The sequence below is a fragment of the Musca autumnalis genome, unplaced genomic scaffold (assembly GCF_047663935.1).
Source record: "Musca autumnalis isolate F117 unplaced genomic scaffold, ASM4766393v1 scaffold_3, whole genome shotgun sequence".
Classification (NCBI taxonomy): Eukaryota; Metazoa; Arthropoda; class Insecta; order Diptera; family Muscidae; genus Musca; species Musca autumnalis.
This window is the reverse complement of record NW_027411866.1, coordinates 210,810,563-210,882,651: the sequence shown is the minus strand read 5'-3', so window position 1 is coordinate 210,882,651 and position 72,089 is coordinate 210,810,563. Positions and strand designations below refer to the sequence as shown.

The 72,089-nt window shown below is 34.0% G+C and overlaps 4 protein-coding genes and 1 pseudogene across 4 annotated transcripts in view; 2 read left to right on the top strand and 3 right to left on the bottom strand.

Moving 5' to 3' along the window:
* Tom40 (Translocase of outer membrane 40) overlaps positions 1 to 490 on the bottom strand; it is a 4,617-nt gene extending 4,127 nt beyond the window's left edge. The window contains exon 1 of the mRNA XM_073976480.1: positions 1 to 490. This exon is cut by the window's left edge and continues 93 nt beyond it. Coding sequence (XP_073832581.1) covers positions 1 to 97 — 97 coding nt within the window. The 5' untranslated portion in view covers positions 98 to 490.
* A 5,639-nt stretch (positions 491 to 6,129) lies between these two features.
* Positions 6,130 to 7,125, top strand: LOC141397045 (uncharacterized; annotated as a pseudogene).
* Positions 7,126 to 8,958: 1,833 nt separating this feature from the next.
* Positions 8,959 to 10,007, bottom strand: Spase25 (Signal peptidase complex subunit Spase25). Its single transcript, XM_073972863.1, has 2 exons — positions 9,851 to 10,007; positions 8,959 to 9,681 (listed from the first exon to the last, which is right to left on the bottom strand). Exons 1-2 carry the CDS (start codon positions 9,887 to 9,889, stop codon positions 9,142 to 9,144), a joined length of 579 nt encoding a protein of 192 aa, XP_073828964.1. The 5' UTR covers positions 9,890 to 10,007; the 3' UTR covers positions 8,959 to 9,141.
* A 2,893-nt stretch (positions 10,008 to 12,900) lies between these two features.
* On the top strand, positions 12,901 to 14,372 carry Uba5 (Ubiquitin-like activating enzyme 5). Its single transcript, XM_073976478.1, has one exon. The coding sequence runs from the start codon at positions 13,018 to 13,020 to the stop codon at positions 14,197 to 14,199; it is 1,182 nt and encodes a 393-aa protein (XP_073832579.1). The 5' UTR covers positions 12,901 to 13,017; the 3' UTR covers positions 14,200 to 14,372.
* A 5,418-nt stretch (positions 14,373 to 19,790) lies between these two features.
* Positions 19,791 to 67,171, bottom strand: Cyp4g15 (Cytochrome P450 4g15). Its single transcript, XM_073976479.1, has 5 exons — positions 66,470 to 67,171; positions 52,466 to 52,663; positions 52,093 to 52,275; positions 20,465 to 21,418; positions 19,791 to 20,267 (listed from the first exon to the last, which is right to left on the bottom strand). Exons 1-5 carry the CDS (start codon positions 66,669 to 66,671, stop codon positions 20,023 to 20,025), a joined length of 1,782 nt encoding a protein of 593 aa, XP_073832580.1. The 5' UTR covers positions 66,672 to 67,171; the 3' UTR covers positions 19,791 to 20,022.
* Positions 67,172 to 72,089: the final 4,918 nt, after the last annotated feature.

Genomic DNA, 72,089 nt, shown 5'->3' with positions numbered 1-72,089 from the left:
GGGCTGTTGGTGGTGCAGGTACTCCCGATTTAGCCGCTTTGTCCAGTGATGCCGCAGCGCTGCTCGGCGTTGACGATGCTGCCATAACATTACCCATTTTTACTGTGCTTTGATTTCTTCTTGCTCTACTCTGTGTTGTACTGCTACTGCCTGCACTCTACTCAGTGTTTAGTGTTTTGCGCTGCTCCGTCTTATTTACACACACACAACACCACTTGCTCGTCTCTGCTCACACAACACTATTGAAAGCACGATTTTTTTCTTCTTCAGTCACTAAATACGCACAATTCGGAGTTTATGTTTCAATTAAATTGACTGAAAGTTTAGTTTGTTTTCTTTATTTACAGAAAATTTGTAATTTCTTGTTGTTATTATTCCCGAAACTCGAAAAATGAGTAAATTATTCTGGCATCGAAAAAATTTCAACGAAAAAGAGCCATACCGAGAATGACATTTAAGTGGTGAGAATGTCACATTAATTCTCTACATTGACACGTGCATGGTGAAATTACATTATAGACAGGGATGGAAGCATGATACAATAATTATAAGGTAGGCTAGAGGCCTCGATACATAGGAAGCATGGCATTCTTGCTTAACCCCCTGTTTTGTATATAGAACGTGTCTACGATGAATTAGATCTGTAAGGCATCTAGGAGCTGAGCTATGGATGCCCAATTTATTACGAATAAAGACGAACGAACAATAGTTACAAAAACGACCTAATTCAAATGTAATTCTGAAATCTTTTCATTAGGTCGAACTTGGTCTTTATTCTTTTATCAGATATGACTTAAGCAAGAATGCCATGCTTTTTATGTGTCGATGCCTTTACAGCTGATTACATTTTTTTTTTTTCTTATTTTGGCCTATTCTGTCAAAAGCAGGGTTGAAATTTTTTATTGTTGTTGACATTATGCAATAATAAAGGTAAATGCATCGGAGAATTGTTAAAAAAATCCTATATCTTAAAATTAAAAACAAGTTTAAAAGATTTTTATTCGAGTGACAAAATTAAATTGTTCATTTTTTAATAGTAATATTTACGAAAGAACGGTTCGACAATTATTATGTGTGTTCGTTTACTCAAAATTTGTACAAATTGTTACTGGATGTTGTTCGTTTACTCTACAGTACAATGCAAAAGACCTTAGTCGATTGCAAGAAGTTACTGGACTTGTACAAATTTGTAAAAATTGTTGAGTAAACGAACACACCTATTGATTGCTCTGTTCCAGTTACTATTTACTATTTCTTACTACGATAGCATTTTTTCCTTTATGTTATCGGAAAAAATAGTAAAAATTAGTAGATTCTTGCAGTTTTGGAACAGACCAGGTATTAATTGAAATTTGCTCCATCAGAACGGGAATTTAAAAATTACAGTTTTGTTAAAAATCTAGCTGAAATGTACCATCAAATCGCAATCACGATAAGATCAGCCAAACTTGTTAAGTAGGAAATAGGAGAATGACATTTTTTCACTGTCATAAGTTTGGGTACAACTTCTGCTTTTTTTGGAACACTTTTCTAGCAACAATATTCTGGAGCCTAGCCAAAGTATTTTATTTTACTCTATTTGGCACTTAAACATATACACAGTGAAGTTCTGTATGTTTTTGTAAAACGGGCTAACCATGGTATAATAAAGTAGAGGTAGGACAGGTATGAAAATCGCTGAAAAATACAAACCTGTAGCCATGACTTAAAACGTCAAATGACATGGAACAAAAATAAAGATAGATGTATATGCATAGTTATGTTTGGTTTACATTCGTCGTCGTTTCGTGATTTCGAAGGCGTTTCGTGATTTCGCGCGGAATCAAGCTAAATTTATCATGATTTCGCATACAAAATGAAATCATCTCATTTCGTGATTTCAGCGAAATCACAGTGCACATGATATACAACCCTGGTTTTTCCTAAAAAAGTACCAAAAGTTGCAACACTTTTCACGTATCATAATAAATAAGGTAGATGGTCAATTGCTGCAACAAAAAATGTTAGTATAAAAAATTGTAAACAATGTGACAAAATTATTAAATTACTTTGTTACAATTATGGCAGAACTACCAGGTAGTGGTATCACACCAGCTGATCGAATATGAAAAGTCAAATCCCTTTATAAAAAAACATGGCAGAAAGAAGAGCAGAATCTCATTTGAAAAAACCGCCCTTGAGCTGTCAAATACAACCATGCATCGAAACAACATAAATGTTGTTTTTGTTATTGTATGTTAATAGGTGTGTACGATAACTTTCCCAGCAAAAATTACTCAGTCAATTCCAGCAACCTCTCTCAGTGAATTTTACTCTCTCAAGCAAGAAAAATTGCAGAAAGTTATCGAACAACAATTTGTAAAAACTTGCAAGGAATCAACTGTTTTGAAAAAGAAGAAGAAGAAAAGTTTTTGCATCAATTTGATGTTCTTGTTTTCCATGATTTTTTTTTTATATTTTTCAGCTTTTGATGTTTAATTTTTTGATATTTCAATAAAAAATAAAACAAAACAAATGTTTTCAAATCAGCTGATCAGACTTGCAAATTTTTGCGGGACAAATTTTCCCAGCAAAAATTTGCAAGTTCTCAGTCACAAAACTCTCCAAAAATCTCTCCAAACACGCTATCTTTTGCTGGATAATTTTGTTATCGAACAGCATTCAGCAATAATTTGTACGAATTTGTACAAATTATTGGGTTATCGTACACACCTAATGACAACAATAACAACATACGGTTTGTTTACGTTCTTTTGAAGTATAAATATTTGTGTACATCATTTTATAGAGCAGAACAAAATATTTTCGTAATTTTAGCATAAATCTTCGAGAAAAGAAGTGCGCACAAAACAAATGGAGATCGCGGTCAATGTGGATATACCAAAACTATGTGAAAATTCGGTTGAAGCAGATAAATATTTTGATTTTATGTTTCTCGAAAGTAATTTGTGAAATACAACGTACAAAAGTTCTGACTTTAATGTTTTTCGTGTTACATATTGCAAAATTTAGCCAACGTAAGACGGCTGGTCACTGTATTTCCGGAAAAGAGTGAACAAATCATGGAAAATAGCATTTGCTTGGTAGCAGTGATGTCGTCATTTGATTGTCCCTAGACCAAAAGCGTTTCAGCCAGCATCTAACCTATGCAACAACAACCAATTGATGCGCGTCTACATAACGCTGACAGCAAACACGCCGGTAAGTATTTGGGTTGGAGCGTTTATGAATAGGTTTATATTCATATATTGACAGCCTGTTTCTGTATGTCGAAACGAAAATGTGTGCGAATGAAACACGCCCGAACTTTAGTTTTCGAAATATTTTTACCTTTGCTTTTGCTTCAAAACTAAAAACAAATTTGAAAAACATACTCGAGTTTGGGCGTGTTTCATTCGCACATATTTTCGTTTCGACATACGGAAACAGGCTGTAAATGTGTGCTCCTTGTTATAGGTCACCAAATCTCTGCTGAATGTTGGTCTATTGGTCGCGCTGTTTATTTGGCGTATTCCCTGTGTCTGTGGGGAGGTAGTCATCTCTCTGATCAGGATGATTTTGAAAACATGTGCCGTGGCACCTCGAAGTCAATGCAAACCAACAATTTTAGTATAAAGGAACGCTTTCCATGTTAAAAATAGTAAAACTAGTAACCTCAGGCACGTGAAGGAACACAACTAATACCTATAAATTTAAAAAATGATTTCGATTTATCTTATTTCTTATATCATGGTTTCCTCCAATGAGATGTCGGCTATTGTTTGGTTTACACTCGGCGTCTTTTCGTGATTTCGAAGGCGTTTCGTGATTTCGCGCGGAATCAAGCAAAAATTATCATGATTTTGCATACAAAAATGAAATCATCTCATTTCATGATTTCAGCGAAATCAACATCGAAATCACAGTACACATGACATACAACCCTGCTTTTGGCTGAAAAAGTACCAAAAGTTGCAACACTTTTCACGTATCACAATAAACAAGGTAGATGGTTAACTGCTGCAACAAAAAATTTTAGTATCAAAATTTGTAAACAACGTGAAAAAAATATTAAATTACTTTGTTACAATGCTATTTTTCATTGTGTTCTCGTACTTTTTTAATGGTAATGTGAGAAAAAAGAGCAAATTGCCAAAAATTGCTTCCCCATACAAATTTCTTACTATGCCAAAATTGTATGGCAGAAAACAGGAGAATAGGGTGTTATTCGGCGCTATTTTTGTTTAAAGAGAATTGCAAGTCTTGCTAGACTTCAGAGTACGGGAACGCATTTTTAGTACTAAACGGGAAAACTGCTGCAAGTTCGAAACACAACTTTTATCTATCAAAATTTATTATTATGTCACAACGTTGAAATCATTTTTTATATTTTTTCATTTGTTAGTACTATACACAATTAATACGATATATATATAATTTTACGATAATTTTCGAAATAAAGTTGTAAAGTTTTATATTGCCGTATATTTTTGATGACTAATTCAATTTACAACAACTTGTTTTGAAAATTCATGTTCGATCAGCTGCGCATATGCATCTACCTTGATCATTGTGATATTTTGAAATCAACAAAAAAATAAGTGTAAACATCGGGATGTATTTCAGGATTTCGTGAAATCCAGTGGATTTTAGAGCGCAAGTGTAAACTTGGCATATAACCGATTTTTGTAATACGCACGCCAAAAAATTTTTGTACGTACCATGGCACACACCAGCTGTTCAAATGTGAAATCTCAAATCTCTTTATAAAAAAATATTTTTGTTGTAATTTCCCAACAACATTAAGAAAGTTTTGATATAACATATTATAGCCCGTTTAGACTAGTCATTTTAAATCGACTCGATTTCTAAATCCAACTTTTAAATCCTAGTTGTTTAGACTAGTCTAAAATGATATAAGATGCCAGTCAGCTGATCTTTGTTTACGTATACATACGCGAATTTGCAAAAAGAATTGCTTGAATTTAATGGAATACAGCAAAAAATAATCTGACAAACTGCTATTAAATATGTTGTTTACAATTGATATTAAATGAAAGCTACATCCATTTTATTTTTAATTAATATTTCTTTCTATTTTTCCGCTTCTGTTTGTTTTTGTGTGTTTGTGTTTACAGTTATTTGAAAAATGTAAATAATAGGGTTATGACTTTTTTACAACCTCACATCCCTGTGTCATATTTTGATGAGCTTTTGCATAAGATTAGATAAAATCTTAATTACAAGGTGATTCGATAGAAAAAAGCTCATGCACGAAAAGCTTTTAAAGTTTTTATAGATGAGCTTTTTGGAAAAAAAATTGAAGTCACTTTAAGCACATAAATAACTCAAAACAATCGTTAAAGCCACACGACATATCCAGAATGACATAAGCTTTTGTTTCCCACCAACTTTATCGTCATATTATTACATATATATATATATAATTTTATATCATATATAGCTTTATTCCTTGTATCACATGAATTGAAAGTGCTTTGTGCGGGACCTTTTTCAATATTTAAATGGAATAAAAATTATTTTAGTCATTAATAGGCAAAATGACACTTATTCGTGCAACAGGAAACAAATTTTGGAGCAAATTTTTAATAGGCAAAAGTTCATTCACTTTCGCCACAGGAAATCATTTTTGGGAAAAAGGTCAAAAAGTCATAACCCTAAAAAATATACGACACATGAACATAGTTGCCAATATTGGTACAGACTGCAATAGTTGCATTTTTAGGAGCAAAAAGCAGTGTTGTATATCAAAATATTTCGATTTAACATTTGATTTAAAACAAATCCAAGTTTTGAGTTGATTTAATTTTGTATGGTAAATCAAGGTGGATTTGGGTGGATTAAGCACTTAAATCGAGATAATGCCCTTAATCATCGTATAAGGGTATAGTCTAAACGGGCTATTAGGATACCTTGGTAATCGTGCCGTGGTACGTCTCACCAAATTTTGTTCCACTTAGCTCTGTTCCAGAACCAAACATTTTGCGTTCCCGTACACAAAATTTATAGGAAAATCGTTTACGACTTTTACCACTTTATAAAGACGGGAACAGGTCATTTGTTCGGTATATTTTTTTACATTTGCCGTGCGTCATCTTGCAAGGGTGTTAAAACAAATGTAACACAGCTGTTGAACAAAACAACTGCTGTACTTGAAAAAGGCGCCAAAATTTTAATTTGCGTCGAATTTTTTCATTCAGTTTCTTATCCTTGAATGAAACAGTTTGTGAGGAGCGATGCCACGGAAAAGGAGCGCAACTGGCAAGGTGAATCCGATTTATTTTTATTGAATTCCAAATACTTATAATATTTTATCCTTAGGAATCTTCCTCTGCAGCAAAGAAATCAAAAATTGAACCAGAAGAATTAAAAGAAAATTCACCAGTTCTCTATGTAGAGTGTTGTCGTTCCTGATCGGTATTTAGAAGACGGGCAGAAGCTCTGCACCGTGAGATTGTAAATTTGTTGAGCGAACTTAAACCTAAAATAGAATTACAATTATCTATAAATGCCGATGGTCCACCAAGACGTGGAGCATTTGAGGTGGCCATATGTGAGACACCCTCCGATAATATTGAACAACGCAATCTTATATGGACGGGTATTAAACGTACTCCGAGGGCTCAAAAGTTTCCAGATCCAGGGGAAATGGTTGAACTAATTAAAAAGTATCTTAAATTATCTTCAACGGGAACCACAAAGAAGGAACTTGTTAAAAAGGAAGAACAGAAGGAGGATGGGGAGAAGACAAATACTAAAGACGAAAAGCCAGCGAAAACAAAGGAAAAATCTGTGGCAAAAGGTGAGTCGAGTCCCAACAATTCCCCAGAAGATGATGAAAAATCTAAGGCCACCGAAAATCCAACTTCATCCAAAACGTCAAAGCGTGGAAGATCCAAAAAGAAATAAAATCTAATAGTTTTATTTGCCCTTCAAGTTTTTTCTATAGGATTTTTATCATGTTAGCACTTATGACTTTGCTAGTGGTAAAACCTTATTAGGAGCCCTAACAAACGATTTTTTTTCTTTGCTACTGATAAAATGATCATAGAATGACTTGGAGGGTGGAGAACTATAGGTTTGGATACATGATATATATATTATAAGGCCAACGTTAAATTAAACGAAATGAACATAAAATTTGTTAAATCTGTCAATTTTATTCTTTCTTCGAGTTGGGTGCTAATCTTTGAATGTTTATACACCTATGGCCACAATGACGGCATAAAAGCAAGTTGTTTATAGACTACCTAAAAGTTTGTCAAGATGCAGAGGTCGACATTTTTTAGAGGCGTCTTAAAATTGAGTATTTCGTCACAAAAATGGCAATGGCCGAAGACGAAATCCACACGCAAATAGAAATTCGTTTTTTGATAGAATCTGATACATAAAATTAAAATCATGCTCTGGCAAAATTTCAAGCTTCTACGTTCAGAAACAACAATCCTATTCAAGAAATTGCATTTCGGAAAATGGGATATTGCAGATTTTGTTTTTAAATGAGTATCCCAAAACCAAGCGTTTCCGCAGTTTTGGTTTCATTTATTACTCCCATTCGTATAGGATTGAAATTATCCCGAATACTCGCCCTCATAAGAATTACTCAACTGAAGTTGCGTTGCCAAAAGTGAAAATTACACAAAAAACCAAGTGAAACGACAGAAATTTTTGTCAAATTCATTCAATATTAGTGTTTTGAACCTTCGACTATTAATTAATTGTAAAAAAGTATGAATTTCAATACAGAAATGGACTTTTCTATTATTAAATTTGCTGTCGGCAACGCAACTGGAGTTAGGTTGCCATCCATAATCGACCCCTTATATTCCATAAAACAGTTTTTCATTTTATAACGTTTTTTGCTTCTCCTGTAAAGTTTTGATTTTGTGGTTTACGTCTTCGGGCATTTATGGTGACGATTTATAGAAAATATTCGGGAGAATAGTGAATATTTTTCACACGGTAAATAATTCAAAAACCTTTTGAAACCTTGAAAACTACTAGATTCACTTAATTGTGAAATATTCTCGCCGAATCGAACATACATACATATGGAAATAAAAAATTGTGAATGAGAAAATATTTCGGATGGAATTTTTGTTCATGATTCCCTGATTAAATGAAGCACAACCCTGGGATCGTCCTTAAAATTCTTTGTCTTTGCCTGAACATTCAGGCTAAATCAGTTTCAGACAATTGGAATAGATTTATCCCCGTGCTTCGTTTAACATTCGAATAGACCAACCGATTATGTGCAACTTTTGCACCTCGTAATGTTGTCTCCAAACTTATCGGTATTTCCTACACAAAATTTTTTCGTAAAAGTAATGTTTAAGGACATGTCTCAGATAGCATTGTTTTTTCACCAAAAATTCCAAAAAAAACCTCTGCCGGCCCAACTAAAAATTGAGTATCTGATTTGGCCGAAACCGCAAAATTATCTTCCAAGCATACACCAAGTTCCAAGAAGTTCATTCAACACCTTAGCGTACTTCCCCCAGAAAAGTTAAAATTTTCGCTTGAGTGTAGTTTAAGAGCTGCTTGAGGATCGTTTTAAAATGTTAATCGAAGGTAGTTCTTGTGATTCCGATCACAACGATATGACTTCTTCGAGGACAAGTTCGTTTTAATGACGTAATGGTCTAAAAGTTTAAACAAATTCTACAGCGACCAATAAAAATGGCTGATTGGCACGATAACTATCAACGTTGGCACGATAAACTTAAAAGTTCATTGACTAAAATATTTTTATTTTTTTGCCAAGGGAAGCTGATACTTCCTGAGACATAGGCCTCGTAATATCTTAATATTGTGGGTACTCCTTAATACATGACTAGAAGTTTAGTGCAATATGTATGAAGGAGTATTGCTGTAATAGTTCAGCAAATGTATCTTCCTACTCAACATCCTTTCTATCCAAATAGACCAATACCTTCCAATGTAGTTACAAAAGCACCATTACTGAATAAATAATTGTATAATTTTTACGGCTGCATTTATTTTTCTTTCATTTTCATTTCCGTTCTAAACACACAAATTTTGTGTTGTCGCACTTTCTTTTAACATTATATTATCTTCTTCCTCTTTTTCTAGCTTCATTTCTTCCAAAGTCACCACCAACTGCTGTTCATCTTCATCAAGCTATTTTTCTTTCCTTTCATCGGACAAAGAGTTGAATAAACGATTAACTTCATTGGCCACTTGCTTGTCGACGACAAAACCATTGGAATCAATAAAGAAGGCACATGATTTAACACTGGTTGCTTCTCTCAATGACTTGGAATCTTTAACGGACAGCACTAAAGTATATTTATCATCATATTTTTGCATATCTGAACTGGCTTCCCATGTACGTTGTGAACCATTCGACAGTTTTTCAGTGGCTACGGCAAATGTACCCTTTTCACGGAATGTTGTGTGCAAAGTAAGAATACCCATCAATGCAAAATAGGCAATAACGCAAAGCATTAAAACGGGTTTCGATTCGGGGAATGGATGTGTAAAGTCCCAACAGTGTGCCAAAACAGCAACACCAACAGCCAATGTGCAGAAGACCAAACGGGTGTTAATTAAACCGAATTGTTCTTTCAGCTGGGGACGGGTGGAGAACAGGGCATTTTTAACGGCATCATCCAGAGCATGTTTGACAGCAGTGGCATCCCATTTGTTGATTTTTACGGCCTGAAAAAGGTAAGTTGGCAAAAATTAGTTTACACACTGACACCTGCTACAAACACCACCACCGATCATCCCCCTCATTCATGTGTAAAACCATGACGTGGTTCCTTAAACAACATTATTTTACGTAAATATGTTGTGAACCACCACGTGGAAACATTGTATTTTATACCTCTTCAACAAATTGTTGCTTCTCATTGTTTTTCGCCATTATTTATTTGTTAATAATTTAATATTTTTTCCTAAACTGAGCCGACGAATTTTTGTTTGTGCTGAAAAAGTGACAACGCGACACACAGTTGATTCATGAAAATAAACCGCACATAGTTGCATGAAAGAGTATGTTAAAACGAAAACATTTCTAAAGGGTGCTTTAGACTACAAGGTTGATGGGAAGTTATAGAAATATGTCATGGTAAAATAATAGGTTTGTCCTTGTCCTTTCTCAGTAAATATTACTCTTTCAAAGGAAAAAATTAAAAAGTAAGAAGACAACAGTCAGTAAAAATTTTCAATTTGATTAATATTTACGATTATGATATTTGAATATTTTAAACTTTTGACAACTGCCTACAGCTACAAAATGTTACTGAACAAAATTCCTTCAGTAAAAATTATAAGTTCTCAGTAATAAAAATTTCAGAACAAGTTTCTCAATTCATTCTCTTTTACTGAACATTTGTGTAAAAAAACGCATTCAGTAATAATTTGTAATAATTATCACAAATTATCGAGTACGCAGACACACTTAATAAAAGGTAACAGCAGTACCCAGCTGACTGAACTGGGCTGTAATGTTAGTGCCAAATTCCATACGATATTTAATATACTTACATCCATGTTCGATATATACTTTTTGAAGAAAAAAATGTATTCATCAGAAAAAAACTATTTCCACCTCTTCCAAGTCCGAACGACGTGCCACTAGAGTTGTGCCAAAGGAACTATATGGAACTATCTCATTCACTTGGCAGTTTCAATGGCCCACGTTTTTTCTTTGAACAAACTGCGTATACTTAACGTCACACGTTATATTTCATGACGTTACTCATACGTTTGGGAACTAGTACAAGGAACTAGGAACTAGATTACCCAACTCTACGTGCCACACACTAAAGGCCTGCTTACATAAGCAGCTCCGCCTGATTGCCTTGCTTTCCTGCTTCATTTTTGACATAATAAAAATAAAAGAATCATGGTATAAGTAAAGAGGTAGATTTAAATGAAATGAATTCCTAAAACTTTAAAATAAAAGCAACAAGTGAGTTTGTTTACAATGCATTTTTTGAGCATTTTATAAAAAACGAGAAAAATGAATGAAGAGTTAAGGCCTGCGTACATAAGCTACCTCGCTTGGTTGCCTTGCTTTCCTACTTCATTTCTGACATAATAAAAATAAAAGAATAAAGAAGGCCGAGCAAATTTCGGACAGGGTTGCCCTTTTCTTTTTTATTGTTTTATCAGAAGCAAGCAAGGTAAGCAGGCGAGGCAGCTTATGTACGCAGGCCTTTATGTTTTCTCCACATAATCGAATTGTGAATATGATGAACTGATTGTTTCAATGCAAATCTTACCAATCTCTTCCATACAAATGGTTAAAAAACAATTTTAAAAATCATTGAATTCGATTGTTTTTAAAATTGTTTGGCATATTATTCAAACACCACACACACATACACAGTTTGTTTATATTGTTTTGAAGTTTTAGGCATACTCGAATGAAAAAATTTAAATTGACATGAAGCTTTGGCTAACCTTTATTATTAAACCATGAAAAGAATAAAGAAGGCCGAGGAAATTTCGAACTGGGTTGCCGTTTTCTTTTTTATTCTTTTATCAGAAGTAAGCAAGGTAAAGCATAGTACACACGGTCCAACAAAACTGACAGTCAACGTACTTTTACGGCAATTTTCTGGCAAATAAAAACTTTTTGTTAGCTAAAAATGATTGAAATACAACATTTAAGGCAGCTTATGTACGCAGGCCTTTAAACACCGCTTATAGAGGCGGTACAATATTTGTTAATATGAGTGGTGGTGTTTTGTAAAACTTAAAAAAAAGCCTTAAACGTATGCTATTTTGTTTTCAAAAACAAAAGATTGAAACAGCTTCTCCTTTTTCGATGAATTATCAGCGACTCCAAACCTTTTTGCAAGAATTCTACTTTCTGCGATAAATGATGCATTGATGGTGGAATGATATGGAAACATTCAAATTGAAAATCTAACGAGTTTTCATTCATGTTTTCCAAAATATTCAATCAAATGTGACAAAATATTAGTTTTTTAAATTCCAATAATTTATAGACATTTCCTTATTTTGTTTACATTTCCCGATGACACTAACGTTACAAACGTTACCTGGTTGTAGTACTTACTCTACATGGTTTGTTCTACCATGCACTACGGGATTTTCATAAAATTACTCTAGTATGAAACTCGATATAAAAACACATACTACAGAATTTCATGTCATTTCTTTCATGAAACAACAGCTTTTGTGGGCCGAGACTATGAACAGCTTTAGGAACAAATGGTTGAGGATTATGAAGGCAGGAAGAACACATGTTTAGTTAGTCCCGGTCCACACTGGCTTAAATTTCATTAAAAAATTTCGTGAAATTAGGTGTTCTTAAATCGAATTCCCCACTACAGCAATTTTATGATTTTACTCTACTATGGACGTCGATCTAGAGACGCATAATTTCATATCAAAATTTCAGTGAAATTACTGTAGTGTGGCCCGGGACTTATTTAGTAGTCACACGCGCAAAATTTGCAGTAAAGAAAATTGAGTTGTTGGGAGAGAGCGGAGAGGAAAGAGCCCCTCTCTACTTGTTCCTATATTATATTATACGTCGTTATATTTTTCCTTTCTCCGTCTCTAAATACTCGAAAAATTGTTGCATGTCGGCAAACGTGACATCCCCAAACGTGACATAAGGTCAAATCGCAACGCGTTTCTCACTTTGAAGTGAAGAGAAATTTCGGTGTCACACTTTGATTGTTGTTTTGCTAGGGTGATTAGGAAAAGGTCGACTTTCTTATATTTTTATCTTATTATTTTCATTTATATTGTCCCTTCTCGTCCTACTCATACATCAATTTGTTTACCAAACTCATAGTCTAAGAGACCCCTTTCACCATATGATACCAAATATGACAGAATGGTTTAAGAGTTTGCTAAAACTGACTCGTTGTGTGCTATTATCTCACTGTGAATGATTGAAAAATTTTGTTTTGAAAGTGACACGAAGACAAATAGAGTAGTTGCACTTGTATTACTCTTCCATTCAATAAAAATAATCCTCCGACGAAAAGTGGTAACAGGAAAGGAAAAATGTCTGCTCTTCAAGAACTCCAAGACAAATTAGCTGAGCTAAAAGAAGAACTGGAAAAGCAACGTACGGAAAATCAAAATGTACGCCAACGTATTGAAAAGATGTCAGCAGAAGTTGTTGACTCAAATCCCTATAGTCGCTTGATGGCCCTACAACGTATGGGCATTGTGAAAGATTATGAACGGATACGTGAGAAAGCTGTGGCCGTTGTGGGAGTTGGTGGTGTTGGCAGCGTCACTGCCGATATGTTGACCCGTTGTGGTGTGGGCAAATTGATTTTATTCGATTACGACAAAGTTGAGTTGGCCAATATGAATCGTTTATTCTTTACTCCTGATCAAGCGGGCCTATCCAAAGTGGAGGCAGCCGCCAAGACCTTGACTTTTATTAATCCCGATGTCACCATTGAAACCCATAATTACAATATTACCACAGTGGATTCATTTGATAAATTCCTTGATACCATTGCTCATGGTGGTTTGCAGGCCGGACAACCTGTTGATTTGGTGTTAAGTTGTGTTGACAACTTTGAGGCAAGAATGGCAATTAATACCGCCTGTAATGAACTCGGTTTGAATTGGTTTGAGTCGGGTGTTTCGGAAAATGCTGTCTCGGGTCACATACAATTTATTCGTCCGGGTGAAACTGCCTGCTTCGCTTGTGCCCCACCCTTGGTTGTGGCCGAGAACATTGATGAGAAAACTTTGAAACGAGAAGGTGTTTGTGCGGCATCTTTACCCACCACCATGGGAATAACTGCTGGAATGCTGGTACAAAATACCCTCAAATATTTACTTAATTTTGGTGAGGTGTCCGATTATTTGGGTTATAATGCCATGAATGATTTCTTCCCCAAAATGACATTAAAACCAAATACCCAATGTGATGATAGACATTGTTTGGCGCGGCAAAAGGAATTTGCTGCCAAACCTAAAGTTGTCAAAGAGGAGGTGGTGGAAGAAACAAATGAACAACTTCACGATGACAATGAATGGGGTATTGAATTGGTTGATGATTCTCAACCTGAAGCAGCGACGACGGCTGCTGCTCCTGCACCTGTGACGGAAGGTTTACGTTTGGCTTATGAGGCTCCAGTGCAGGATGAAACAGCAAGTGCAAACACTGTTTCGGCAGCTGATGTTAATTTGGAAGATCTAATGGCCCAAATGAAATCTATGTAAAAGTGCCTTTTACACCTGACAGAGATTGTATTTACTTCCTATTATAATTCCATTTTTAGTTTTTTTTAATTGTATTTTTTTATTTATGTATGTATTTTTGTGCAATGCTGCGTATTTTTTGTATGGTATTTTTGCGAATAAATTCTTTCTAGACATTTCGTACAAACGTGAAACTTTTCTGGTAAATTCCTTGGTGTTGTGAATTTGTGTGTATCTAGCATTGCTTTGAAGAGTCAACGATTCTGCAATTGACTGTAATTTGAGGTTTGATTGTGATCCACTCCACAAGTCTTTTAAGGGATGTTCGCTGGAAATAGGGAAGTATTAACATCCCCCGGAAAACTTTATATCGCTGTGACCGGATATGTGACTATCTATTCTAAAAATTTCAAACCGATCCAAGGGTTGTTCCTAAACGACACTTTTTGAAACCCTCAGCATTTATGCTAACGAGGGTATATACACTTTCATACGGGCAAAATGTGGCTCATCGAAATAATGGTTTTAGACCCCAAGTATGTTTGGACGAAATGTGTTTCAGACAATTTGGAGTCGATTGAGCAATGTCCGTTCGTCCGTCTGTCTGTCTGGCTGGAGCGCACGATAACTCTCGAATGTATCAACCGATTCGGTCCAAGATTTGGCTTCCGTAATATTTTGCCCAAACTTAGTTCAAGTTCGAAGATGGGCTATATCGGCCCACTCCTTCCGGTACCTCCCCCACAAAAGTTCGAAAATGTTCGGAAAATTTGTGCCCACGATAACTCTTGAAGGGAGTGACCGATGTAATCCATACTTTTCACATCGTAATATATCTACCAGATATAGATCAGGTTCGAATATGGACTATATTTGTCTACTCCTTCTGGTACCTCTCACACACAATTTCGGATAAGTTCACTTAAGACCTGCTCTCGAATCACTTTGATTTTTGTTGAAGCGATTTGCATTCGCTACCTTCATTACGATGGTAAAAGTTTTTTCAGGGACAAACCCATATTTTTTAAGAAAACATCCCGAATAGTGTAACAAATCCCTATGTCACCATATGTGGCTGTCGGAGAGCACGATAACTCTCGAACTGTTCAACCGATTTGGTCCAACATTTGGACTTCGGCATATTATATCCAAACTTAGTTTCATGGGGCAATACCGGTCCACAACTTCCGGTACTTCTCCCCAATATTTAAAAAATGGGCTTATCTTTCCTTTACCGACCCAACTCAGAAAATAATAATGATAATGCTTTTTATTCCGATTCCAACCATGTATTTCTATTGTTGCGGAAATGTATACTTTCCGAGATATGGGCCTCCAAAGTTCCACAAAGGCCCTAGTATAAAATGTTGGAAAACCACCGCAGACAATTATGAAAAATTACCACAGATAGTACTTTTTGCACCGAATCCAACGATGTATTGCTTTTGTTGCGGATATGTATACTTCCCGAGATATATAATCTGTGGTAATTTTTTTCATAATTTTCTGCGATGTTTTGCCAAAGTTATAGGTTAGGGCCTTTGTGGATGTTGGGGGCCCATATATCACTTGAATGGGGCAACCAATTTGGTCCAAACTTTGAATCCCCTAATATTTTTGTCAAAATTTAGTTTTACTTCTAAAATGGCCCATATCGGTCCTCCCTAAGTGTACCTCCCCCACAAAGGTTCAACATTTGTGTCTTAGTGCAGTTAATTCCTAATCCACATTTTTGTCGGCAAGCTTAAATGTCTAAAAAGGGCTACAAAATTCTGAAGAGACCTTAAATACATTCGATCTGTCCGTAGGTGAAAGTTTCACTTCACATTGGCTGAGGGCATATATCTGTCGGCAACGATTCACCTTTGCTGGTTGCATTTCTGTCTGACTGTCTGAAGCTGGTGACCAAAAAGTCGTCCTATATACAAACAAAAGGGCGTTTTTACAGGCGACCTATAGGTGAACAATATGGCGTCTTTATAGGCGACCACTAGGTAGTCTTTATAGACGACCGAACGGGCGTCTTTATGGGCGACCAAAAGGGAATCTTTATAGACGACCAAAAGGGAATATTTATAGGCGACCAAACGGGCGTCTTTATAGACTACCAAAAGGACGTCTTTATGGGCGACCAAAAAGTTGTATTTATTATATGTGGATATTTATAGACGACCAAAGAACTTCATAGGCTATCAAATCTTTATTGACGACTAATAGGGCGTCTTCATAGAGGACCTTAAGGGCGTCTTTATAGATGATCAAAAGGGGGTTTTTAAAGACGACCCAACGCGAGTTTTTATAGGCGACCAAAGAATGTCTTTATGGGCGACCAAAAGTGCGTCTTAATGTACCAAGAAAAGGGGATCTTTATAGACGAAGAAAAGTAGGTAATTGTAGGCGACCAAAATGCGTCTCAGCATTTACGCTGAAAGAACTGTATATGTTGCCTTCTTTCCGTGTTATTGGAAAGACTAATAGATTGGCGACCAAAAGTGGGCTTTTATAGGCCATTAAAAGGGGGTCATCCTTGTGCGACCAAAGGACTGAAAGGGAGTCTTAGGATGTCTTTATAGACGACCAAAAGAGCGTCTTATTAGGCGACCAAAAGAGCATTTTTAAAGGTGACCAGAAGTGGTTACAAAATGTTCCCCCGAAATTTGTTAGAATAGGTCCACATGTTCATGTAGCCCCATAGAACGATACCTTCCGAATTTCGGTATTTTGAAGGTTTTAGCCATATATATTACCAATGTGGCTGAAATTTGGTATATAGCTTTCTTTAAGGCCAAAAAAGGCCAGAGTCTGTTTTGGTGTCTGATCAATTTGTATGTCCTGGTATATCTGATCACTCTTTTATATTTTTATCGGTTGATAGGTTAGTGAACTCCGTGCGGGAATATATTGAATATATCGATTATGGTGCAGTAAGCCAAGACACACTGCACGATCATATTTCTTCTGTCAATTTTTCTACACTGTATAATTTTTTTGATGTAGATACGCTTTGGAGTAGTTTTGAATCTTGCATTAGTGAAGTTCACAGTATTTTTCCCGTTAAAAGGATACCTAAATATCGACCGAATAATAATGAGTGGTATAAGTCTAGAGATATTGATTATTTTAAGTCCTTGCGTGACATTGCGTTTCGTGAGTATACGAGAAACAAAAGTAGCGCAAATTGGAAAATTTTTTGCAAGGCCCGTAATAAAGCAAAGTCGATTGTCCGTAAGGCAAAGAGAACGGCCCACTCCACTCTATTTGATAGTGCGAGCAGTGGTAAAGATTTTTGGAAATTGCTGAGGTCTACTGGTGTAGCTGCTGATAAATGTTATGACTGCGATGTAAGCCCTGAAGAACTTAATAGTATCTTTGTAAATAACCAAATTAATATAAATTCGACTTTTCAATATAACCCTAATCCTGATTATGACAACTTTTCATTTCGTTGCATTGACTCTTTAGAATTGGATAAAGCTTTTATGTCTATTAAATCTAATGCAGCTGGCCTTGATGGTTTATCATTGAAGTTTTGGAAACGTATTTATATAGCGATCTCTAGGCACTTGCTTTATTTTGTTAATATCATACTAATGACTTCAACCTTCCCCACAGCTTGGAAAGTATCTAAGATTGTTCCTGTTGTAAAGAAGGGAGCTATCCATGATATTAATAGTTTTCGGACTATTTCCATACTGCCAGTTTGTTCTAAAATTGTGAATACTGCCTCAAATTTCAGATATCTGCATTTTTAGATAGTAATTCTTCCCTTCATGATGCACAATGTGGCTTTCGTAGGAATAGAAGTTCGGCTTCTCTCCTACTTGGTTTAACTGACCGTGTAAGGTCTAATTTTGGTGGTTCTAAAATCTCTGTCCTAGTTGCTCTTGACCTAGAAAAAGCTTTTGATCGTGTCGATCATGCATTATTGCTAACCAAGCTCAGTGTTTTGTATGGATTTTCTAATAATGCTTGTAAGCTCCTTATGTCTTATCTAACGAACAGAAAGCAGGTTGTATGTGCTGGTGGGAGGTATAGTGGCATTCTTCCGGTTAAAAGTGGAGTACCCCAAGGATCGGTGTTGGGTCCACTTTTGTTTATACTGTTCATTAATGACCTATTTCCCAAGCTGCAGAGTTGGTGCATGCCGTTTGCATATGCGGACGATATTAACTTGCTTTTTGTTGGTGAGGTCAGATTTTTACCAGTTCTTCAATCAAAAATTGATCTGGTTATGTCAGTTTTGTACTCTTGGATGTCAGATAACAATTTGAACATCAATCCGTCAAAGACTAAAGCCCTGTGTTTCTCCACTGTTCCGGTTCATGATCTGACATTGAAATATAGCAACACAATTATTGAGTTTGTACACGAAGTGAGCATTCTAGGCATCTTGTTGGATGATAAACTTAGCTTTAACCGTCATGTTGATATGATAGTCTCAAGAATAAATTTTTCTTTAAGATGTCTTTATGCCACAGATCTATATTTGCCCATGAGTGTTAGATATCGTCTGGCTCATAGTCTAGTTCTGCCTACTGTTTTGTACTGCTTGGAGGTTTACACTGGTGCAGGTCAGGGAATTATTGACTTGATTACGCTCGCAATTAAAAGAGTAGTTCGCTATGTTTACGGCGTTAATGGGCGTGATCACATTACGCCATATACCATTAAATTTCTAGGGACCTCTTTTCCAAATTTTATAAAACTTCGATTACTGGTGCTTTTCTATAAGTTGGTTCGTAACCAATGTCCTACTTTTTTATTGTCTTTGTTCAACTTCTCCACTTTTACAAGAAGGAGCCAATTGAATATTTCTAGTGCTATTTTTTTAATGGATAGATCATTCCAAGTAAGAGTAGCGCGGCTATATAATATTTTGCCCAACAATTTAAAAGTATTTAATATATCACCAGCTTCTTTCTCAAGACATCTTCTGCAACACCTACTCTGACGCTCAGATACTTTCTCTTTCTATCGTTTGATGAACGCCAAATTGTTTTTTTTTTTATTATTTTAGTGATCTCACTGTTTTTAACTGTCAGTTCAAATATGAAGGGTTATAACCTTATTATTATCTATAGTTTATTTTTTTAAATTTTTTAATCTTTTCTTACATTTGAGTAGTGGGAATAAAAATATTTGTATTTTGTTTTAGCCTTATGGCTTGGAGTATTTGTAATTATAGGATTATATCATATACCTAGTTTTATATGCACTCTGAGTAGTGATAACATACACATATGTAATATAATGTAATTCATTTAAATTGGCCCGATGGCTTAGAATTATTGTAAAGTTGATAAATAAATAAAAAAAATAAAAATAAAATAAAAACTTACCCGCAGACATTTGTCAGTACAGGTCCACGATATAGGTCTCATAGAACGATGATTTTTTTGTATTTCGTGGGTTCTTTTCCACTGCTTCGGTCCGAAATGTGGATCCAAAAGTTATATTCGGAAAGCTTTTAATACAGGACACTGTTTTGGTAGAGACAACTCGAGGTGGAAGATATAAAAAGTTCGCCCGAACTTAATATTTTTTACTTGTTTTTCTTTATAATTGTGTTCTTTATTTCTCAAAAAATCTCTTGGCTAGTAAAACACATTACATTTCCACTTTCAAAATATTGTTACTCTTTATTATGAAAAAATACCCACAATTTATTGGACCATTTCTTAAATATTAATGAATGCTCAAGGAATCAAAGAATAATAATAATACAAATAAAAACAATTATTAAGTAGTAAAATAAAATAAAAAAATATTATTTCTTTCGTGAAATGAAATATTTTGTAAAAAAATAATAATAAAGAAGGAAGGAAATTTAACTTGATTACATCTCTAAATAGTTGTTGCTATGTTTGTATTTGTTGTCGTTGCTGTCGTGCTGTTTTTAGTCTGGGTTGTTGATTTGTTGTGGGACTGTGGTTTACGCGGCTCCAAACGTACACGGAATCCCTCTTCACGTTTCAAAATAATATCAGCTTGCAATCGGAAATCTTCTTCAGTTAGATCGGAATGGACACGATAGTTTCGTAAAATGGTGGATAGGAGAATTTTCAATTTTAGCATGGCATATTTGCGACCTGCGGAAAAAGTGAAAGGGTTTAACATCAACAAAGGAACATTTTTTTACAATCAAGTAAGATAATATTTTTACAAAGACATTTTAAACTTTAAAGATTTGTTTATCTAAAATTTTCTTTCTTTACATCTTTTAAAATTACTTCGTGGAATATTTTGGAAAATAGAAGAAGGTATATTCTATTTTATTCCAACTTACCCACACAACTTCTGGGTCCCGCAGAGAATGGTACAAAAGCATAGTAGTGACGATTAGCTTGACGTTCGGGTAAAAAGTTATCCGGATCAAAGGTATTTGGATTCTTGTAGACCAAAGGATTACGATGCAATTTAATGGTGGTCACAGTTATGGTAGCTCCTCGCGGTATAACATAACCATTTGAAGCCAATTTTAAATCTTCTTGCAATTCTCTGGCTATCAACGGTACTGGGGGATACATGCGCAAAGTTTCCATGAGACATCTTTCCAAATATTTCATTTCCAATGTATCTTGAAATGTACAATTGCGATCAGAACCTTGGAAAATTTCATCCAGTTCTTCGATGACACGATCTTGTATCTTCTGATGGATACCCATTAGGGAAAGGAAAAATGATGAACCAGCTGCCGTTGTATCATGACCCTCAAACATAATTGTATCGACTTGTTCTTTAATTTCTGTATCTGTTATGGTGGCACCATTCTGTGCACTTTCCAGCAACAAATCCAAAAATGCCAAACGTTTCTTTTCACCCACATTATTGTCATCAACATCCAGATCATCTTTTAGACCTTCCGCTTGACCAAAGGAAAGACCCTCCACAGTGGTTACTTTTTCGTTTTTCTCTTCCGCACCCACCGCATTACCATTTGTGTTTAAACTCTCCGTTATCAATTCACCATTTTCAGTCCATTCATATTTAGCCAATGAGCCACGAGTACCACGCTTAAAAGCTTCCTTCTTATATTTGATGACCTTCTTTGTAAGGCCATGTATAATGTCCAAGAGCCTTCCTTGTTCACGATAATATTTGGTAAGGGAAAATATGAATTCACTGCGCAAGAAAAGGCTGCGATGTCTCAGATGGAGTATATCACACATTTTCATAACAGCCATTGCATATTCATAACCGGATTTATCCTGGGTCTTTCTTGACACACCCATGGCAGTTTCTGTAAAAGAAAAGAATAAAAGTAAGTTTTAACATCGAATAATTAAAGGGTTTTAAAGTACATGTGCCTAATTGGTATGAGGAAGTCAAAAGACAAATCGGTTCGTTCTTAATTTGTATTTTCAGCCGACCACAAGGCAGTTCTTCTGGACGAAAAAGGGAGATTCCATAGATGCGCCTGGATGGAGTCTTTATGGAAGACCAATAAGGAATATTTATAGACGACAAGAAAGTAGGTAACAAACATAAAAGAATTCTTTATGGATTGCCAGAGGGGAGTCCGAGTTAACACAAGCAGAAGAGGATCATTGTAGACGACAAGAAGCTTACTTAAAAAAAAAAAATGGAGAAGGGAGTCATTTTAACCGGTCCCAAACGATATCTCAACTAGTTTTAGGCAAAGAGTAGTGCGATTCCATTGATGTTAGGATTTTTTTGCTTATATTTCGCTCGAATTCGCTCCAATTCCACTTGCGAGTGAAGCTCTTTTCGAATTTGATCAAGTTGAGTGGGGCAATTTGCCCTTTCCCACCGCCAAACTAAAACTTATCCCACCCACAAAATAAACTTGCCCCGCACAAAAAAAAAATACCACCTCCCCCAAATTTTCACTCGCGAGTAAATCCGAGCTCTGAATTAACGTCGGAAAATTACTGCTAACCCTTACCCTTAAAGAAGGGTGCTTTTTTACATAAGACAGAAATGATATTTATAAACGGACAAAAATCTTTATAAGTGACACGAAAAGAGTCCTTACAGAGGAGCAGGTGGAAGAGGAGGGAACCGAGAGAGAATATTCATAGACACCTGTTGGCAATTTTTTTTAAATATTGATTGGACATGCACACACATATTTTTTCATTTTGTGCAATATCTCAAACACGAATACAAATGTTGATATTCCAGACATAAAGAAAATCAATTGCCTTACATCACAACAGACAAAACTTCATTCAGCCATGTCATTACGTTGGACTTTGTCCCGCAACCTGATAGTTGTAATTTACTGTTACAACTGACAGGTGGTTGTAAAAGAAAATTTTCAGGTTTTCTTTGAGTTTCATAACTAGGCAAAAAGATGACTAATGTCTGGCTAGTTTATAAATGAAGATTTTTCACCAGACAGACGTATATTATATATATTGATTAAATATATTGATTTTGCATCACGAATTTGCTTCGAAGTACATGGAATTTGTAGGTATCGTACTGTGGTGCTATACCAAATCATTGACATATACCATATACATATATTTTTAGTAAGCAAACTTCTGATTCATAGAGAACTCGAAGTATTATGTTACGTTAAACGTAGTCTGGAAGAAGTTTTTGAAAAAGTTTGTCTAATTTTAAGTTACGCTCCAGAGGAGTTTAACCCAGAAAAATAAATTGGAAGTACGAGGGCAGTTCGGAAACTTCCTTAGCCTAGCACAAAAAGCGCTGTATAAACAGAAACAAGTTAAGTGTTTTGGAAACTTCCATCTCCGTTATGAACACATGTTAAATTTTGTTTCGATCTGGCAACTCCTTCATATAGAAACAGGTGTTCAAAAAGACGCATCCGCAATTTTTTTTTACAATGGAAAAATTAGAAATGCGTGCTTTCATTAAATATTTACATAAAAAAGGTTTATCGGGACAAGAAATTCATAATGAAATGGTGAATGTGTTAGGTGAAAGTGCTCCTTCATATGCAACAGTAAAAAATTGGGTTGCTGAATTTAAACGTGGTCGTACAAGCATTGAAGATGAACCGCGTAGTGGACGTCCAAAAACAGCAACAACAACAGAAATTGTAGCCAAAGTGCATGATATGGTATTAAATGATCGACGAATAAAAGTGCGTGAAATTGCTAATATCATGGGCATCTCAAATGATCGAGTCCATTTAATTTTGCACGAAGAACTACAGATGAAAAAGCTTTCTGCAAGATGGGTGACGCATTTGTTAACAGTCGATCAAAAACGCATAAGAATGAACATTTCTCAAGCTTGTTTGGATCGTTTTAAGCGAAATAAAATGGATTTTAAGCGTCGTTTCATAACTGTTGATGAGACATGGATCTACCACTATACTCCAGAGACAAAAGAACAATCCAAACAATGGACTGAAGCTGGAGGAAGTGCCCCAAAGAAGGCAAAAACAATTCAATCGGCTGGTAAGGTTATGGCAACGGTTTTTTCGGACTTCAAAGATATTTTATTGATTGACTATCTGAAAAAGGGTAAAACAATAAATTTAGAGTGCTATTGCTACCTTTTGGATCAATTAAATGTACAAATTCGAGAAAAACGTCCTGGCTTACAACACAAAAAAAATAATTGTTCATCAAGACAACGCACCAGCGCACAAGAGTGTTTTAACAATGGCTAAAATCAACGAATTAAAGTACGAGTTGCTTGATCACCCACCTTATTCTCCTGATTTAGCTCCCAGTGACTTTTACTTGTTCCCAAATCTAAAAAAATTCCTTGCTGGCAAGCGTTTTACCTCAAATGAAGATGTAATTACAGTTGTAAACCACTATTTTGAAGACCTTGAGGAAAACTATTTTAATCAAGGGATAGAATTGCTAGAAAAGCGTTGGACTAAGTGTATTGAAGTTTCAGGAGATTATATTGAAAAATAAAAATATTTTTGAAAAACTAACTATTCTCTTTCATTGATAGGCTAAGAAGTTTCTGAACCGCCCTCGTAGATATCATATGGTGTTTACAGTTACCCAGGCCTGTAGTTCTTACTTCGTCAAATTTGTGAAGCAAATTTTAAAATTAGTGTAGTGGGAAAAATTTTGTATAAAAGTGTATATCAATATTATTAGCTGTTTGTGTTGTGGGAAGGTGTCAGCTGCAGAGGATTGCATACGAACATGTTATTTATCTTTTTCAGTGACCATCTCATTAAGGGGTTACCCGCCTTTTTTAACAAAGCGTTTTACGGTGTGGACTAAAGCTCGAAAACGAATGGACCCCCTGCAAGCAAAAACTATCGCGGAAGTGACTTAGGCGTGTCGCCAGGGCGATGAAAACAGTCGCAGGAGTCACCCTGAAGTGACCTCCGTTGTGAAGAAATGAACCACGCCGGGGTGTCGTCTTGGAAGTCACTCCAGCGACACTTCTAGAAGATCATTTCCGCGATAGTTCTAGAAATTAAAAAAAAAAAATATTTTTTTCCCTTTATTTTTATTTAATTTTTATTTATCTTTCTAATTTTTATTTATTTTTTTATTTTTTATTAAACTAATTTTGTCAATTTAAAAATTTGATATTTTGTTGCCTGACTTGGGAAGCGAACCCGGACCTTCAGAGTGCAAAGCGAGTATGCTTACCACTGCACCACCGCCTCATATAATCGTCAGATAGAAAATGTGTTGAATCATTAAAAAAAGTAAACAATCGCCTTGGAAGTCACTCAGAAGTCACTCCGAAGTGTCGGCATACGCGATAAAACGTACTCACAATAAGGCTATAGAAATTGTTTGTGTAATTCACCAACGATCTTCCAGGGTTAACAGTCATTTCACTAAGGGGACGCATACACAAAAAACAAAAGAAGCGAAACTAAATTGTTTTGTTCTCTCCATATGTTGTATACGTGAATAAATGTACGCTCCCAAAGAGAATGCGTGCACCCTTTGCCTGATGCTGATGTACTTAATAGTCTTGTCTTTAAACGAATCGTGAAAAGACAAAACCGAAAGATCGATTTTTAAGAAAAAAACTTTTTTTAAGGAAAATTCTCTTAATTAAAGACAACATTTTGATGTATTCAATAAGCCCATCAAAATATATGAAGACTGAACAACAAATTTCTGACTATTCGGATGGATAATGTGGCTAAAACCTTCAAAATCGAAAATCGGCCGGTACCGTTCTATGGGAGCTTTATCAAAACGTGGACCAATACCAATAAATATCTATATGAATGCTTTGCAGCCCTGGCGAATGTGGTTAATGTGGTTTAACCCTATAAAATACGGAAAATCGGGCGACACCGTTCTATGGGAGCTGTATCAAAACGTGGACATATGTAATTTTTGTCAGTAGTCTTTTGTCCATTGGGAACATTCAATGCAAAAATTTTGACAAATTGGTCGAGAATCTTAGGCAAAATCTTAAAAACTCGGAAAATCGGGAGGTACCGTTATATGGGGTCTATATCAAATCGTGGACCTATGTCTATAATTTTTATTGTGAAAAGTTATTTTTGTCAACCGGGAACCCTGCACCTCAAAATTCAGCCGGTGTGGTAGATAAATTTAGGTAAAATATTAAAAGTATCGACAATTGGGAAGTACCGTCATATGGGGGCTATACCCAAACGTGGACCGACCTTCCCAATTTTTTGCCCTCGATATTGCCAGCCAACAATAAGTACTTGTACCAAAATTCATCCACATACCTCAACTTCTATTTTTGGCCACCGTTTATATGAACTCGCGACATAGTGCGACGTCGCGCAGTGGTTCAGAATCGTTTTTTTTTTCTGGTAAAAAATCTGTAACTTTTGAACGAAAACAAATATTTTTTCGGTAGGAGCACAATCAGCTTTCTATTGAGTCAAAAACAATTAAATTCGGGTCAGTAGTTTGAGTTTTTCAATATTTTAAATTTTTTTTTAATTTTTTTTTGTTTTTATATCCTCCTATTCTCAACCCATTATAACAAAACTATAGAATAAAAAAGATACATTTTAATTATTTTTAATTAAAAAATAATCCTTGATTTTTTATGTAATGTTTGTGTGCAAGAGTTTTTAATTGAATCCTATTTTTTTTCCAAATTTTTGCACTTTAAAATTCAAGTATATGTTATTTTTAACGTGTATTTATAAAAATGCTATATAAATTATATTATTATTTGTATATAAAAAATATCAACATCAGTCCATTTACGAAAAATACATTCCTATAAAATTATTTTTTTCTTAAACTTCATTATGCCAATTATTTATAGCATTTTTTTATTTTTGGTAGAATTAATTTTTTGATAAATATATTCCTTTTTAACAAATATAAGGATCTTCAATAACCTTTTTGGCATTGTCTCTTTGTTTTTTGTCTGGATCGTTCTCCACAAAAACCACTTTTTCTGCGGCAACATTATTAGACGCAGGTGATTCTTCCTCTAATGCGTGTTCCGTGGCAATGACAAATAAATAATCTATGCTAATTGTTTCATCGTATGGCGTTAGGTATGAATGTCCTCTTAGCGGGATTCAAAGTCACATAATAGTATATTATTTTTTTAATACGCAAATCGAAACAAAATCTATTATTTTTTATTAACCTAAATTCAAATAACGCAAATCAAGGTATTAGTGTATGGTAAAACAGTAAAACATATTTATTTATTATCTTTTTTTTCAAAATTTGTCACGACTGGAGAAACCTACTCTGTGAAATGCAATTTAATTACAAAATATAAATTATTCTATTCAAATGCATTGAATTGACAATGCAATTTGATATACAATTTGAAAACATAATACATATGTTAAGGCGAGTGGTTAGATTCAAGCACTCCAATAATTCCAATACATTGTGTGTTACTTCCAATTTGCAAATTTAAATAATAAATCAATTTGTCCTCTATATCAGTTACAAAATGTTGATTCACTTTAAATGTGTGTGAAAGTAATTCTGTGGTTTTCACAGATAACCTAAGTTTTTTTTTTTAATTTTTGTAGTAACTTATTTATACTATAATGGGTATACAAAATGTTCGGAAAAATTGTGCAAACGATAACTCTTAAAGGTAGTAACCGTTCTGGTCCATACTTTACACCAGCATCAGGCAACCCATACCAACGCACATTGCGTTGTTTGCATTAGTATTGGAGACACAACGTGGTTAATAGCACTGTTGGGCAGAAATGCTCGGCCTCATACACTAAAGTGTAAAAAATACATGAGTCTCTCGCAATTTGCCCACCATTGGTTAATAGTCATTTCGTTAAGGGGACGCATACACAAAAAACAAAAGAAGCGACGCACAACCTTCTTCATTGCCTGCTCAGCTGAGACTAAATTGTTTTGTTCTCTCCACATGTTATATACGTGAATAAATGTATGCTCCCAAAGAGCGTGCGTGCACCCTTTGCCTGATGCTGCTTTACAAATCGTGAAATTTCTACCAGACATAGATGTGGTTCCAATATGGACTCTATCGGTTCACTTTTCGGGTACCTCACACACAAAATTTCGGAAAACTTGAGTTTAGGGCCTGTTCTCGGATCGCTTTGATTTTTGTTGTAACAACTTGTATTTGATGCCCCCATTATGGCAGGGGCAAGTCCATACTTCCTGAGAAAACGGCCCGAAAGCTGTAAAAACCCGCTAAGGCACCATGTGTAGTGGATGCAGCGCACGATTATTCTCAAACGAATGAAACAATTCGATCCAAAATTTGGCAGTCGTAATAATATGTGCAGACTTAAATCATGTTCTATAATGGGCTATATCGGTCTGTTCAACGATCCTTTGGAAATTCTTACCGAAGGTTCTCTTAGTAGCCCTGTTTGCAGCGATATGATATTTTTCGTGGTCAAGTCTATGATTCCTGATATAATGGCCCCATCGAGAGGAATGACTCCCAAACTAAGACACACTTCCAAAATGGACTATGTCGGTCAATTCCTTTAGGTACCTCCACCGCAAAACTTTTGAGCTTTAATCCAAATCCATATTTTTGTCGGCAAGTTCATTCGCCTAAATTTCTAAATTCATAGTTTTTTTTTTTGAAAAAGAAGTGTTTCAATTCACACCGGCTGATGGATGGTATATCCCTGTCGCCAAAGGAGACCGTTTTTATACTCTCCACCATAATATGGAGGGTATAATTAAATTTGTCATTCCGTTTGTAACACATCGAAATACTCATCGAAGACCCTATAAAGTATATACCCAGCAAAAATCCTCATTACAAACGTCCTTTCCCACCCATTATTTTAACAAGGGCATGTCGCGCGAAATATCTGGTTATTTTGTAACCACTGAACAAAGTAGATGGTAACCACTGAAATAAGTAGATACTAAGTAGATTCTGACTACTTATTTCAGTGGTTACAAAATAACCAGATACTTCGCGCGACATGCCCTTGTTAAAATAATGGGTGGGAAAGGAGGTTTGTAATGAGAATTTTTGCTGGGTATATTCTTGAGCAGGGTAAAATTCTAAGTCGATATAACCATGTCCGTCTGTCCGTCCGTCCGTCTGTTGAAATCAAGATACAGCTCGCAATTTTTAAGATAGAGCTTTGCAATTTGGTGTGGAATTTTCTATTACTCCTAGGATGTTTGGTATTGCAAATAGGCTATATCGGTCCACGTTTTGGTATAGCCCCCATAGAACGACACCACCCGATTTTCGGTATTTTCAAGGTTTTAGCTTCATCATCCCTCCGAAATGGCCGAAATTTGGTACTTAGTCTTCATTGGTGGTATAAAACTTCCCCCCAGAATTTTGTCTATAGGTCCACGCCTTCATATAGCCCCCATAGAACGGTATCTCCCAATTTTCGGTATTTTGAAAGTTGTGGCCTCAATAATCGTTCGAAATGGTACTTAGTCTTTCCCCCAGAATTTTGTTTGTATAGATACACATCTTCATAAAACGGTACCTCCCGATTTCCGGTATTTTGAAAGTTTTAGCTTCATTATCTCACCGAAATGGTTGAAAATTGGCACTAAGTCTTCGTTGGGGGCATATAACTTTCCCCTAGAATTTAGTCTGTATAGATCCACGCCTTCATATACCCCCATAGAACGGTACCTCCCGATTTTCGGTCTTGTGAAGGTTTTAGCTCTATTATTTCACCGAAATGGCCGAAGTTTGGTACTTAGTCTTCATTGGTGGTATAAAACTTTTCCCCAGCATTTTGTCTGTATAGGTCCACGCCTTCATATAGCCCCATAGAACGGTACCTCCCGATTTCCGGTATATTGAAGATCGTGGCATCAAAATTCGACCGAAATGACTGAAATTTGGTGTTTAGTCTTTATTAGGGGTATACAACTTTCTCGCATAAATTTGTCTGTACAGGTTCACGCCTTCAGTATTTTGAAAGTTTTAGCTTCATTATCTCATCGAAATGGTTGAAATTTGGCACTAAGTCTTCGTTGGGGGCATACAACTTTCCCCTAGAATTTAGTATGTATAAGATTCACGCCTTCATATAGCCTCCATAGAACGGTTCCACCCGATTTTCGGTATTTTGAAAGTTAGATACATTGTTTTACCAAAATTGCTGAAATTTGGCATTTAGTCTTCTTCATAAACGAAAAAAAACTAATCGTTCCATTTTGCTTCAATACAACTCGTGGTGATGGGTATAACAAGTTCGGCCCGGCTGAACTTAACGACGTTCCTACTTGTTACTTGTTTTTATCTATGGGTCCTATTTTGTAATTAACGTAATATTTATTTGTGTTTTATTTTAAATACAGTTTTAACATACTATTTTAAAATCTTGGGAGTTGTTCATAATTACTTTTTGTCCTTACTCCTATACATTTGTTATACACTTTGATACGACCAAAAATGTGCCTCATCGAAATAACGGTTTTAGACCCCAAGTATGGACGAAATTCGTTTCAGATAATTTGGAGTCGATTTAGGCTTGTCCGTCCGTCTGGCTGGTGCGCACGATAACTCTCGAACGGATCAAAAGATTCGAACCAAATTTTAGGTATGGTAACGGATCAACCGATTCAAACCAAATTTTAGGTATGGTAACATTTTGTCCAAACTTAGTTTAAGTTCGAATATGGGCCATATCGTTCAACTTCTTACGGTACCTCGCCCACAAAAGTATAAAATTTTCCTGTAAAATGGTGTGAACGATGACTCTCGAAGGGAGCAATTGATTTGATCTAAACTTCGCACATCATATTATTCCTTCCAGATGTATATCGGCTTCGAATATGGACTATATCGGTCCACTCCTTCGGGTACCTCCCACACAAAATTCGGGTAAAGTGAAGTTTAAGAGCTTCCCTTGGATCGTTCTGAGAATTTTCAGTAGGTTGTAATTGCGGCTCCCTTTACGACGGTACAATTGTTTTCTTGCGCAAGGCCATACTTACTGAGATATTGGCCTAAAAGATCCAAGAACCCTTACGGCACCAACCAAAATGGCAAAACCGCAAGATAATTCTCGCAGGGAGTTTTTGATTGGTGCGGACTTTGCACATCGTATTATTTCATCCAGTCATGTATAAGGTTGGAATAACGACTATATCGGTCCACTCCTTCGGGTACCTCCCTAGGAAAAAGTGAAGTTTAAGATCTCCTCTCGCATCGTTTTGATTCTTTTTTCAGTAGGTTGTTCTAGAGGCCTTATTTACAATGTTAATTTTTGTTTTTCTGTAGTAAGTCAATACTTCCTGAGATAATGGCCCAAAAGCTCCAAAATCCTGCCGGCACATACTAAAATAGCTATTGTGCAAGATAACTATAAAACTAAGGCCAATTTTATATTTTGGCTTTTTGCAGGGTTTACCTTCAAAATGCGGATTTATTTGACGTATACACGCAGAGAAAAAATATTTTTCGCTTTTGTTGGAACAAAAATATCTGTTTTGGTTCCAAAAATGTATTTGTTTTGTTCAGACATTGTAATCCATATCCAAAAATACCATCTTTTGTTCCAAACATAGAAAACAAAAACAAATTTCGAATTTCCGCAATATTGTAAAAATCGTTAACAATACCGATTGTAGGAACTATCATAATCTAATTTTCTTTACAAAAAGTATTGTCAACCCAGAAAACCAGCCCAGAAATTTTTGTTTTGAGTGTATATACTTCTCATATACACTTTTCGCATAACTTGGATATAAATGTCGCGTATAATATTGCAATCATTGATGAACACAATACATGGTTTGCTGCATTGGCTGACAACAAAGACAAACAAAAAGCCACAAGCACCCACCACAACATAAGGAATAATTAAACACCATAACAAACTCCCGTATAACACCAAACCTCAAAGCACAATGAAGATAGAAGAATGAAACAAAATAGAAACAAATAAAAACAAGAGTCTCTTTGTTGGTGGTATACATACACACAAAAACAAAGATAAAGACATCATGTCATACAAACAAAACTCACCATAATTGTTTTTTTTCAACACGGCATCGAATAGCGAGAGAAGAGAAAAAATTGTCGAAGAAAAGAGAGAACTATTGTCCAGTTGACAAAAACAATTTTTGGATTTAACAAAACCCAATTGTTGGAATCACAATACTACATTTGGAATTTAACAATATCTTTACAATACATATTTTGCTCTTCGAATATTGTTGGATCAATCATATTTTTTCTCTGCGTGTAGGCAAAGGAATTGACATTTGAAACCTAGTGGGTTTGTTAAACCCGGTTATATGTAAACGTACTATAATTTAATATTTCGAGTCCGTTATGAAGAAGTTTGGTTACTAAAAATATTTGGTATATGTCAATTCTTTGGTATAGCCCCACATTACGGTACCTACAGATTTTAAAGCAAATACTTGATTCAAAATCGATATATTTCATATACGGCATAATTATTGTGTTTGGTTTTGTTATTGTTTCTTCTGCTCAGTGGCTGAGGGTATATCTCGGTCAGCACAGTTAGTTGACTGATACTTTCTTACATGTTTTTCTATGACCCCGATAACCGTTACCTAAAAAGTTTCCTCGTTACTTTATCGTTTAAATTAATATTTAAAATTCATTATTCAATTTCGATATGACCGTATTTGTCAATCAAATTACACAGTTACTATATTTCTTCGTTATTGCCCCATTATCAATAAAAATATATGTTAATGACATTGTCCGGTTGTTTTTTTGGCAACATTTTGCATTATTTAGTTTACAAATAATGGGCATTTTGCCAATAATTGTTATTATTGAATATTGTCTTAGACAATTATTGTCATCATTTATGAGTTGGTGTTTGCGTAAAAAGAAAATATCAACATCTTTATAAATCAAGTGATTTGAACACAACAATATGCAAAACAAGGGTGCAAGTTGTGTCCCAAATAATATACTGGGTACAATTGGCTTTAGTCCAAACAAGTAAGAAAGTGTCAGTCAGCTGTGCTGACGGAGATATACCCTTAGCCACATACAAAAAAAAAAAAAAAAAACAATAATTATACCGTTTATGAAATATATTGATTTTGCATCACGAGTTTGCGTTAAAATCTGTAGGTACTGTAATGTGGGGCTATACCAAAACATTGACATATACCAAACATTTTTAGTAACCAAACTTCTTCATAACGGACTCGAAATATTAAACTAAGTTTGGAAGACTTTTTTGAAAAAGTTTTTGAATTATCTTGCTCAATAGCCATTTTACTATGTGCCGGTAGGGTTTTGGAGCTTTTGGGCCATTATCTCAGGAACTATTGACTTATTCCGTAAAAATTTGTACAGTTCTAAATGAGGCTGCTAGAACAAGCTACTGAAAAAAGAATCAAAACGATGCGAGAGGACTTTTAAACTTCACTTTTTCCGAATTTTGTGGTGGAGGTACCCGAAGGAGTGGAACGATGAAATAATACGATGTGCAAAGTTTGCACCAATCAGAAACTCCATGCGAGAATTATTTTGCGGATTTGCCATTTTGGTTGGTGCCGTCAGGGTTTCTTGGAGCTTTTTGGCCAATATATGCAAGAAAAAAATTGTGCCGTCGCACAGTGGTCCCACTTGTATGGAAAGGAGTGCCAAAAATAGTTCTAATCGAGCTACCGCCTAGATAAAAAAGCAAATTTTAGTGGATGTAGGTCCACATTTAGGTATAGCCCCCATATAAAGGTACCGCCCGATTCGTGGTATTGTGACGAATTTAGACAGATTTTCCAACCGATTTGGTTGAAATTTTGCATTTTGAGATCTGTAGTGCGATTCTCTAACTAATTTATTTATTTTAGTTACCGACAAAAATCGTTAACATTAAAACGCAAAATTATGAATGAAAAGTTCAAATAAAAGTTGACAACACTCTTGCTATCGGTAGAACTTTACGACTACTTTTTATTCGTCGCTAACTTACCGAAAAATATCGTTAATCACCGAAATTAAAAGCATTTTAATTTTACCGATTTTTGTCGGTAACTCAAAAAATGTGTTAGAGAATCGCACTACTGAGTTCACAAAATACCTCCTCGCAAAAAAATGTTCAATCCCACAGCAGCGGGTTCTCCGTACCGGATTGACCCGGGACCACACAACATCAGCGTTCCGGCCAGCGGCTGCCACCTCAGTGTACATGTGTTTGTATTTGTTTCGTTTTTCTGTGCTGGGAGCGGCATATCCCGAAATGTCTGCTCCTGATTCTTTTGGTCCGTGCCGGGACGGAGGAAAACCCAGGACCAATATATTTGTGCTCGGTTTGTCACATCCGCATCTTCACCCATATCCAATCTTCGGTGAGTTGCAATAGATGGCAGGAGTGGGTGCATTTAAGGGGTTGCTCTGGACTTGCCCACGCGTGGGACTACGATAGGAACTATCTGCATGCTGCGCGAACACAGCCCCCAGTGAGTCGTCGTCGTCAGATTACGAAACTCCCCCGCAGTCCCCCCAACAGCAAACGCACGCGCAGCATTTAACACCAGCCGTTGTTCCAATCCCAGAAAATGCATCCTTTTTGCAATTTAATTGCAATGGGCTCCGAAGTAAGATCGATGAAATAGTGGACTTTATGAATCGGATGAAGATCAAGGTCGCGGCGGTGCAGGAAACCATACTGAACGACCACAGCTCATTACGTTGTGATGGTTACAACGTAATAAGGAAGAATCGTACCAGATGTGGAGGTGGGGGATTAGCTTTCCTTTTGCACCAATCTGTTCAATACATACCTATCTCGCTTAACCCCCTGTTTTTGTAACTTATTTTTGTTCGCTCGTCTATTTTCGTAATAAATTCCTCATTTAAAAATCAGCGCTGTACATTTGTTTATGGGGGTAGCAATCAGGTGTGCAACTGCCTAGATAGTGTTGCTGAACGTATACATCCCGCCGAGAAATAACTGTATCTCAGATTATAAGCCTGACATTAGCCCGCTTTTGGAAAGTCATAATCGTCTGGTCCTGAGGGACTTTAATGCGCATCATGAGATGTGGCATTCGGCCCTCGGAAACGACCAGAGGGGTATAGCGCTGGCTGAGCAGATTGATTTGCTCGGTCAATGAGGATGCCCCCACCAGAATTAGAGGAGCGTATCACAGTTCGCCAGACATAACCATCGTGCGACCTGGTCTGACAAATGACGTCACCTGGCAACCCGTCATTTCCCTTGGATCACAACATCTCCCCATAATTGTCTTCATCAGCACACCACCCGATTTCATGACCTCTGAACGCCGCACATTCGTTATTCATGGGAAAGCTGATTGGCCGAATTTCAGAGAGTTCACCAATCACCGCTTCAGAGAATTGCCCAATCCTTCTGATGTTCGGGTAGCGGAAAGGACGTTCCGAGACATCATCAATGCTGCAGCCGCTCGCCATATATATACCTGCTGGTCGAATACCCCAAGTAAGACCAAATTTCCCAGCATAGGCGACGGGATTAGCAAATGATCGTGATGAGCTTCGTCGAACCAACCCCGACGACCCCAGAGTCAGGGAGCTGACAGTGGAAGTTAACAAGCTGGTCGACGAACATAAGCGGAACAACTGATTAAATCATCTCAAGAGTTGCAACATTGGAGCCGGTATAAGTAAATTGTGGTCAACAGTTAAGTCACTCTCGAACCCCGGAAGGACGGATAACAGGACCTCAGTCACGTTTGACGACGTTACGTTGACTGACCCGAAGAGGTGTGCAAGTTACTTCAATCGAAAGTTTGTCGAGCACCCCGAGAGTGACAGGGCGAAGAGAAGAGTGTTTCGTCGCATTAGATCTCTTCTGCCGAGGATGAACCACCACAGTTTACAATGGACGATGTTGCGAATACCATCAGGAACGCTAAATCTTCAAACGTTTGACGACGTTACGTTGACTGACCCGAAGAGGTGTGCAAGTTACTTCAACCGAAAGTTTGTCGAGCACCCCGAGAGTGACAGGGCGAAGAGAAGAGTGTTTCGTCGCATTAGATCTCTTCCTGCCGAGGATGAACCACCACAGTTTACAATGGACGATGTTGCGAATGCCATCAGGAACGCTAAATCTTCCAAAGCGTTGGGGCCTGACGGAATTTCCATGGTAATGTTGAAACAGCTGGATCAGCCGGGAGTGGAGTATCTCACTAAAGTTCTCAACCTGTCGCTAGCCACCTTTATTTGGACAGGGTGGTCCCGCTACTGAAGCAAGGCAAGGATACCAGCAAAGTTAAATCATACAGGCCGATTTCGCTTTTGTCACCTGTAGCGAAGACCCTTGAGGCCTTAGTCCTTCCCAGCATTAGAAATAGCTATCAAGTTCCCGATCATCAGAATGTCTGAAACGTTGGATAATCAACTATATATGTGGTCGCCAGTCGTATGTGGAATTCAGGAACAGAAATCCAAGCCCCGTAGAGTGAAACAGGGAGTTTCGCAAGGAGGGGTGATATCTCCGAAACTTTTAATCTCTACCTTTCCTGTATTCCGCCCCCTCCAGACGGCATTAAGATCATAAGGTATGCGGATGATTGTACGATCCTGGCGTCAGGTACCTACCCTGATGACATCTGTGAGAGACTGAACTCCTATATAACCGATCTTACCGATCTTACGAGGATTATGCAGATATCCGCCACTAAATCGACGGCCACTCTGTTCACCACATGGACGGCGCAGTATAGAAGAGGCATGAGAAGGCAAAGATTCTTCCAGTAGGACAACATAATGAGATGCTATCGTTGCAGTACTTGCTCGGGCGTTACCGTGAGAACCATCCCAATCACAATCCGCTGGCCACCGATACACCCAGGCATATCAGGAAGGATATTCATGCTCTAGAGACGGCGGTCCAACAATATAGGAGAGAACCTCTAGATCAATAGGCATATCAGGCAGGTTTGAACAGCATTTTCACAGACACAGTTGCTAAGACCATAAGCAACTATTGTGTGAACGCAGTCATCGGATTACATCCCCCATCTATCGCAGCTGAAGAGCGTCAGCTGCCACGACAAACCAGAGTAGTTTTGGCTCAATTACGCTCTGGATATTGCAGTCGCCTAAATTCCTATTGGGCGGGAATCGATAGCAGCGCGCAAGACATCTGCCCAGTATGCGGCATGGGCCCGTATGATACTAAGCACCTATTCAACTGCCCCGCCAAGCTTACTCATCTGACTCCAATGAATCTGTAGTTACATCCCATCGAAGTAGCCACCTTCCTGGAACTGGATTGAACGGGAGAACGAACATACAAACATAATAATAAAACACTGTTACACCAACAACCGATATGGCCCATCTTTGAACTTAAACTAAGTTTGGACAAAATATTGGGATACCCAAAATTTCGTTCTAATTGGTTGATCCGTTCGAGAGTTATAGTGCGCACCAGCCAGCCAGATAGACGGACTTGGCTAGATCGACTTTAAATTTCGTTATTTCGATGAGGCACATTTTTGGTCGTATCAAATTGTATATACCCTCTCTATCCAAAAGGCTGAGGTTATAAAAAGCAGGTAATAATTGAAAAGTGGGAAATGAATGGAGTATATTAGATTTGATCACGAGAAAAGTGATCATACACAGTCACGGGAAACTATTACAATTCGCATGTAAAAATTGTGGAAGGATGACTACAGTCTTTCGATGTGAAGGTAAAACTGGGATATACGAATGATAAAGATTTATAAATATTACTATTGATGTATTTTAAGGATGGGACACATATGCAGCATAACATGGGCTGTGAAATAATAAGGATAAGAATGACCCCATTCAAATGAAAACCGGCAGTTAGCCGAAAAGCCTTTAACCACTAACCTCTCAATGCACGGTGCTCTTGAATCAAATTTAAATGGAAGGTGCTTACACCTGAAAAATCAAAAAACAAAAAAATCGCCGGGGCGCTTTTTAAGTAAATCGCGATTCAAGTGCACATTTTTAGGGGTTGTTTAGGCTTTCACGATATTGGTTAGAAACCGCAAGTCCCATCAAAATGAGACCGAAGACAATGTTGTAGCTATGAAAATTCTCTACAAGATTGACCTTTACGGTATTTTCGTAGGTTTTACAATTTTTGAGATATTGAAGTTCAAATTGGGACAATGCACTGACTGTATCGCCCCCTTATAAAACAGTGTAATGAACGATTTTGCCTTAACTAACTTTTAATGAAAACCGCTTACACAGGGGAAGTTTTTGTAATTCTGAAACTGCAATGTTCATAAATGAGAAAAATCTAAAAACAAGAAAAAAATCGCTGTAGGGATTTCTAAATAAATCGCGGTCAAAATTCACATGTTTAGGTGTTTTCTTAGGTTTTCACGATTTTGCTTGGAAACCGCAAGTCCAATCGAAATGGAGCTAAAGAAAATGTTGTAGCTGTGAAAATTCTCTACAGGATTGACGTTTATGATTTGTTCTCAGGCTGTACCATTTTTGAGATAAAGAAGCTCAGTTTACATTTTTAGGTTTTTTTTGTTAGGGTTTCGCGATTTTGCTTGAATACGGCAAGTCTTATCGGCATGGGACCTGAGAAAATCTTATAGCTCTGAAAATTCTCTACAAGACTGGCTTATGTAATTTTTCCTAGGTTGTACCATTTTTTTAGATATATAAGTTTAAGTTGGGAAGTTGCAATCATGACATTGTTTTATAAGGAGACGATACAGAATTGAATTTAAATTGTCCCAATTTCAATATCTATATCTCAAAAGTTGTAAAACCTACGAAAATATTATTGAGGTGAATCTTGTAGAGAATGTTGATAGCTACAACATTTTCTTTATTCCCATTTTTATAGGACTTGCGGTTTCCAAGCTAAATCGCAAAAACCTAAACAACCCCTAAAAATGTCAACATGAATCGCGATTATTTAAAAAGCGCTCCGGCGATTTTTTTGTTTTTTGATTTTTCTCATCTATGAACATTATAGTTTCAGAATCCGCAAAAACTTCCCAGGTGTAAGCTCCTTCCATTTAAATTTGATTCAAGAGCACCGTGAATGATAATAAAAAAAAACAAGTAAGAACAGACTATAGTCGGACGGGGCCGACCATGTGATACCCTATACCACTATCCCTGTGCACTAGCTTTCCGGGCTAGCTTTTGATAAATGATAACTTTTATTTAAATGTATACACAAAAGTTTTGATCAATTTAACCCGCTAAATATTATCCGATCATACCGTTGACTTGCACGCTACTTCTTCATCTCAAACCAAAACTACGTTTAAAATTTCGCGCCGATCGGACTATTATTGCGACCTACAGAGCGGCTACAAAATCGAGCAAAAATTTTGTTTTTGGTCCATTTCATCCCTTTAACATTTCACGATCATCGCCAAAAACTAATCAGTTCTATTCTGGTCCAAACCCGACCTCCATACTAAATTTCGTGACAATCGGTCCATAATTGCGGCCTCTAGCTTGATTACAATTTTTAATGGACGGACAGACGGACGGACGGACGGACGGACACACATCGCTAAATCGCTTTATCTCGTCGAGATATGAAGTTTGGTATACCACATGAGGGGTCTACGACGAATATTTCGCGGCGTTACATGAATTTTTGGGAAAACAAACTTATTATACCCTTTTCCACATTGTGGTATAGGGTATAAAAACTATTACAGTACAAGGACATCAACTATGACGGCTATTACAATAAGAAGAAAATAAACAATAATAAACAAGTAAGAACAGACTATAGTCGGACGGGGCCGACCATGTGATACCCTATACCACTATCCCTGTGCACTAGCTTTCCGGGCTAGCTGTTATAAGATGTGCATTAGAAATTTTACCAATTTTCACACAAAAGTTTTGATCAATTTAACCCGCTAAATATTATCCGATCATACCGTTGACTTGCACGCTACTTCTTCATCTCAAACCAAAACTACGTTTAAAATTTCGCGCCGATCGGACTATTATTGCGACCTACAGAGCGGCTACAAAATCGAGCAAAAATTTTGTTTTTGGTCCATTTCATCCCTTTAACATTTCACGATCATCGCCAAAAACTAATCAGTTCTATTCTGGTCCAAACGCGACCTTCATACTAAATTTCGTGACAATCGGTCCATAATTGCGGCCTCTAGCTTGATTACAATTTTTAATGGACGGACAGACGGACGGACGGACGGACGGACACACATCGCTAAATCGCTTTATCTCGTCGAGATATGAAGTTTGGTATACCACATGAGGGGTCTACGACGAATATTTCGCGGCGTTACATGAATTTTTGGGAAAACAAACTTATTATACCCTTTTCCACATTGTGGTATAGGGTATAAAAATCAACTTCCAAATATTTTCGAACACATTTTTAAAACCGAAACCAGTTATGTGATATTATAAAAATCATATTAGATAAACAAATAAACGAATGAATCTGTGTTATATAATATCTCTCGTATTGTACATTTATGTGTGTCTACAGTATTTACTTAACCTGGTGTCCCAATTGCGTGGCTCGTTGCATAGCAGCAGCAAATGGCTTTTCATTTCTTTGGCCTAATAGCATTGGCTACACGCAAAATATAATAAAAAATATTTGCATAGAAATTAATCAAAAGAGGATGGATTTTTATATAAAAGTTAAAGGATGCTTACAAATGTGTACCATTAATGCTAACCAAATTACCCATCCTTGAAGAGGAGAAAAAAGGAAATAAAAATTTCTCTAAGTGCAGAAAAATTAATCAAACCACTACCAACATGCGCTCTCCTCGTGGAATCATCCATGAACAAAAAAAAAAAAAAAGCGAAATGCATGAAAACAAGCCAGAAATACCAACCATAAAGCCAAGCCATTTATTCAGTCATTTGGCCATTCACGCCACTACCAAGTTAAAGTAAGTCAAACTGCGGTTACGCTGCAAATTTTCAAATGAAAAGAAAATTTTCATGCACAACATCACCGGCTTACTTACATTTGTTGCAATGCAATGACGTCGTCATTGATCGTCCTCTTTGCAAAAACCCACTTTTTAACGGTTGCTAAGTCGCAATGATTTTAAATGAATGAGCGAGTGGAAGACGCCAAGAAAGATGTTGAGAAACCGGCAAAAGAATTAACGACTGGTGGCTGGCTGACTGTTTGTTGCTGAGTTAGTTGCATTTCGCCCAAGTTATTTCAAGCTTAATATAAATACTCTAACAACCAACTACTACTCTATCCAGACTTTTAAGTTATGCAATGGACATTAACAATTGTTGTTTTTGCTTGGTGGCTGTTGGTTTGCATTGTGAGGTGATGCCTTTCTTTAATCCATTCATTACAAAGCCAAACAACAGCTGTTTAAATTTTGTGAAAATGTCTGAATAGACAACTAGAGGAGGCGTTCATTCCTGTAATTATTGGTCAATAGTGTTATAATGACAATGGAGTTTATGCTGCACGGCATTTGATTCCAAAATGTTGGTCAATAGCTTTTAAAGAAATAGTTATGGCTTTATAGAAATATGTAGGTATTATTAAAAATATATTTGTTGGACCGAATACGGATTTTGCCCTAACAGGCGCTATCTATACCTAAATGACGGAATCAGTTACATCTAGTTTTCTTATTTGTTCAATTTTTCTTCAATAATTACATTTTTTATCATTTATAACGAGGATTATTTTAAGAATATTTTTTCACCCACTTTTAGGCAACCAAACGTGGATTTTTTAAAGAATATTTTTTCACCCACTTTTAGGCCACCAAACGTGGATTTTTTAAAGAATATTTTTTCACCCACTTTTAGGCAACCAAACGTGGATTTTTTAAAGAATATTTTTTCACCCACTTTTAGGCAACCAAACGTGGATTTTTTAAAGAATATTTTTTCACCCACTTTTAGGCAACCAAACGTGGATTTTTTAAAGAATATTTTTTCACCCACTTTTAGGCAACCAAACGTGGATTTTTTAAAGAATATTTTTTCACACACTTTTAGGCAACCAAACGTGGATTTTTTAAAGAATATTTTTTCACACACTTTTAGGCAACCAAACGTGGATTTTTTAAAGAATATTTTTTCACCCACTTTTAGGCAACCAAACGTGGATTTTTTAAAGAATATTTTTTCATCAACTTTAAGGCAACCAAATGTTGATTTTTTAAAGAATATTTTTTCACCCACTTTTAGGCAACCAAACGTGGATTTTTTAAAGAATATTTTTTCACCCACTTTTAGGCAACCAAACGTGGATTTTTTAAAGAATATTTTTTCACCCACTTTTAGGCAACCAAACGTGGATTTTTTAAAGAATATTTTTTCACCCACTTTTAGGCAACAAAACGCCCAACTCTCAGTCATTTTTGAAAATCTTCCATTGAAATTTATTAATTTGAAATTGTTTGGTGGTCATTTTGTTTTTGAAGGCCGTCAGTCCACCCACAAATCCCAGATAGGAGCAACCCCATCGGAACAGTGGGAAGATTCTAATCACAAAAGAATCATAATCTTGGATCATCACACGAACCTTATTAATAGGGTAGAACGTCAGTTCATACCTACTAATGACAAATGATCCGTAGCTAAAGTTAAATATATTAGAGTCAGCAACAGTAGAGTGAATGAGAAGTATTTGTTTAAACTGCAACACACACTTTGATAACAGAACACTTAAATTAAAAATATCAATCCATAATTAGCTTAGTTCGTTAAACACTTCAAATGGAAAACACGATTCTCAACAGTACAATATTGTTGTTGTTTTTATTTTTAAGAGATAAATTTGTTTGGATCGACAAAACTGAAATTTAATACACTTATGTATGTGTCTGTATATGTTTGGTTGTGATCATGCATTGTCCAAGACATTGTGTTACTTAAAAAATTCTACCTGAAATGCTTCGCTTAACACAATGACGATCATTATAAATCTAGTACAATACAATCTTATAGGAAATAATATTCGTTTTTATCTTATCTTATAGGAATTAATATTATTTCCGTTTTATCTTTAACAGAATATTTTGCATGTTTACAAACTCATTAATTAATAAATAAAAATTAATAAAATGCCTATTAAATACAAATTGTGCTAAACAAATCTAATAGTTTATAGGACTCAGAATATTTAAAGAGAATTTGCAAGAAAGTTTAACAAAAATTCAAATGCTTAGAAAGTCTAATTCATATATTATCTATTGAACAAAGATGGATTTTCATCTCTGAAGAGCTCTAGTAAGTTTAAAGATCCCGAGAGCGTGCCAATGGTAGCGCAGCAGCTGACTTGGCCACTCTTGCCAATAAGGCCAATAGAGATGTCAAAGCTAAGATGTCGATAGAGCGCCAAAAAGCTATTTTCATGAATTTTTTACAGGAAATATACCAAACTCTTTTAGAAAATTCTTTTTTTCATATGAAAGGTAACACATTTATCTAATTCTGGAATTTTTTGTTAAACAATATTGCATAGTTTTCTGACAAATGCCTGTTTTTTATACCCTACACCACACGGTGATAAATGGGTATTATGTCTTTGTGCATTTGTAAGTAACATTAGAGCGACCCAAACATATTTTTTTTTTGATTGGATTTTCCATTTGACCCCAAAACCTTATATTTGAAATGGTATGGCGATCGTTTAACGATAACCATTGCCAACGTAGCGATTTTTGTTTCCATAGTAATTTGTATAGGGACAAAGGTGTATCGATGCAAAAACTTTACCAGTTCATTGTTGTGGTTAAGAAACTAATATGCTGTTTATGTTAGAGCTTTTTGCAGGGTTAACCTTCTTTATACGGATTTGTTTGAAATATAAGCAATGGAATTGACAGTTAAAACCCAGTCGGTTTGTTAAATCCGGTTATATATAAACTGGGTATAATTCTACAAAAAAATAATAAAAATCGGGCCGGATTTTGATATTGCTCCAATATGCATATATGGTCAATTATAGGTAATATAGGCGCTATAATATAGCTAATATTAAAATTCGAGCCGGTTTTCAAAATTTTTGCAGGTTTCGTTTTTTAGCCACAAAAATGAACTGGTAAAGTTTTTGCATGGATTGGACCGTAAATGTGGCCTTTAGCGAATTTTCGTGAAAATACACCTTTGGTCCCATACCAATTACTATGGAAACAAAAAACGCTAAGTTGGCACGGGTTATCGTTAACCGATCGCCATATAATTCTGTATATCGACCTTTTTGTAGAAAATTAACTTTTGTTGAAACTGAGGTATGGGGTACTGTAACTCGCGAACAGTTGTACTATACCATAACTTTTGAACGCATTTCGGTAAAATAAACTGTTTTAGCCCGATTCACCTATGGGTTTCTTAAAATAGTAATTTGAGCGGAAGCTGTGGTCGTTTTAATGCAAAAAATAGGAAAAAATCGTTGAAGGAAACGAGTTTTTTTAAGTCAATTTTCAATTAGTGGCTTTACAATACAATGTAGAGTATAATGTTCAAAGAAGAAGTTAAAGAATACACTTCAGAGTTGAAGATTCTAATGTATGATTTTTTAATATAACCAATGCATCAATCTCAAACGGATGCTGACATTTTGAAGACTGAAAAATTGGGTTTTTTGAATTTTTGCTCTAATCGGGACGCGCAATTGTACTCGTTTAAAAACTGATTATGAGATTGTAGTACTCGCGATTACGCATTTTTTGATGTATAACTCGGGCGTGTAGCCTTCAAAGGTTCACAACAATCTCAGCTTAAAGTCGAAATTTTTGTGCGTAAATTTTTCTAAAAAAACAGTTTTTTGGATTCAAGATTTACAAATGCAAAGATGGCGCGAATTTAGTTTTTTTACGTTCTGAATCTAACAAGCCTTTGCGCGTCTAAATCCATCCAGTAGATCAGCGGATAAGATACCCCTCAAATTTCGAAAATCTGCAAAAAATGTTTTTGAAAATATCGCGTATTTAGATGCGTTTTAGATGTGTTATTCCTACTTAGATAAATAGAGCGAAACGCATATTTAAAATGTGCGAAAACAGATATTGAAAAACGTTCGCGAATCCGGAGATATAATAGATTTCTTCTAAAAACTGAGTGCGATGCTACATCCACGGTTCTTGATGGATCGCATTGAAATGACATAGGATGATGTATTTTTTTAATAGTGATCATTGAAATCGGATGCGCATAAAATGCAAATGTACTTCGTGGAAATCATGGGCATTTTACTGTTTTTTGCACCCTAACATGCAACTGATGCTACATCGTGGTCGCCAAATGGTATTTCACAAACTGTACACCAAATAAAAGGGATTGATTTGCTGTGTTGGAAAATCGGATGCGCATCTTGTCATTTTCACTATTACGCGGTTTATATGCGTTTCAAATGTTGTAATATTCAATATAACATTATTTTAATGTTATGCCACAATTGGAATTCTTTGTGATTTAATATAATGTTCTAAAAATATTCGCCAATAGGAAAACTATAAGCGAAAAATTGTTTGCAATGGAATATCTTCACTATTGGGCGAAATTTTGACGAAAAAAGACGAAGAACTCAACAATTTTTTCTTCAACCTTTCCTATAAAGTCATAAAAAAATAAAATTAGAATAACATGATTTTTATTTTTTCGTCATATTTTCTTTGAATTTTTGCAAATAACATGAATACTATAGCTCCAAACTTCACGACTTATGTTTCATTATACCCTCAGCCTTTAGGCTAAAGAGGGTATTTACACTTTGATACGACCAAAAATGTGCCTCATCGAAATAATGGTTTTAGACCCCAAGTATGTTTGTACGATATACGTTTCAGACAATTTTGCGTAGATCTAGCAATGTCCGTCCGTCTGTCTGTCTGTCCGTCTGTCTGTCTGTCTGTCTGGCTGGCTGGTGCGCACGATAACTCTCGAAGGGATCAATCGATTCGGTTCAAATTTTGGGTATCGAAATATTTTGTCCAGATTCGATTTAAGTTCGAAGATGGGCCATATAGGTCCACTCCTTCAGGTACCTCCCCCACAAATGTTCAAAAATTGTCGCAAAACTTGTGCGCACGATATCTCTCGTAGGGAATAACCGATTTGGTTCATACTTTGCACATCGTGTAATTTCTACCAAACTTAGATGAGGTTCCAATATGGACTCAATCGGTCCACTCCTTCGGGTACCTCCCACACAAAATTTCGGAAAAGTTCAGTTTAGGACCTGGTCTCGAATCGCTTTGATTTTTGTTTACGCAAGTTGTATTCGCTGTCCTCTATACGACGCTGTAAGTTTCATTAGGGGCAAGTCCATACCTCCTGAGAAAATGGGGCTGAAAGTTACAAAAAACCCTATGACACCGTGTTAGTGGTTGGAGCGCAAGATAACTCTGGAACGAATCTGCCGATTCGGTCCAAAATTTGGCTTTCGTAATATTTTGTCCAAACTTAGTTCAAGTTCAACGATGGATTATATCGGTCCACTCCTTCCGGTACCTCCCCCGCAAAAGTTCGAAAATTTTCGGAAAATTTGTGCGTACGATAACCCTTGAAGAGAGTAACTGATTTGGTCCATACTTTGCCCATCGTAAAATGTGTACCAGACTTAGATAATGTTTCAATATAGACTCAATCGGTCCACTGCTTCGGGTACCTCCCACACAAAATTTCGGAAAAGTTCAGTTTAGGGCCATCTCTCGAATCGCTCTGATTTTTGTTTTAGCAACTTGTATTCAGTGCCCTCCATACGACGGTACAAGTTTTTTCAGGGCAAGTCTATACTTCCTGAGAAAGTAGCCTGAAAGTTGCAAAAAACCCCTATGACACCATGTGAGGTGGTTGGAGCGCAAGATAAATCTCGAACGGATCTGCCGATTCGGTTCAAAATTTGGCCTTATTAATATTTGGTCCAAACATAGTTTATGTTTGAAGATAAGCCATATCGGTCCACTTCTTAAGGTACCTTCCTTACAAAAGTTCAAAAATGTTCGGAAAATTTGTTCATACGGTAACTCTTGAAGGGAGTGGCCGAATTGGTCCATACTTTACACATCCTAATATATCTATTAGATTTAGATCAGGTTCAAATATGGATTATATTTGTCCACTCTATCCGGTACCTCCCGCACAAAATTTCGGATAAGTTCACTTTAAGACCTGCTATCGAATCACTTTGATTTTTATTAAAGCAACTTGCATTCGCTGCCTCAATTGGGATGGTAAACATTTTTTCAGAGGCAAGTCCACACTTCTTGAGCAAACATCCCGAAAAACCCCCTATGGCACCATATGTAGTGGCTGGAGATCCACTTCCATAATGGTCAATGTAGATCCATTCCTTTTAGTATCTCCTCCGCAAAACGTTTGATCTCTAATCCTAAGGAAAATTTTTGTCGTTTCAAATGCCCAACATTTTTTTGGAAATATTTTTTTCAATATATACAGGCTGAGGGTATATCTCTGTCGGCAAAGCCGACGGATACTTTTTTACTTGTTTTATTCCTCACAATGTCTGGATGCTGCTATAATTTTTGTATACATATATATTTTTTGTAAGTATAAGCGCTTTTGTTTCAAAAATATGTTTGTAAATAAGTGAAATTATTTAACAAATTGTATTTTTCGCGAATCCATTGAAGCTTTTCGATTTTTTTTTGCATCATCGCAAAGGTTGCGAATTCAGTTAACGATAATAGGATATAACTGCTTACTATATTAAGCCGCGATTTTTTTAGAATTTTTTCTAATTAGCATAATTAAAACGGTCATATCTTTTGCGCGCAACGATCAAAGTTGGTAACGAAAACAGATTTGGAATGACGATTTTTTTCTTCATCTATGTACCAAAAATCAATTTTTTTTGATTTTTTTGAAATGGAAAAGACGATTTTAGACATTTTTGCTGATATACGATTTTTGAAAAAAACAAAGGGGTAGGAAATCGAATCAAAACAATGTTTGTTTTTTGGGTCACTCTAAAATAACATGCATAAGCAAACGATATAGAATATTTGCTTTTGGGGATATACACAGAACCACGTTCAGAGTTGATTTGTGTATGTCCGTACGTCCGTTCGCAACGTACAGGTCCCATTTATTGTACGATTCAACTGAAAATTGGGGAATATCAATAGGAAGAACGCTATGGCTTTTACTGTAAATCGGTTCAGATTTGGATATAGCTCCCATATATATATTCGAACGATTTCACGTATTTGCTGCACCAATCACGCTATATATGTATGTCCGATTTCGATGAAATTTGAAATGTGTGACTGAATTCGGTATAGAAATAAATGTGTTAAATTATATCGAAATCGGTGCAGATTTGGATACAGCTGCCATATATACATATTTTCGGCCAATTTCCCGCATTTGCTGCACTAACTACGCTATATATGTCCGATTTCGATGAAATTTGGAATGTGTGAATGAATTCTAGAAATAAATGTGCAAATTCACATCGAAATCGGCTCAGATTTGCATATAGCTCCTATATATATATATTCGGCCGATTTTACGTATTTGCTGCACCAATCACGATATATATTTCCGATTCTGATAAAATTCGGAATGCTTTGCCAATTCGTCTAGAAATAAATGTGCCATTTTATATCGATATCGGTTCTGATTTTCGGGCGATTTCACGTATTTGCTGCACCGATTTCAATGAAATTTGGAACGTGTGACTGAATTCGTTCTATGAATTCGTTCGTTCGAAATCAGTTCAGATTTGGATATAGCTCTCATATATACTTTCGGCAGATTTGAGGTATTTGAAGTACCAAATTCCTTATAGCTGTCTAATATTGATACATTTTGGAATGTGTGAAGGAATTTGCTCTGGATATAGCTCTTATATACATATATTTTACATAGTCACAGTGGTGTAGGGTATCATATAGTCGGCGCCGCCTGACTTTGATCCTTTCCTTACTGTTTATTTTTATAATACTGTTTTTTTCTAAGGCAGTTTGCGGTGCCCACTGTAGCTTGAAAGCGAATAAACCGATCGGCATATATTTTTTGGGATCATTTGAAACATTATAATCTTATCCTTAAGCGGAACGGAATTAAAAAACATAGGGGGTTATCATGAATGAAATTTCCCCGTGAGTTTTGTTTTTCCGCAGTTGCAACTTAAGGGAGAAAGTGAAAAAATTCACGGGGAATTGCCGTTCATGATAACCCCAATACATTTAAAAAAATGGCCAACTGTCAAAGATAACATTTTGATTTTAACAAATAAATGGACAGTTTTTCCGCTATTAATCCGTCAAAAATGACTCTCGAGCTACAGTGGACACCGCTTTCAAAAATGCCATTTCGAGAAAACAGCATATAAAACTTCGGGTCCCCCCGAAATGGTTTGGTCGAACAAAATTTTAAAGCTACTGTAACAAATTATTAATTTTTTTTTCTTTCTCATATTTTTTTTTTTTAATTTGGAGATTTCAAAAGAAAACTTATATTTTTCTGAAGTTTCTGTTTTAGAGGAACTTCCAATGAAATCTGAATTGCTTCTTTAGATGATATCATTCCACTATCAAATACGAATTCCGTATTGAATGTTTGTTATGTCATATTCGAGCTATATAGCGTTCTCGAGGCATTACACTCCTCCTGTATCCAAAAAATACGAGTTCAGTATTTTGGGAATGGAAGTGCATGAAAAACTGTATATTAGACAAAATGTATGAAGTGTTATTCGTGGACTATATCTTGAAAGTCAATTAGAAATTTGTTTCACTGCTACATTATGTTATTCTATTTTTGACAAATTTTGTCTAAACTGCAGGAGGAAATAATGAAGAAAAATGAATTTTTGCGCGTCAAAATTGTTAAAATCTGCTATATGTAGCACACCTACTAGAATAGCTTCTGTAACGAGATTATATGGGGTTTTCTGAGAAAAATCGGACACTTTTTCAAAAATTGTTTTTTGATTTCCTTTATTTTTTGCTGTGGTGATGCTGCTCATCAGCAATACATTTAAGTACATCCTCAGATTTTTTTTTGATAAAATATTATTGTGGATCAAAACTTCACGGCGAATCAAATGAGACTAAAATCGTACAAATTCGTATTATAGTTTCAATGTTACAGCCAAAATATATGTTGGTCAAAAAAATAATTTTTTGTTTGAAAAATATTTTTCACATGCATTATGTAGTAGAAAATATTGGAAAAATCTATAGAAATACTTCCTTCACTTTGCTTAAATCTCCCAATAAAAAAGACGGATTTTGCTTTATAGACATTCATATTAAAGCTTTCCCATTGGGTAAGATAATTGGGTTGCTGACGATATATCTCAAAGCTTCTGAAATGGAGATAGAGGTCAAATAACCCATTTTAATTTATATGCATTTTAAAATACGTGTAAATCGACAAAATTTCAGAAAACACTATAAATCTTGCTTCAAAATGTCAGCATCATTTAATGGTAGAAGCAGATCACATTTTGTAAAGAAATACATTAGTGAGATGATCCTTATTTAGTTGGCTTCTACATTTACTTTGACAGGAATATCGTGAAATGTGTGGTTTAATCATAAATCGAGAGAAATCAAAAAAATACACGTTGGCTTCAACCCATTTAATTTGTATATTTATATATATATATTTAATTTGTATAATATACAATCACAAGTCGCGTGTTCTAAAAGGGTAAACCTTGGCTTCAGCTATGTTAAATTTTCAAAAATATTCTTGGTCAGGATAAAATTCTAGACATGTCCGTCTGTCTGTTTGTCTATTGTAATCACTCTAGCGTCCGCAAAAATTGAGCTAGTGAACTGGAATTTTGCAGCCGTGCATCTTTATTTCATAGGCAGGTAAAATTTGAAGATGGGCTATATCGGTCCATGTTTAGGTATAATAATATAATAATAATTGTTCCACAAACATCCCATAAGGGACAAGGGAGACTTCTCTCATATCAATGAGTGCACCCCGATTCATATTAGCTCAATGATATGGGATCTACAGTTTATCGCCGAGTCCGAAAGGCGTGTCTAAGACACCACTATTGTAGAGAAGTTTTACATGACTGAAATACTCAGGAGGAAATGTCGCCAACATTACTGAGGGGTATTTTGCAACCGTTGAAAAGTGCTTTGATGCTGCCTGGCCGGGGAATCGAACGTACGACCTTATGTGTGCAAGGCGGGTGTGCATAACATTGCACCACGGTGGCACCCAGATGTTTAGGTATAGCCCATATAACGGTACCTCCCGATTTTCGGTAATTTGAGGGTTTTAGCTAAAATGTTTAACATAACTAGCCCTAATTTCGCATTTAAGGTTCTTAAAGGTCCCAACACTACTCCACTAAAAACTATCAAAAAAGGTTCATGTTTTGGTATAGCCCCTATATAACGGTACCTCATGATTTTCGGTATTTTTGGGGGTTTTAGCTACATTTTTAAACCGAACTGTAAGTTGACATTTAAGGTTCTTAGGAGTCATAACACAACTCCACCAAAAACTGTCAACATAGGTCCAAGTTTAGGTATTTTTTTATTTTGAGGGTTTTAGCTACATTTGTTGACTGAATTACCCTTAACTTGACATGAACCTTAAGTATCACATTAAAGCTAGTTAGTTTAAAAATTGTACAAAAAAATTCTCAAAATACCGAAAATCGGGAAGTACCGTTATATGGTGGCTATACCTAAACGTGGACCTATGTTGAAAATGTTGTATGGAGAAGTTTCGTGACTGCAGTGAACATAAGAATTAACCGAAAGCCGGGAGGTACCATGTTTAGGTGTAGCACCCATATAACGATACCTCCCGATTTTCGGTATTTTACAATATCTTTACAATACATATATTGCTCTATGAATATTGTTGGATGAATCGTGTAGATGAACAGACGGATGGACACACATATCCAGATCGACTCAGCTCGTCGAGATATTCATTTTGGTATGAGTTATTTTTTGGGCAAAACCAACTTATAATACCGTCCCCACATAGTGGTATAGGGTATAACAAAGGCAAATCTCGTCAAACAAAAATATGTAGCACTTTACAAAACACTGATACTATCCGTGTTAATGTATGCTTCCGAAACATGGTATGTGTGTTTGAGAGAAAAATTCTTCGAACGATCTACGAGCCAATATGCGTTGACGGTGAATATCGACGTTGTATGAACTATGATCTGTATCGGGATTCAACGATTGCGTTGGGTAGAACATAAGAATGAGACCACTTAATGGACTTTTAAAGATAGAAGAACTCCTCGAAGTTTTTATAGATAGAAGAAGGTTATTTATATATAATGGCCGTCTAGAATCTGTAAAAGGCTTCATTTTCTATTCCAAAGTTTATTTCATTACCAAAAGTTAACTTATTTTTTACATGTTTCTATCCTATCTATTACATTCCGGTCACAAGAGTGTTAATATGTAAATTAGATGTACATATAATTGTCACAATAACCCATAAAATATGACTTTCTATTGTCCAACTAATAAATAAAAATAACTAAAAAATAGTCATAGCCAGCCATTAAGGCACAACAATAGACAACAAATTCAAAAATAAGTAACAAGAATTTATTTGAGCGTTGACGATGATCGCGTATCGTGTGTCGTGTGAGTACAGACCAATTCACAAATGTACACTTACCCAATAGAATCTCTACGGTGGCCTCACTCATATAATCGTGACAATCGAACGTTTTACCACCCTCCGACTGAAGTTTACGGACCACATTGCGTGAATTTTCATTGAATAGATCAATGAAACTTTTCAGAACATTCAAATGGAATGTGGGTGCAATCAACTTGCGGTGCGAACGCCATTTGTGACCTGCGATTAAATTAGAATAAAATTTCAATTAGTCCGATGCAATGACAATAGAGATAGCGGAGAAGTGCTTGGATGTATTTTTAATGTTTTGTATTGTTATTAAATTAGAAATAGGAGAAATTTATTAATAGAGAGAAAAGTGTGTGTGTGTGAGAGAGAGAGGAAACAGGAATAATTTATTTTAACTCACCTGTGCTAATCAAGAGACCATCACCAAGCCATGGCTTAAAGAATTTATATTCGGATGCCTTGTCAATGTACACCTGACTACTCAGCAGTATTTCAACATCTTTTGGATCATAGATGAATACCAGCAGTTTCGGACCAATCCACATTTTACACACATACGGAAATTCAGCACTTTTCCGAATTACCGTGCTGAAAACAGCTGTAAGAAAATATAGAAAAATTAGCTATAGATTTATCATTAGCATCAGCGATATAACGGAAATTTGACAATGTACTGTCGGAATCCAAAAGTACGACCTGTATGGTTAAGATGGACATACCGACATTTATTTCGTGTTTTAAAAACATTTGGACAAAACCGCATAGTGTTGGGAAGACACGAAGAAAAAAGGGCATTAGCAGCGTGACACAGCAATTCAATTTCATTGCAATTGTCAATTAATTATATGAAAACGTAAATGAAAAAGCCGTAAGCTTAAAGGTATTTCAATAACACAAGTCGTTTCTTGTAGGTGTTATTATTTATTTATTCAAAAGCTTAAAGGTCCTCAAACAGAGAGTTTATATGGCACGTGAATTAAAAATATGGTAAATTGTAAATGGTTTATATACCAGCATTCGGCATTCCCCTACTCGCGGGTAAGCAAAGATAGTTTCTCTCCACTCACACAATTCGACATTGAAAACCCATATACTCACCAGTGTGACCAGATTTAAAAAAGTGTTGCAGCTAAATCGGCATTAAAATAATGCTAAAAAATGCTAAAATAAATATTAAAATGCTAAAAAATAATGCTAAATTTAAAAACGTTATTTTTTAATAAAATATACCCTCCACCATAGTATAGTGGGTATATTAAGTTTGTTTTTCCGTTTGTAGCGCATTGAAATAATTATTTGCGACCCTATATTCATAATAAGAGTAAAATTCTTAATCGATCTATCCACATCCACAAAAATTGAGATAGGACATTGAATTTTTGGAAAGATTCGTCTTTTGTTTGCAGGCAGGTCAAGTTCGAAGGTGGACTATATCATTCCATATTTTGATACAGCCCCTATAAAACGGTACCGGCCGAGTTCACGTATAATGCTGTTTTTGGCTACATTTTCAGCCTGAACGGGCATGATTTGGTATTTAAGGTTCCAAAAACCTTCTCCACCAAAAGTTGTGGACACAGAGTCCACGTTTTTTAATATTTTTTTAACTACATCTTCAGACCGATTTAGTTATAGTTTCGTATTTAGTATTCCTTGTGGTAAAAAACCTATCTACCAAAAAATGCGGATATAGGTTCATGTTTTTGGAATAGCCCCATATAACGGAACCAACCGATTTCGGGTATCCTTTATGTTTTTAGCTACATTTTTAGAATTTAGGGTTGTCAAAAAACGTCTCCATTAAAAATTGGGGGCATAGGTCAATGTTTTGGAATAGGCCCCATAAAAAGGTATCGACTGATTTAAATTATTTTTGGGTGTCATTTTGGTTCAAAGTGGTTAAGCAACTTCTTCAACATAAATCATTGTCACATGCCCATTTTTGGGCACCATCGGGTTTAGTTTGTATTTTACATTTTCGGGCAAAATTGCATGTCATTTGGTATTTAAAGTTCGCAGTAGGTAAGAACTTCCCCATCGAAAATTTAGTACATATTCCCATGTTGTGCTAGAGCCCCCATATATTTCATGTAGTTTCAAGTTTTTAGAAGACTGAATTATTAGTATTTGGGGATGCCAGTGGTCAAAAAACTTTTCCACCTAAAATAGTGACATTGGTACTTTCGTAACAAGAAGAAAAACTAACTATTCCATATCAGTTCTGAAAATTTCATGGTGGAGGGTATAACAAGTTCGACACGGAAAACTTAACGTTTTTTACTTGTTTTATTGTATTTGCTTATTCACATTTCCATTCCTTTAAACCAGAGCAAAGACGAAAAACTACGTTGGTTTGAGCTGTTAAAAGAGCTGTTCTATTCAATTCAACCAACATTTATCAGATTTTTTATAAAAAGTACTAAAATATCTCTGATTTCGTGGATAGAATAATGCTAAATTAATATTGAAAAATGCTAAATGCTAAATAGAAATTTTGCGGCTAAATACAAAAAAATAATGCTAAATTTAGCTGCGAAAATGCTAAAATGGCCACACTGATACTCACACAATGACAATAGTGTTTGCTCAATGTTTTGTTCCCAGCAAACCAAATGTCGGATGTCCGACATATCGAAACAATTTCGGAAGCAAAATCGTTCAGATTTCGTATCGATTTCTATACGATTTTTCGTAGGGGAATTCGTTCAGATTTAGTTCCGATTTAGGAGAAAATGTCGGAAGTAAATTTCCCTTCGAATTTGCTAATGTTTTTCTTCCGATTTCGTTACGAATTCGGATCGATATGTCGGAAACAAATTTCCCTTCGCACAACAACCACCTTTTGTATATATCTAACAAGCAACATTTTAGTTTGTTGTCGAAAAACAAAATGGTTGGTTATAAAATTCGCATATACATTTTTTAAATATTTTAAATATAAATGCAACATATAATAATTGAAGCTAGTGCTGATAGACTCAACATATTCGTACACAAAGTTTACATTGCTCTACTATAATTACAAAATGATAACAGCAGTGAAAATCATTAGATATCTTTGAAATTATAATCTTCCAATAAAAAACATAACAAAGAAAATTTATCAATAAAAAAGAGGCATCAGAGAAAAAATTTTTTCCTTCGATAATCGTAAGAAATTATTCCAAAATTGTTCAGAAATCTTTACGAAAGTTCGGAAGGTACCTCCGATTTTCATACGACATTATTCCGAAATCGTTCAGAAATCTGTACGAAAATTCGGAGGAAGAAATTCGAATTCCGAATTTCCCAAGGATTTTCTTCCGATTTCGTTGCGAATTCTGACCGAAATCGATCCGATTTCGCTCCGACATTTCGTTCCGAAATTATGTCAACCACTTCATACAACTTTCGTTAAGATATCGTTACGATTTCGGATCAGATATCGGACGTAACGTCCGAAATTTGTTCCGATTTCGTTACGATATCGGTACGATTGGTTTGCTGGGTTGTTGTATGCCGAACCATGTTTTATGTCCTACCCCACCATGTAGGGTGAGTGGGGTGGTATTGGTCTAAAAGTTCCCAGCAAAAATACTCATTACAAATTGGCCTACTTTCTCATTATTTTAACATGGGCATGTCATAGGGAGTAAGTACTTACTTTTTGGCAACTAAAAAGTAGATAAATAAGTAGTTACTCCCTGGTTACTTCAAGTCGTAACTACTTATTTAAGTACTTATTTATTTACTTTTAAGTGCCAAAAAATAAGTACTTACTCCCTATGACATGCCCGTGTTAAAATAATGAGAAAGTAGGCCAATTTGTAATGAGTATTTTTGCTGGGTTTGTGATACATCGTAATAATGGTCGAAGACCTATACTTAAATATACCAAAACTGAATGTCTCATCGAGCTGAGTCAATCTGGTTATGTGTTTCCGTCTGTCCATCTAAACCTTGTACTCACGCTACAGGTCGCAATTTTGATGGGACCGTTAAGAACTTTTGGAGGTTGATGGGGGTCCCAGCCTATTGTTTTTGGTGATGATCGGATCAGATTCAGGGGTCGGAAAGGGCAAACATCTTCTGTGGAGAAAAAGTTTAGGTTTTATTCTTATATCTCCAATTCTAGTAGTAGTATTCCAAAAGCCTACCAATGGATAAAGAGAATATCACCTTTAAAATGATGCGAAGCTGGTTGACGTAGGTGGTCAAACAACGGAGATTTTACAATATTCCGTAATACATCCAATTTTATATACCATACACCACACTGGGGTAAAGGGTATTATGCCTTTGTGCATTTGTATGTAACATGCAAAAGGAAACGAGGTAGACCCATAGTTCCATTTAGGGATATAAATAGAATCACTTTCTGGGTTGATTTATGCATGTCAGTCCGTCTGTCCATGTATTTTTGTAATCAAAGTACAGGTCGCATTTATTGTCCGATTTTTTGCCAAAGGACGAACGCTATTTATTTTGATAAGAATCGGTTCAGATATGGATATAGCTCCCATATATATTTTCTAGTGTTGGGCAATCTCGTTCATTGATCGAATTGAACTTTTTCATTCCGTTCACGAAAAGGATACGGGTCGTTCATTTTGTTCATTGGATCATTTTCGTTCAATATTTCCCAGCAAACAAAAATCTTACTAAATAATGGGTTTTTATAGTACTTTTTGGTAGTCATAACTACTTACAAAACTCCCTACTAACCAATTATTTTAACACGGCCATGTCGCACTTAATTACTAGTTATTCTATGACCACTAGAAGTTGAAAAATAAGCTAAAAAATTCTACTTTTAGAACAGCTGAGTTGGAATATGTTCTTAATTTCAACACATTTCATACTTTTATTTTATTTCACTCTGCTGGATTTGATCATGCGAAATTCTGATTTGTAACCACGCGTACGAACATTAGGGGTTGTTTAAACCGTTACATTTGCACCACCATCTGTTTTTTATTTATTTTTTTAACAAAAAACATAAAACTCACGTGCCAACGGTGAGCGTTGAACACATAACCCTAGGATTTGTAATCGGACACACACGATCTGTGTCATCGTACTCATAACTTAGTAAGAAGTTATATAAGTAGTTATTTTTGTTTACATTACTTTGTAATGGGTACATTTCAGAGCGAGATAATACAAATCGCTGATGTTCAAGACATTGTTGCTTACAAAATTAGCAGCAGACATAAAATCACCACTATTAGTTTTACACATAAGCTGTGTTAGCGCAAGCAACACTTGATCTGCCTCTGAGTGGGTTTTGATTCCGTTCGTTCGTTTCACGGATTCGTTTCCTTCACATCACCCGATTTGAGGTATTTGGTACACCAATCACGCTATGTATTTCCAATTTTGATAACATTTGGAATTTACACTAGAAAAATTTCGTGGCGGTGTAGTCTATAGTCGAATATGATCCTTTCCTCACTGCTTTTTCTTTATTTGAATTGTAATGACGAATATCCCAGCTTTGGTGGGACGCATTTCAACAAAAGTGCCAATATTAAAGTAGGCATTCAGAGCTTTAAATTGATCCCAATTGCGTTACCAAAAGTGGTTAAATACTAGAGATATAGAAAAAGACGCTCAAGTATCCTAATTTCCCATTTGTGGAATTTTATTTCCATGTCGGATATCTCCGTTTCTTTTCGACAATTTCTAAGGTGGACGCTGATAATGAAAACGGATCGTCTGAGCTTAAAATCAATAACAAATGTGCTGGATGTGATGCTCAAATATCAGAGTTATTATTTGGTGTATTAAAACATGTAAATTTTTACCATGTAGATTGACGACAGTAGTCAAATATAAAATTAAAAAGTAAGAAGGGGCTATAGTCGGAGGTGGGCCGACCATGTGATACCCTACACCACTACATCTGGACACTAGTTTTCCACAGATTATATGATTATGACATATTTTAGCCGTCGGGTCATACATAATTAACTTGATATACCAGAGATATAGCAAATACATACACCATCATTACTGGAAACGTAAGACCTTTTATAATGGACTATTTTATAATGTACAGACGGACTGTTTTGGCCACATATACCGACATGTTTTATTAAAAAATTAAAATTTGTATTAAAAATTTCAAAATACCCAGAAGTAGCTTTCAGTGATTTTTACCGACCATTGAAAAAACGACCAATATTTCGAGCCATTATTTGACCGTTGACTAAGTTTAGTGCAAAAACTTCAAATCACCATACACCATTGTAATCTATCATGATTTGAAAAATTCTCTTTCAGTTCGATAACAATCTGCAAATTTTTAGCTTCGAGAGAGTAAAATTGGTTGAGAGACGTTACTGAGAACTTGCTGAGTACTTGCAAGTACTTTTCACTTGCGATGTTATCGTACAGACCTAATGTGTACTGCACTTTAGTGGGTTAGACAGTAATTATCTTACCTCTACATTGCACTATGGTTTCAAATCGATTTTTCGTGGCCAAAAGTTTTTTTTATGAACAAAGTACATATTTTTGTATTAAAATATATTTGTTTTTGTGTTTTATTTTTAGATAAGATAACACTGTGCAACATTTTTAAGGTGATCTTGTGCAAACAATTCGAACTGAGGATTTTTTGAAAGTACAGACCCAAACGACAAGAAACCCTAGCTGGGTTTTGTTGTGTCAGATCCAGCTCGGGTTTTATGGCCCCATCTAAACATGGTTAAATATTGAGTTTTTAAAGAAATTTGGGGCTATATCTCTGAAACTAATGCGAATCTTCTTCTGGCCTCTGAAGCAATTTTGTAGATAAGGGCACCCAGCAAAATGTTCGATGCCAAAGATGACATTCAATCATGGGTGCAAGTGATCTAGCATGTCATCTTTTTAGCATCTTCATCGATGAATTTTATATGAGCGTGGACCCCAAAAGATGACGTTCTTTTCTGGATCCTAAGCATGTCATTTTAACCAATGCGTTGACATGTCATTTCCACCAATGCTTTGGCATGTCATTTCCATCAATGATTTGACATGTCATTTTCACCAATGCTTTGACACGTCATTTTCACCCATGCTTTGACATGTCATTTTAACCAATGCGTTGACATGTCATTTTAACCAATGCTTTGGCATGTCATTTTCACCAACCCCTTGGCATGAAATTTTCATGTCTTGTTTGGAAAATGGAAATGCTGTATTGAAATATGGTTTTCATGAAAAACAAAACTCTTTATTAATTCAAACGAATTCATGAAATAACTACAATTAATTTATCAGTTTAGTTTTTCAAAAGTTTACATCCAAAATTGCAATGTAATCACCACCGCTGCAACGCAAAAGATTACTTCCTCCGTTCTCCGCAACTGATATTCTTTCATCTTACAAAAGGTTTTTTCAATTATCTTCCCATCACCAGTTCAGATTTCAACATGGACTCCAAATGCACTCCTTTAAGTATTTTTATTTCGTAAATTAATTTTATTTTATAATTTTGTTATTTTATAACAACATTTTGGTAATTTATACTCTTTTGTTTAGTGACGGAAATATGTAGGGATCTACAACCCGGCTTGCTTTAGGGATCTCTAAGAACAAAATGTAACGAACGGGGAGGAGAGACTTTTTATGGAAAATACCATTTATGCTTAATTAATTTATTTTTAATTGTTTCTTTCCAAAAGTAGTTTCTTCTTTATTTTCAGATTCTTGTTCCTTTTCGTTTCGGACTTTCTTTTCAAATTCCAAGAAGCGAGATTTGATTGATTTCATTCTATGTCAGATTTAGAATAGACAAGGGAACTTTTAAAATAGCAATGTGTGCAGTACAATTCTATTTTTAGCTCGATGGTTGGGACTTCATACTATAATACCAATTGTTTAGAAGTTTTAGTTGTTTGATATGCAGGAAATGTAAGACAACATCACGACGACAGTTCTAACAACTTTGGTCTGTTCCAGAAACTGCAAGAATCTACTTATTTTTACTACGATTACAATTTTTCGTTTATGTTATCGGAAAAAAATAGTAAAAATTAGTAGATTTTTGCAGTACTGGAACATACCAAAATGAAAATAAACAGGTGTGTAAATAAAAACACAAACATCATCTCTATTGGATCGATGGAATGGGTACAAATGCTGATGAAAAGATCGGATCTTTCACGACTTCCTTTGCATTGGTTCAAATCCTAATGAAAAGATCGGATCTTTCACGACTTCCTTTGAACCAATGCAAAAGATGACATGAAATCACGTCATCGCAAAGAACCCCTTCCGTCAAATTTTGCTGGGCAAGAATAACATATTTGGAGAAATAATGAACTCGTAAAACTACATTTATTGCCTCAAATTTCAAAATATATGCAAAAATACCACAATTTTTATACATTTCGCACCGTATCTCAAAAACCGTTTATTTTTTCTGAATATTTTCTTTTGGAAACATATTCCCTGGAATGTAATACACAACTCTTCAGAACATGTCATTGTTGTAAAATGCCTCTATCCCGTTTTTTTTCAGTACATTTTTCAACGACGATTTAATAAAACTGTCAATAATGTAGTGAAATCCGAAATGCGAGAATAAACTGTTGGTGTGAACTGTGTTTGAAATACGTGTTATAAAAGATATGATGCAAAATACCGCTGAAACAACATGAAGTAAGCATTTTAGAGTTTCAGAATGTTCTAAAGAATTGTTGAGAACTTTATTTGGAAGATTGTTGCAAAAGGTTATTTGGTTCAACTCCCAATAGTTTAGCCGATACTGACCAGAATTTCAGCAATTATGTAAATTTTTTTATATTTTATTGATTTTGATGCCTTAGATGTAGTTTTTCTTATGTGGTTTCTTCAAAAGATAACTTCTACTAGTTTAGGTCTACAATATTGCTTAAGACAGCAAAGCCAAATTCCTATTCGTGCCTGAGATAAAGGTCTGATAAATGCAAAAAAGTGGTGATTTAGCCCGGTTTAGATGAGGCCATAAAATCCGAATTGGATCTGACAGGACAAAACCCAACTAGGGTTTTTGTAGTCTAAATATGTACTTTCAAAAAAGCAATACTAGAAGTTGTTTGCATTTTCAGTGTTGCATAGTGTTATCTGTCATTTTAAACCTCTTTACGCTGTTACTTCGGTGTTCGCGGAATTATTAAGAGGGTTTCTTTGGTGAACAAAATTATTAGAAAGCCTTGCTTTATCGACTGAAAGAAAATTCGGCGTTAACATCTCAAAAATTCGCGAAAATAAAATGACTGTTCTATCCTGATTACCAAAAATAAATGTCTATTTTTATGGTATTATCGGTGTAGTACAACTGCTCGCGAGTTGCAATACCCCATACCTCAGTTTCAACAATAAAAAATTTTCTACAAAAAGACCGATATACTAGCCTGTAACTCTGTTATCTGGGTGACGTACGGGATTGGAGATACCACGGAACGGTCCTGACTGGCTTTAACATGGCAAAGTCCAAGGTTTATCTTGGTCTCTCTCTCTCTCATCTCAAGTGGACACTGACCTCACCGTGGTGTCACCTGGGGTAACTGCCTTTAATATCCGTTAAAGGTAGTGAGATAAAATGTGCAGCGCGTTCACCCATAAGAATGTTAAAAACTTGGGTAACCCTCCCCTAGATAAAAACAGCCTACTATGAAAAACAAAAGAAATGAAAAACAAATCCCTCTAAAGTTGACGACCTCCGCAAAAGTTTTATGAACCATGATCTGCAAATCTGCACCTGGAATGTTCGCTCTCTTTATAGAGAATGTGCAGTTTACGCATTGGCAGATGAACTTGAAAAGTACAAGGCCGACATTACTGCCATACAGGAAATACGATGGAACGGGAAACGCGTCACAACAACACCTAAAGGTGACGCACTGTATTACAGCTGCCATGAAACAAAACATGAGTTTGGTTGCGGATTTGTAGTTGGTCGGAGGTTAAAACACCTGGTCTCCAGTTTCACACCAGTGAATGAAAGCTTCGCTGCAATTCGAATAAAAGAAAATTCGTCAACATCAGATATATTTGCGCTCATGCACCCACTGAAGCCAAGGACGAACAGACCAAAGATATATTTTATGAACGCTTAGAAGAAACATATGATCGTTGTCCTGCCCATGACATTAAAATTATTCTAGGCGATTTCAATGCCGCAATTGGAAAGGAAAATATCTTTGGCACAACAGTCGGAAAATTCAGTCCCCACAATGAAACATCTGACAATGGTATGAGGCTGATAGACTTCGCAGCGGCTGCTAACTACCATGGCAGCACCAGATTTAAACATCTAGACATCCATAAGGGCACCTGGCTGTCTCCAGATCAGAAAACAAGAAATCAAATTGATCACGTTGTGCGTTCGTTCCGAGGAGCAAACATAGACTCGGGCCACTACCTTGTTGCAGCAAAGGTACGCACCCGGTTAAACGTAACAAACAAAGTACGAACAGACACACCAGGAAAGTTAGACAGCGCTAAGCTGCAATCACAACAGATAGCCACAACATATTCCACTCAACTATCCCAATTGATTAATCAAAGCACTCCTCATCCCGATAACACACCATTGCGCTGGTGCATTGCATTGCCCACTCTATGCAAACAGCCGCAAAATCCTTACTTGGATACCACCAGCACGACCAGCAGTGTCGTGCTACTACCGAAAAGAAATGCGGCATGCGCACGAGAGAGCTATCGGGAGAAAAGGAGAGAGGAAAAACGTCTTTTCCGCAGGAAAAAGAGAGAGATGGAACTGATACAGATAGTGTGCTGAGGATATGGAAAGAGCTTTTTTCCAAATTGTTAGTATCCAATAGTAGCGAAGTCGACGAAGATACCACAGATCCAATCCCAGAAGATGGTATTCAATGTATACCACCCGGCCAAGATGAGGTAAAGACAGCAATAAACCGGTTGAAAAATAATAAGGCAGCAGGAGTTGATGGCCTACAAGCCGAGCTGTTTTAAACCGGATACGAACCGGACGATACGCTGATAAGGTGTATGCATCAGCTAGTTAGCTCCATCTGACAGGGAGAACGAGTACCCGACGCTTGGAAGCTGATCATCCTGTGTCCCGTCCATAAGAAAGGAAATAATACTTTATGCTCCAACGATAGGGACATAAGTCTTCTCCATATCGTCTACAAGGTAGTGTCAGGGATATTGTGCGAATGACTAAAGTCCATGGTCAGTGAAATTTGACCTTACCAATGCCTTACCCTGCGGCAAATCCTGGAGGAGATCCAAGAGATGCAGATCGACACCTACCACCTTTTTGTGGATTATAAATCAGCCTTCGACAGCCCGCTACCTTCAAAGGTATTCCAAGCCATGCCTGAATTTGGTATCCCCGCAATGCTCATTCGGCTTTGTAAAATGACTCCAACTGACACAAGATCTTCAGTTAAAATAGGAAAGAACCTCTCCGAAGAGTTTTGTACCAAAAGAGGTTTCAGGCAAGGAGACAGACTTTCCTGTGATCTTTTCAACATCCTGCTGGTAAATGTTATACGAGAGCCAGGCGTCAAAAAATTGCACAATCTACACCAATAGTCACATGTTACTGATGGGACGATCAGTAAAATAAGTAACTGATACCTTTATGAAGGTAGAAGGAGAATCTGCTAAACTGGGTCTGGCGGTAAACGGCGAGTAGAGCAAGCTGATGGTGTCGACGCGCAATGCGTCCATTGAGATCGGACCAACTGTTGAAGTTGGTTCCTATAATTTTGAGGCAGTAAAAGACTTCGTATACGTCGGCATCGCCGTAAACACAACAAACGACATCAGTTGTGAAATAAAAAGAAGAATTGTATTGGCCAACAGATGCTACTTTGACTTAATAAGTAAGCACTTTAAAACCAAAGCCACAACTCGTCAAACAAAAATAACGCTTTACAAAACACTGATACTACCCGTGCTGATGTATGGTTCCGATATCATAAGAATGAGCGATGATGAACCCGCTAAAAAGGCGTATAAATTCGCAGGCCAAAGAATAGATGGCGCAAACAAGTGGGTGAAGAGATGATAAGGCGCGGTATTCCAGAAAGCGAAGTACTAAACAGAGAGAATTGGAGATGTCCGTCCGTCTGTCTGTCTGGCTGGTGCGCACGATAACTCTCGAATGGATCAACCGGTTCGGTCCAATATTTGGCTTTCGTAATATTTTGCCAAAAACTTAGTTTAAGTTCGAAGATGGGCTATATCGGTTCACTCCTTCCGGTACCTCCCCCACAAAAGTTCGAAAATTTTCGGAACAATTGTGCGCACGATAACTCTTGAAAGGAGTGACCGATGTAATCCATACTATGCACATCCTAATATATCCACCAGATATAGATCAGGTTCGAATATGGACTATATTTGTCTACTCCTTCCGGTACCTCTCACACAAAATTTCGGATACGTTCACTTTAAGGCCTACTCTCGAATCACTTTGATTTTTGTAGAAGCGATTTGCATTCGCTGCCTGCATTACGACGGTAAAAGTGTTTTCAGTGGCAAGTCCATATTTCTTGGGAAAACAGTCCGAAAGGTCTAAAAAACCCCTATGTCACCATATGTGGCGATCGGAGAACACGATAACTCTCGAACTGTTCAACCGATTTGGTCCAACATTTGGTCTTCGTCATATTAAATCCAAACTTAGTTTCATGGGCAATACCGGTTCACAACTTTCGGTACTTCTCCCAAATATTTAAAAACAAGTAAGAACAGACTATAGTCGGACGGGGCCGACCATGTGATACCCTATACCACTATCCCTGTGCACTAGCTTTCCGGGCTAGCTGTTATAAGATGTGCATTAGAAATTTTACCAATTTTCACACAAAAGTTTTGATCAATTTAACCCGCTAAATATTATCCGATCATACCGTTGACTTGCACGCTACTTCTTCATCTCAAACCAAAACTACGTTTAAAATTTCGCGCCGATCGGACTATTATTGCGACCTACAGAGCGGCTACAAAATCGAGCAAAAATTTTGTTTTTGGTCCATTTCATCCCTTTAACATTTCACGATCATCGCCAAAAACTAATCAGTTCTATTCTGGTCCAAACCCGACCTCCATACTAAATTTCGTGACAATCGGTCCATAATTGCGGCCTCTAGCTTGATTACAATTTTTAATGGACGGACAGACGGACGGACGGACGGACACACATCGCTAAATCGCTTTATCTCGTCGAGATATGAAGTTTGGTATACCACATGAGGGGTCTACGACGAATATTTCGCGGCGTTACATGAATTTTTGGGAAAACAAACTTATTATACCCTTTTCCACATTGTGGTATAGGGTATAAATATTACTAAATTCCTAGGACGATATCACTTGAATGGGGCAACCAATTTGGTCCAAACTTTGGGATCTCCTAATATTTTGTCAAAATTTAGTTTGACTTCTAAAATGGCCCATATCGGTCCTCCCTAAGGGTACCTCCCCCACAAAAGTTCAACATTTGTGTCTTAGTGCAGTTAATTCCTTATCCACATTTTTGTCGGCAAGTTTAAATGTCCAAAAAGGGCCACACAATTCTGAAGAGAACTTAAATACATTCGATCTGTCCGTAGGTGAAAGTTTCACTTCAGATTGGCTGAGGGTATGCATATATCTGTGGGCAACGCCGACTGACACTGTTTTTACTTGTTTTTTTTTTTATATATTTACTAAACAAAGATATCGAATTTTGATGCAAAAAACAGATGTTGTCACACTGTGCAGCAGTAAAAACTCGAAAATTGCATGCATTTTTAAGATCGGAAAACATGCAATTTTGAATGTATTTTTCATGTTATCTGGACGAGGATCACAATAAAATCGAAGTTTACGAAGCTTATTTTAAATTAGGAGCAAATAGATGAAAACAAGTTGTTTTCGTTCTCCTGCAACTATTAAATGGCCGTATTGATGGAAATCACACATTTATTGCACTTGTATTCAAATTTATAAACATATTTTTAAGCACTAGAGCTATTTACATTGATTCACCAGGGTCCTACTTTTTACTAATTAGTTTGAAATCGATATCTCCTTCTTTATTTTCTTTTTATATTTTATTTTGTATTTTTTAAACCTTTTTATACATTTTTTTTTTGATTTTTTTTTAAATTTCAAATTAATAGACCAGCCCATTTTTAAAAGTTCGCATTTCGTATCTTTGAAATAGTTTTGATTTGAATTTTAATACGATGTTCTTCTTATGTGATTTTAAATCAAATTATCCGTGAAAATTATAGTGGTTCAAAAGCATACACTTTACACATATTAACCTTTGCTTTGGATAATTATATTCTTAAAATTTTTGTATATTTTTTGCACATATCCTTGAATATTTTCAACATATTTTGTTACATCTTTAAACATATTTTCAAAATCATACACAAACACCAAATAAATCGTGAACGACACATACATGATGCTGGTCCAACGACATCAAATAAATGTCCCACAATGGGTAATCCTTTGGGTCCTGGTAATTTATCAGCCAGTTCGTAAAGATGACGGCGGGATAAACGCCAATAGGTAAACCATAGCGTTAGCAGCGGCAACAGCAAAAAACAAAAGACGCTTGCGGGTGATATTAGTTGGGGATCTTTTAATACTTCCAGAGTCATTTTGTGTTTTTATGTGTGTGACACAATGGCCTCGAGAACCGTTTCCGTTTTTGTCAGTTTCTTTTTTATTTTTTTCTTTTTAAATTAGTTTTTAACTTTGAAACGAAACGAAGAGAAAAAACTGGAAAGGAAACGTAATTTGTCTCTGTTTGTCCACTTATTTAGTTTAGGTTTAAGACAGACTTTAGTTCATTCATTGAAGCAAACAATTAAGTAAAATTTATAAACCGAACAGACACATTTTTTGTGCTTAGTTTTAAATGTTTTGTGTGTTTTTTGTTCACTTTTGTTTGTTATGCGGATGGATGGAATAATAGCGGGATATCTTGATTTTCGTTTCGTTTCGAATTTGACTCCCGCAACCGTCCGTGTTTAGTTAGAAAAGCGCGTCCGCGTATAACTGTGAATTGTGCCACAAAGTGTTGCTTACTTTTATAGCTTGTGGTTGGCCTAAGTTATCTAGTCCCGGGTTCGTCTTGTTTTCTGGTTACTTTCTGTATGATATTCCCTCCATACATTTACTCTTACAAAATATGCCACACAGGCACACCGCCGTAACACATTCGTGTGGCAATCGGGTTTAAGACGCATTGCACTATGGGGTTGAGCAATATTTATTTATTTATTTATTTATTTAAATTTAAATATTAACTATTAAATATTAAATATTAAATATTAAATATTAAATATTAAATATTAAATATTAAATATTAAATATTAAATATTAAATATTAAATATTAAATATTAAATATTAAATATTAAATATTAAATATTAAATATTAAATATTAAATATTAAATATTAAATATTAAATATTAAATATTAAATATTAAATATTAAATATTAAATATTAAATATTAAATATTAAATATTAAATATTAAATATTAAATATTAAATATTAAATATTAAATATTAAATATTAAATATTAAATATTAAATATTAAATATTAAATATTAAATATTAAATATTAAATATTAAATATTAAATATTAAATATTAAATATTAAATATTAAATATTAAATATTAAATATTAAATATTAAATATTAAATATTAAATATTAAATATTAAATATTAAATATTAAATATTAAATATTAAATATTAAATATTAAATATTAAATATTAAATATTAAATATTAAATATTAAATATTAAATATTAAATATTAAATATTAAATATTAAATATTAAATATTAAATATTAAATATTAAATATTAAATATTAAATATTAAATATTAAATATTAAATATTAAATATTAAATATTAAATATTAAATATTAAATATTAAATATTAAATATTAAATATTAAATATTAAATATTAAATATTAAATATTAAATATTAAATATTAAATATTAAATATTAAATATTAAATATTAAATATTAAATATTAAATATTAAATATTAAATATTAAATATTAAATATTAAATATTAAATATTAAATATTAAATATTAAATATTAAATATTAAATATTAAATATTAAATATTAAATATTAAATATTAAATATTAAATATTAAATATTAAATATTAAATATTAAATATTAAATATTAAATATTAAATATTAAATATTAAATATTAAATATTAAATATTAAATATTAAATATTAAATATTAAATATTAAATATTAAATATTAAATATTAAATATTAAATATTAAATATTAAATATTAAATATTAAATATTAAATATTAAATATTAAATATTAAATATTAAATATTAAATATTAAATATTAAATATTAAATATTAAATATTAAATATTAAATATTAAATATTAAATATTAAATATTAAATATTAAATATTAAATATTAAATATTAAATATTAAATATTAAATATTAAATATTAAATATTAAATATTAAATATTAAATATTAAATATTAAATATTAAATATTAAATATTAAATATTAAATATTAAATATTAAATATTAAATATTAAATATTAAATATTAAATATTAAATATTAAATATTAAATATTAAATATTAAATATTAAATATTAAATATTAAATATTAAATATTAAATATTAAATATTAAATATTAAATATTAAATATTAAATATTAAATATTAAATATTAAATATTAAATATTAAATATTAAATATTAAATATTAAATATTAAATATTAAATATTAAATATTAAATATTAAATATTAAATATTAAATATTAAATATTAAATATTAAATATTAAATATTAAATATTAAATATTAAATATTAAATATTAAATATTAAATATTAAATATTAAATATTAAATATTAAATATTAAATATTAAATATTAAATATTAAATATTAAATATTAAATATTAAATATTAAATATTAAATATTAAATATTAAATATTAAATATTAAATATTAAATATTAAATATTAAATATTAAATATTAAATATTAAATATTAAATATTAAATATTAAATATTAAATATTAAATATTAAATATTAAATATTAAATATTAAATATTAAATATTAAATATTAAATATTAAATATTAAATATTAAATATTAAATATTAAATATTAAATATTAAATATTAAATATTAAATATTAAATATTAAATATTAAATATTAAATATTAAATATTAAATATTAAATATTAAATATTAAATATTAAATATTAAATATTAAATATTAAATATTAAATATTAAATATTAAATATTAAATATTAAATATTAAATATTAAATATTAAATATTAAATATTAAATATTAAATATTAAATATTAAATATTAAATATTAAATATTAAATATTAAATATTAAATATTAAATATTAAATATTAAATATTAAATATTAAATATTAAATATTAAATATTAAATATTAAATATTAAATATTAAATATTAAATATTAAATATTAAATATTAAATATTAAATATTAAATATTAAATATTAAATATTAAATATTAAATATTAAATATTAAATATTAAATATTAAATATTAAATATTAAATATTAAATATTAAATATTAAATATTAAATATTAAATATTAAATATTAAATATTAAATATTAAATATTAAATATTAAATATTAAATATTAAATATTAAATATTAAATATTAAATATTAAATATTAAATATTAAATATTAAATATTAAATATTAAATATTAAATATTAAATATTAAATATTAAATATTAAATATTAAATATTAAATATTAAATATTAAATATTAAATATTAAATATTAAATATTAAATATTAAATATTAAATATTAAATATTAAATATTAAATATTAAATATTAAATATTAAATATTAAATATTAAATATTAAATATTAAATATTAAATATTAAATATTAAATATTAAATATTAAATATTAAATATTAAATATTAAATATTAAATATTAAATATTAAATATTAAATATTAAATATTAAATATTAAATATTAAATATTAAATATTAAATATTAAATATTAAATATTAAATATTAAATATTAAATATTAAATATTAAATATTAAATATTAAATATTAAATATTAAATATTAAATATTAAATATTAAATATTAAATATTAAATATTAAATATTAAATATTAAATATTAAATATTAAATATTAAATATTAAATATTAAATATTAAATATTAAATATTAAATATTAAATATTAAATATTAAATATTAAATATTAAATATTAAATATTAAATATTAAATATTAAATATTAAATATTAAATATTAAATATTAAATATTAAATATTAAATATTAAATATTAAATATTAAATATTAAATATTAAATATTAAATATTAAATATTAAATATTAAATATTAAATATTAAATATTAAATATTAAATATTAAATATTAAATATTAAATATTAAATATTAAATATTAAATATTAAATATTAAATATTAAATATTAAATATTAAATATTAAATATTAAATATTAAATATTAAATATTAAATATTAAATATTAAATATTAAATATTAAATATTAAATATTAAATATTAAATATTAAATATTAAATATTAAATATTAAATATTAAATATTAAATATTAAATATTAAATATTAAATATTAAATATTAAATATTAAATATTAAATATTAAATATTAAATATTAAATATTAAATATTAAATATTAAATATTAAATATTAAATATTAAATATTAAATATTAAATATTAAATATTAAATATTAAATATTAAATATTAAATATTAAATATTAAATATTAAATATTAAATATTAAATATTAAATATTAAATATTAAATATTAAATATTAAATATTAAATATTAAATATTAAATATTAAATATTAAATATTAAATATTAAATATTAAATATTAAATATTAAATATTAAATATTAAATATTAAATATTAAATATTAAATATTAAATATTAAATATTAAATATTAAATATTAAATATTAAATATTAAATATTAAATATTAAATATTAAATATTAAATATTAAATATTAAATATTAAATATTAAATATTAAATATTAAATATTAAATATTAAATATTAAATATTAAATATTAAATATTAAATATTAAATATTAAATATTAAATATTAAATATTAAATATTAAATATTAAATATTAAATATTAAATATTAAATATTAAATATTAAATATTAAATATTAAATATTAAATATTAAATATTAAATATTAAATATTAAATATTAAATATTAAATATTAAATATTAAATATTAAATATTAAATATTAAATATTAAATATTAAATATTAAATATTAAATATTAAATATTAAATATTAAATAATAAATCATAACTAAAAAATTTTAAAATAAAAAATAAATAATTATACTAATTTGTAATTAATTATAAATAATAAATAAACACGTTTCATGCCATTGTGCAACGTAGGCTTTTTCGCTGCACTGAGCAGATAACATAACTTTGCTATGAATATTTGAAAAAAAATAATTTTTGCTATTTGTATTTGTAACTGCAGCAGTTACATATTCGATTTCGTGCAACTTCGTCTTTACAACAGACACATGTACACGCTTCGTACCCTGATGAGATTGATAATGCAAATGCATTTATTGTCGTCACAATTATTGTGGATTTATTATAATAATTTTGTTTACAATTTTCTTTTGTAAACTACATGTTTTTCCCACACCGAAAATTGTCTTAGGAAAGTTACCAAAATTTCCTTTTAAAAATTAAAAAAAGAAAATAATCAACTCATTTATAAATAAGATGAGATATAAGTATAATTTTATGTAATATTCGGATATGCATGTAATATTCGTTAAAATTCAAATGAATGGATGAATCATAGCGAGATTATAATTCGTTAAATATGGAACAAACAATCTTGGGGTTGGGGATGTTAATAAATATGCTCATAAATATTTCAACAAACATTGAGAATAACATCTAAAAGCCATCGACAATGTACATCGAGGTCCCCGATTAAGATTTATATCTCAACTTTGAATTAGTGAC

What these genes read in the sequence shown, in the direction of transcription:
- Spase25 (XM_073972863.1), bottom strand. Translation starts at nt 9,889, where the DNA reads ATGGCGAAAAACAATGAGAAGCAACAATTTGTTGAAGAG. An exon ending in AGCAACAATTTGTTGAAGAG is followed by an intron (nt 9,682 to 9,850) that starts GTATAAAATACA and finishes TACCTTTTTCAG; the next exon opens with GCCGTAAAAATCAACAAATG.
- Uba5 (XM_073976478.1), top strand. Translation starts at nt 13,018, where the DNA reads ATGTCTGCTCTTCAAGAACTCCAAGACAAATTAGCTGAGCTAAAAGAA.
- Cyp4g15 (XM_073976479.1), bottom strand. Translation starts at nt 66,671, where the DNA reads ATGACTCTGGAAGTATTAAAAGATCCCCAACTAATATCACCCGCAAGC. An exon ending in TGGTCTCTTGATTAGCACAG is followed by an intron (nt 52,276 to 52,465) that starts GTGAGTTAAAAT and finishes ATTTAATCGCAG; the next exon opens with GTCACAAATGGCGTTCGCAC. An exon ending in CACCGTAGAGATTCTATTGG is followed by an intron (nt 21,419 to 52,092) that starts GTAAGTGTACAT and finishes TTTCTTTTACAG; the next exon opens with AAACTGCCATGGGTGTGTCA.